This window comes from Candoia aspera, chromosome 5 (genome assembly GCF_035149785.1).
Source record: "Candoia aspera isolate rCanAsp1 chromosome 5, rCanAsp1.hap2, whole genome shotgun sequence".
In the NCBI taxonomy this organism is placed as follows: domain Eukaryota; kingdom Metazoa; phylum Chordata; class Lepidosauria; order Squamata; family Boidae; genus Candoia; species Candoia aspera.
The window spans coordinates 106,201,041-106,273,129 of NC_086157.1; the positions used below are offsets into that span (position 1 = coordinate 106,201,041).

The 72,089-nt window shown below is 44.8% G+C and overlaps 1 protein-coding gene across 1 annotated transcript; it reads left to right on the forward strand.

Moving 5' to 3' along the window:
• Positions 1–226: 226 nt before the first annotated feature.
• Positions 227–32,389, forward strand: PRSS23 (serine protease 23). Its single transcript, XM_063305899.1, has 2 exons — positions 227–663; positions 29,111–32,389. The coding sequence occupies exon 2, from the start codon at positions 29,124–29,126 to the stop codon at positions 30,240–30,242; it is 1,119 nt and encodes a 372-aa protein (XP_063161969.1). The 5' UTR covers positions 227–663; positions 29,111–29,123; the 3' UTR covers positions 30,243–32,389.
• The last annotated feature ends 39,700 nt before the right edge of the window (positions 32,390–72,089 follow it).

The following is a 72,089-nucleotide window of genomic DNA, read 5'->3' on the forward strand; positions in this document are numbered from 1 at the left end:
CCGCCCCCCGCAGACGGTCGCGCTGCAGAAAGCGCTTTGGGCGTCTCGACACTGAAGCGCCGAGTCAGCCGGTGGGTGCGCAGGGAGGGGCTGGCGTGTACCAAGCGGGGGAGGGGGGACAACCGGGGGGGGCGTTATGGAGGCAGGGGAGGGGCATTTGACCGGCCGGGGAAAATAATTACAAAAAGGGTGGGTTGGGTCACAAGGCGCCTGCGCCACACTGCCGGCTGCTGAGTCGCCCTGAACTTTTCCTCCGCCTGCCCGCCACCTTCGCCTCCGCCTCCTAGCTTTGGCAAGCGGGCTGAGCCCGAAGCTCGCAAGAGGGGCGCGGTGGGGCTCCCAGTTCGCACCTCCGCGGACCCCTCTTAACCCAGCTCCTCCTTGGCTCCCCTCCCTCCCCAATCCAGAAAGAAGAGGTCCGCCCGCTGGAGAAAGGCGGTCGGCGACCCTCGCGGACCTCCTCGCGCGTGGGGACGGGGCTCGCCCTGCGCTCGCGTGGAACGAGAAAGAAAAGCTCTGATTTATTGGCCGTGGACGGCAGCGCCGAACACCTGCAAGGGATGGGGTTGTGGTGTTCACCTGCCTGATCGTTGTTGTTACTTCAAAACCAAAGAAAACTTGGCTTTCAGAAGCACTGAAAACTTTCAGCGCTGTGTGGAAGAGGTAAGTTCGGAAGGAGAGAGCGCAACCCGAGGGTGGGTGGGGAGACCGGTGGCCCAGCCTCTGCCCTTGAAATCCACATCCCACGAGCCTCCCAGCCGACATGGCCAGTGATCAGGGATAATGGGAGGTAGAGTCCAACAACTATGAAAAGCGCCTCCCCCGCCCCCTCCCTCGTAGCCTGAAACACAACTGCAAGTCCTGTGCGTGTTTTGCGAGGCTTCCCAGTGGGGGCATTCAATTCTGCATTGAAAAGGCAGCTGAAAGTCGCCAACGAGGCATTCGTTTGAAAAGGGGCTGCTTTGGGGGCAAAATACCCCTGATTGAAAGGGGTCCTTTCTGCTGCTACAGTGGAGGTTGCTGGTGAGTCTTGTGGAAACAAAATTATCTTTCCCAAAGTGAGTGTATTCTGTAATTTGAAAGGCTACTTAGTGGTAGCCATGAAACTTGGGCAGTGAATCCGAGGAACTAGATGGTGGCAAATTTGGTGGCATAGCAAATGCTCTAGAAGACAGAAATGGTATTTCAAATGTTCTCAGTGGGTTGGAGTAGTGGGCTGAAATTAACAGGATGAAAGTTAGGAGGAACAACAGCAAAGTCCCTCACACAGGAAAGGGAAAACAAATGTACAGGAATAGAACTGGGGATACTTGGCTTGTGGTAAAATGTGCAAAAACGGTGTTGGTGTCAGGGGTGTGTGCAGGCTTTGGACAAACAAGTCAAGGCAGCCACTACCTTAATTTTGTTTGACCACACCCTATGGACATCCCTGCTTGGAATCATAATTGAACACAACATCAGCCAGCAGTGTGATGGTGCTGCAAACAAGACCAATGCCATTTTATGCTACATCAATAGAAGTTTAATTTCACAGTCATGGGAAGTAATACTTCCACTCTGATCTGTATGTGTTAGAAAAACTTGGAGTGTGACCTCCAATTCAAGATACTGCATCATAATGAAATTGCCAGGGAGCCTGGAACAGATGCAGAAAAGCGCAGGGGACTAGAAATTAAATTTTATTGAGATAAGAGGAGGAAGTGGGGGGGGGGGTGAGAGATTTCTATGCAGGTTGGTGCCATATAGAAGATCAAGACCTGCTTTCTGTCATCTTAGGGTGCAAGACACAGACTAAGAGCTTAAAAATCTAGGGAGGCAGATTCTGGGGGTAGGTTAGGAACCCTTTTTAACTACTGAATGAGGTGAGGAGCTCCTATTTACTGGATGTATTCAAGCAGAGGTTAGACAGACATCTGGTGAGAGATGCCTTAATTTGTGCCAAATGAGGATTGAATTCCGTGGACTGAATGGATTCTTCCAATTCTGTGGTTGCAGTTTAGAAAATTATAATGGAGACTTTCTTGGTGCCTGCTTGCAGTGCTTCTTTCCTGTTCCCTGAACTTAGATTACCTGTACATCTTTAATTGTCCAAAATAATTTGGACAATTAAAGATGTACAGTTGATCTCATAACAGCCTTCAGCCTTCCCCATATAAAGATAAAGGCAGTTGATCTCATAACACAACCTTCAGCCTTCCCCATCTGATTATGGCAAGCATTCCAGAATTCTCATCAGCATGCTTGGGAATTCTGTGGGCTGCAGTGTTTAGACCAGTGTTTCTCCACCTTCACCAGTGGAGAAGCCTGCAGACACATTTCATCTTGGGTAACATCCTTCTCTTTCCACTTGCCCAAACTCCAGGGATCAAGCAATGGCAGAAACTGATTTGTACGACATTTGCTTTTAACAAGGAGACCTTTCAAGGCCACTTTTCCATTATTCCCTGAATGTGCTGAGGAATTTAAGAAGCTCCTTCTATAAAATCAAAATGTGGGTCCCTGTAGCATTCTGGTAGCCGTTCTCCTGTGTTTTGGGCAGGACAAATATTCAACCTGGAAACTGGAAGGCAAAGTCTAGATTTTGCTTCTGGGTTACATTCCTTCTCTCTGCTGAGAAAGCACGTTGCTCTGTGCATGCTCAGTGACCCTTACGGTAAGACTTAGTAGGTACGTTGGAACTTACATTAAAAGTGTTGCATTGAAATTCGGAATGCTTCTTATGGTTGCTAAGTCTTGAGCCTGAAATTCTCCCTTGCTTTAAAATTTGGCACAAGATAAGGCAGCTGTTGCCAGCTGTTCATCCCTTATCCTTTTAGCTGATTGGTTGCTGTTCTGCAGTATCTCTGGAATTGGGTTTGCTTTTCTGCAACAGTCCTGTAAGGTAGGCCAGAACAACATAGCAGCATTGCAAACATTCTCAGACCCAGATGACTAACCAGTGAGTTTTCAGGCAAGACAGTTCAAAACAATTGTCTAATTCATGCTCTGACGGCTGACCTTAAATCATGCACAACTACATCAGACACCAAGTGGCTTCTTTGATCTGGGTTGAGGTTTTGCATTCTTAAATCAGAATATATCAAGCACTTCTGGGTATCTTTTGGAATGCATGTTCTAAATGTGTTTTTAATGAGAACATAAATAGCATATTTTTCCTTGTATAGAGATAAGGGCTTTTGACAGAAACATACAGTATGTTCTCTTTGGGAGAATTTTTTTGTACTTATTTTAGTGTAATTATATTAAGCTATGGCTAAAGAAAACATGCACAACTCAAGCAAAAAAAAGGGGGGGCAAGGTTCACATATGATGGAATATTCGGCGTTTCTTCTTATTTCTTTGAAGGAGTGTCTATTGTGTCTAACTGCTGCCAGCCACAGCTTCTGCACACATGTGACCATAGTCAAACAGACATTACAGCAATTTCCATGCAGATTGGTGTTCATATGTTCCCCTGATTCTGAGATTATTTCCCCTTAAGGAGAAATGCCCTGTTGACCCATCCAGCTGAGTTATTATTTGTTTGTTTCTTGATTGGATCTATACCCTGCCTTTTGAATCTGGCAAGTACTCAAGGCAATTAATTACATGAGTACCCTCCGCTGAAGCAAGATTTGTTTTCAGGCAAGGATCCATGTTACAGTTTGTCCCGGAAATCATTCCTTCTCCAGTTGCTGTTTTGCTGAAGTTCTCAAAACACAAGTGTGGGAAAAGGTACTTCAAGAGTAAGTAAAGTCTCCTTTGAGTTGAGGTGAACACCTTGTGGCTTCATGGGTGGCTTGACAACAATACAGAAGATTGCTTTCTTCTGGGAGATTTTTCCAGCTTCTCAGGCTAACCTAAAGCTCTGAGAGTCCTTGAAGGTCTCCCATCCAAATAGCCACCAGGTCTCATCCTGCTTAGGGAAGGGCACCCAGATGTCACCTGGAACCAGTCGATAGGTGGTGGAACACACAGAATCTACATTCAGTCCCTGCTTTTGGCAGCTAAAAGGACCAGGTTGAGATGACGTACAATAAAACGCCCTTTGCATAAAGAACAGTTGACATTTCTGAGCTGCAGGAACAGACAATTTAGTGTCTTTGAAATAAGACTGCATCCTCTGTTCCTAAATGACATGGAAACTATATAGGTAGTCCTTGCTTAACAACCTTAATTGGGGCTGGAATTTCTGTCGCTAGGTGATGCAGTCGTTAGGTGAAACATCACCGCACCGCTTAGCAATGGCAGTTTTGGTGGTCCCAGTTGCAGTCGTTAGGCAGCAGCTGCCTTGCAAACCGCCAGGCCAGGCACACCTCATCGGCACTGGGAAGAAGAAGATGGCGAAGGTCAGCAGCTGGGGGTGGCAGGGGCAGTGGAGGGCAGGACAGCCAAAAGGGCAGCAATGGGGGAGAGATAGGCAGGTGAGGGAAGCTGAAGTGCACGCTGCAATCATAAGTGCGGACAGGCTGCCAAGCCTGAATTTTGATCACGTGACCACAGGGGCACTGCAATGGCCATAACTTTGAGGACTGGGCATAAACACCATTCGTTCAGTGCCGTTGTAACTTTGAATAGTTGCTGAACAAATGGTCATTAAGTGAGGACTGCCTGTACATTGACAGTAAATCACATAGCACAGAATTGTGGGAATCCTAGGACTAATCTCCTCCTTTGAGAGTGAGGACCTCTGTTTTGTTTTTGATGTCCCTTTCTTAGGTCCTTTGGGGACATTTTGACCCTAACCTTTTGCAGAGTGCACTATCCACGGTTCCACCCTGAGATATGGACGTAATCAGTTGACGGCACTTACTATGTCAAAAAAGAGATAGGAAAGGAAAGGAAACAGAGGCGGAAATCCTAACTGAGATGGTGAGTCGGCTGAGGCGACCCAACGGCTCCCGCCCCCAACTCAGAACATGGCTTGACCTGTTCTGAGTCCAAGCTGAGCCCAGTTCCAACTCCCTCCTGCCCTTTAGATATCATTGGGAACATGAGAGACTTGGATCACTAAGCTCCCCTGGATTGTATCCAGACCTGGATTGCCTACTTATCTTAGCCGCGCCCCCCTCCCTGCCCCTTGGCTTGCCTGTTTTCATTGCTTGCTGTGGTGGGGGAACAAGGGAAGGCTTTCTTACCACTCACCCCACTTTTGTACTTGGTGTCCAGCTATGGCAGTGAGCCAGGTGCCAGGAATGCACAGGACAGTGTCCACCTTAGGTGGGTACAAAGAATGTGGTCTCCCAGCATCTGTTTAGTGATCTCCAGAGCCCCCTAGAGTGGGTACCCAAAATCAGAAGGAGTCTGGTATCATCCTTTCAGACGCTAACAGATTTTATTAGAAGGCATAAGCTTCTGTGAACAGCAGCTCCTTCCATCAGATACAATAGATCTGATGAATGCAGTGGGTCTCCACTGCATGTGATGAAGTGAACTACAGGTAGTCCTCACTTAACAACCACAATTGGGACTGGCAACTTCATTGTTAAGCGATGCAGTCATTAAGTGAGACATCACATGACCACAACCTGAGATTGTACTGCCAGCTTCTCCATTGATTCTGCTCGTTGGAAGCTGGCTGTGAAGTGTGCAAATGTTGATCATGTGACCACGGGATGCTGCAACGGTCGTAAGTGCAAGGACCAGTCGTAAAGTTATTTTTCCAGTGCTGTCATAACTTTGAACAGTTGCTAAACAGATCAGTCATTAAGTGAGGTCTACCTGTATAGCTCACAAGAATTTATGCTTTTTAATAAATTCTGTTAGAAAAGGTGATACCAGACTCCTCCTGATTTTGGGTTATGATAGATTAACATGGCTTTCTTCCTACAACAGTGTTTCTCAACCTCAGCAACTTTAAGATATGTAGACTTCAGCTCCCAGAATTCCACAACCCATGCATGGACTGGGGAATTCTGGGAGTTGAAGTCCACACATTTTACAGTTGTTGAGGTTGAGAAACACTGTCCTACAATCTATAGAGTGGGTGGGGACCCACATTTAGGCCCTGTTTTGTTCTTTTGAAAAGCTTAGGGCCAAATGGGCATCTTAAGCCTTACAACTGCTTAAGGTACCTATTTCGCCCTTGGAACACACCCAAACCTCCCAGCCTTGCCAGTTTTTGGAGAGCGATCTTGGCCAGCAGAGTTCCACATCCCTGAGCTAAGATGTTTATATGGTCTTCCTGTGCTGCTAGAACATATCCAGGTGTTCTGTTTGGGACAAAACAAGAGATGTGAAGGGATAGGAAGCACAGGGGTGATTAATCTTCCTCTCTCAATGCAACACGGTGTCGCTGAAAGCAACTTTTCATCCTAATTTTCACTAGGATCTAGAACAGTGTTTCTCAGACTTGGCAACTTTAAGAGGTGTGGACTTCAACTTCCAGAATTCCCCAGCCAGCATGGGCTAGAATGAGGCTGCTTTCATAACCCAGAGCCCTTTCTTTTAAAATCATTCCCTTTGTATAAACTAATTGCCTGGGATCATACATCACACTAAGCCATAATATGATGTGTTTGTTTTTGGCTTAGTAGGTTTTGTGAACTCAACCCATGGGTCTGTAGAAAGGTGCAAGGGGGAAGGAAAGGATGAAACACACAGTATGTTGTGATGCCTTGTGGCAAACTCTGCTCACAACAAATGCCTTTATTTTGTTTGTTATTCACATTTATTCACATTCACATTATTCACATTTCTATTACTGCCCATCTCCCCCCAAAAGGGAGACTCTAGGCAGTTCCAGCAAATGCCTTGCTGGAACCACTGCATGTACATTGCATGCGCATCCATAAAGGATGCTCTCGTGTCATGATGTCACAGTGCACATCTCATCATTTTGATGGAACTATGGCTTGCCAAAGGCGCCACTGAACCCAACTGCTGTAGTTTGTAAATTATGGCTTAGTATGATATGCAAACCCAGACATTTTTGGGTCACATAACTCATGGTTAAACAACCATGATAGTATGGTGTGGGAATCAGGCCACTGTTAACAGAGAAGGATTTTTGCCTGGTCGTTTTGACATGCCAGATTTCTGCCTAGTGATCTTTCTCTTCCTGCTGGGCACTCAAGAAGTTCACTATGCAATTTCTGCACCAGTAACCCCAAGTACTGCTGCCCCAAAACAACTTTCCAATTTTACAACTGTATTTGTTACATGTGATAGATGGCCTAGGCTTCCAACATATACATTATATTGGTGATTGAATCAGTTTGCTATTTGGTTACAGATGTGGACATTCTCTGGCATGGCTGCATTTGGGAAAAAATGCTTGTGGCTTTAGAATTCAAGAGCATAGCTCCACTTACAGATTTAATTTTGCTTGGTCTGTTTTTTATTTAGATACTTCAGAGTGTTACATAAAACTATTCCTTTGGAGAGATATTAATGTTTAACTTCTTATCTGAATGACTGGGAACACACCCAGTCATTCTCCAATGTTCTCCAAGCCATTCCCCCTCTTTCAGTCTGGCCAAAAATAGATGGCATTTTCTTTGGTTTTGGATGCTGACTGAGGTCTGTTAAACCAAAAGTTGATGAAAAACAAATGCCCAGCAATGATAATTCATTCTTTAATGAATGAATTGTACCTGTAGCTGGATCCCAAGGAAAACATGATCTTGGAAATGCCAATGTCAGCCTGGCTGCTTTTCAGTTCCTATGAAAACAGCTGATAATATCACACTGGTTTTATTGGGTGACTCCCTGGCAAAATTTGCTGCTTCCACTTCTATAAAAAGCTTTCTTTCCTGGCAACACCCGTTGGGCAATACTTTCTTGCCTGTCACTGGAAGTATCTTGAAATCTGAATCTGTCAAACAGGATCTGACAGCTCCAAAGATCTTGCCCTGAAGGAGCTCTAGCTGGTTTTGACACATCACCTAATCCAGCTTGTACTTGCCAGGTGACTCCACCGGCAACGGGAGATCTACTATGGTACCCTGGTTACAGTGTGACCTGGGACCCAGGGAGACCCAGGTCCAAGTCCCCATTTTTCTACATAGCTCACTGGGTAACTTTGGAACAATCTCTTCCTTTCAGACAGGTGTTGTGTAATGGTTGCCTATTCTAAAACACTATCAGACTCATGAGCAGGAACTCAAAGATATCTGATTTATTAAAGAATAGTATGCAGGATCACAGAGAAAGCTGAGAATGATAAAAGCGCGCCAAATTCAAACTAAAAACCCTCGGTGTAAATGAGATCCCTCCTCCCATAGAATCCTCCCAAGTTCACAATCCCAGGTGCTCCTAACGGTTTCTGATGGTCTGCAGGAAAAGTCCTTGAACAGAGCACATAACCCAAACACGTTCCATTGTAATGAACACAGATACAGAGCTTGGTACAAGGTTTCACAGCAACTCCCTCCCAAACAGAAACGCGTGTCAGCGCCATGGCATGTGAAACGTTACGATGTATACTGTACATTGAAACAGTGAGCATGACATACTGCCCCCCCAAAAGAAAGAAAACACTAAGCAGCAGGCTTCAAAGGGTAAGCAAGGTGGAAACTGAACTAAATCAGGAGCATTAACATGGCGAGCAGACACCCATTCAGGATGAGGAAAGTGTTTCTATCAGACCAGATACTGCCTCGAAGCTTGCAAGAATCAACGACCTCCTTGACCTCAAAGTGCTGTTGGCCATCAATCATGATCGGAGAAGGAGGAGGAGGTTGGGGATGCCAGCGGGAGGTGGTGGACAGGCTTGAGCAAGCTGCAATGGAAAACAGGGTGCAAGCATTTCAAATTGTGAGGCAGGTCCAATTTAACAGTAACTGGATTGATAAGCCCAACAATAGGGAAAGGACCAATGAACTTGGGAGCAAGTTTTTTAGAGGGTTGTGGTGACTTGATAAATTTGGTAGATAGATACACCTGATCCCCAATTTTGAGGTCGTGTTGCAAGGAATGATGCTTATCGGCTTGAAACTTGTAAGCAGCCTGGGCATCAGCTAAAGCTTGTTGAATCACCGGCCAGGAATCAGCCAGTTTAACAGTCCAGTCAGAGGCAGAACATGTTTGGGAAGGGGGTTGTGGCAGTTCAGGGATGGGAACAAAGTCATGACCAGAAACCACACAAAAAGGGGTTTGCCCGGTACTTTGATGGACAGCATTGTTGTAAGCCACTTCAGCAAAAGGGAGTAACTCCACCCAATCGTCCTAATGGTAGTTAATGTATGCTCTAAGAAACTGTTCAAGAGTGGAGTTCAAAATCTCAGTAGAACCATCAGTCTCAGGATGGGAAGACATGGATAGTGCTTATTTGGTGCCAATCAATTTTAAAAATGATTTCCAAAACTGGGAAGTAAACTGTGTCCCGCGGTCACTGACCAAATGGGAGGGGCTACCGTGGAGGCGGTAGATGTGGATGAGAAATAGGCGCGCCAATTGCGGGGCTGACGGGATGGATGCACATGGAATGAAATGTGCTTGTTTGGAAAAAAAAATCTTTTACAACCCAAATGACAGTTTTCTTCTGACTGGGAGGAAGATCTACAATAAAATCCATAGAAATCTCATCCCAGGGATGGGACGGGCTGGCCACAGGCTGTAGAAGCCCCTGTGGTTTCCCCCCATTACATTTTGACATTGCACAAACAGGACAGGAAACAACATAGTCTTTTACATTGTGTCTCAAGGTAGGCCACCAGAATTGACAACGAACCAAATGTAATGTTTTGATAAAACCAAAGTGCCCAGCAAGTTTATCATCATGGGAACCCTGTAAAATGTCAGCTCTTAAAGTTTCGGGTACATAAAGGCGGTGTTCAACCCATGCCAGACCATTTCCAAAAGAAACAGTGTCTTTATTAGCTAGCAACCAAGTGTCAGATTTCAGCGCCTGGAGAAAGTCCTTCTGTAACTGACAAAGAACTTGCACCTTCCGCTTCCCAGACTGGGCTGGGGGCGGGGTTGCTTGCGCACGGGTCTGGCTCTGAGTGACAGCAACCAAACCCAGTTGTGGTTCAGTGAGAACAGTCCCAACCACATCTGCCCCCTGATCAAAATCCTGAGGTAAAGGTGACAAAGCATCGGCCAGAAAGTTTTTCTTTCCTGGGATAAATTTTAACTGGAAGTTGAAATGACTGAAAAACTGAGCCCAGCGAATTTGTTTAGGACTGAGACGCCGGGAGGTGTGGAGGGCTTCCAAATTCCTGTGATCGGTCCAAACCTCAAAAGGGCATTTAGCGCCTTCAAGGAGGTGATGCCAGGCTTCCAAAGCGGCTTTTACAGCAAACACCTCCTTTTCCCAAATGTGCCACTGGCATTCGGTTTCAGAAAATTTTCTGGACAGATAAGTGCAGGGTTTTAAGTGATTTTCAGAATCTCTCTGTAACAATATAGCCCCAACTGAGGAGTCAGAAGCATCAGCTTGGACCACAAAGGGGCGTTCAGGATCGGGGTGCTATAGAATAGGCTCAGCAGGGAAAAGGGGTTTTAATTTCTCAAATGCTGCCTGGCATTCAGGCATCCAATTCAACACTGCCCCAGGGTTTTTTTTACTTTGCGTGTCTCCCCCAAGCCCTTGGTACGGAGTAAATCAGTGAGGGGCAAGGCAATCTCAGCGAACCCCTGGATAAATTGGCGATAGTAATTACTGAACCCGAGGAAACTTTGCAATTGCCTCCGGGTGCGGGGATGTTCCCAACTTAAAATCGCCTGAATTTTTGCAGGGTCCATTTCAATGCCCTTGTCAGACACCCTATAGCCCATATAGTCAAGTTGGGTCTTGTGGAATTCACATTTGGAAAGTTTGGCATAGAGTTTGGCATTTCTAAGCTTGCGTAACACCTGTTTGAGGAGGCGTTCGTGTTCCTCCTCAGTTTCAGTGTACATGAGAACATCATCTAAATAAACCAGGACCCCTTTAAACAAATGATCATGTAATACTTCATTAATCAATTGCATGAAGACTCCGGGCGCCCCTGCCAACCCAAACGGGAGGACTTTGTACTGAAATGAACCCAGTGGGCAGTTAAAAGCAGTTTTCCACTCATCTCCAGCTCGTATGCGAATGCGGAAATAGGCTTCACGAAGATCGAGCTTGGAGAAAATCTTGCCCTTAGACAAATAAGCTAACATGTCCTTCATGAGCGGAAGGGGGTACTTGTTGAAAATTGAGATGGAATTTAACCCTCGATAGTCTGTACAGAGTCGAAGCGTGCCATCTTTCTTTTCCCGGAATAGCACAGGGGCCCCAACTGGGGAATTTGCAGGTTCAATAAACCCCCTTGACAGATTTTTGTCAATAAAGTCCCGTAATGCCTCAAGCTCCTTCTGAGTCATTGGATAAATTTTTGGCTTGGGCAATTGAGCATTGGGAACCAACTCTATTGCACAGTCAGTTTTCCGATGGGGGGGTAGCTGATCTGCTTCCATTTCCCCAAAAACGTCCACAAAGTCTTGGTATCAATCGCTTCTAAATGTGCCAAGTTAGGGCGTGGCATGGCGGCCGCAGCCCTTCCAAACCCTGCACGTGCAGCTCTCTCCACTGTAGGAGCTTGGTAAAACTCATCCTTAAAAGTCAGAGTTCTGTGTTCCCAATTTATATGGGGGCTTCGATAGGTCAACCAAGGGGTCCCCAGAATTACCAAGGGATTGCCAACAGGTGCTACTACAAATTTTAAAGCCTCATGGTGGCTGCCCATTTGCATTGCGACAGTTCCAGTGAAATGGGTTGCCGGGCCGCCCCCCCGCTGTTGAACCATCCAACTGTGTGAAGATCAAAGGCTGCTGGAGGGGGAAGCTAGGCAGGTCCAAAGCAGCAACCAGATCAGGGTGAATTAAACACCTGGAACACCCAGAGTCTACCAAAGCCCAGACCTCTGTATTTTTGTGCGGGAGCCCAATTTCACTTTTACTGCTAAAGTGGGACAGTCAGCACTCACCATAGCATCCTCGCGCCCATCCTCCTCCACTTGCCCGCAGGCGCTCTTCATGGCAGGTGGCTGGCATTTCCAACGGGCTCCTTAGAGTCGTCTTCAGCCTCTCCCGAGAAGTAGAATACTTCCTCAGCATCAGCTGCGCCCTTGGCTGCTGTCATCCGCCACAAAGGGGGGGGGTGGCGATTTGGCCGGCAGTTTGCCCGCTCGATCTCCAGCCTTGGCTTTTGGGCAATCAGCTGCTTGATGCCCTTACTTTCTGCATCGGAGACACTGACCCCTTGCATAGCGCCAATCTCTCTCCTCATCCCAGGCTCTATAGCCTGGCCAGGCAGCAGTAGCAGCACTTCGGGGTCACCTCATGGTGGCTGGTGGTTTTTCAGGTCTTCTGGTTTGCATGAAGGTATGCTGAACATGCTCAGCCTTGCCTGCCAGACAGATCCATTCCTACAATGACTCTGGGTCGTCCCTACACAATGCCCACCATAGGACGTCCTGGTTGAGTCCCTCTTTAAACCATTCTATTAAGGTTGACTGAGACCAGTCGGGGATTTTCCCAGCTAGAGCCTTAAACTCCAGGGTGTAATCAGCTACTGACATTTGGCCCTGGGTAAGATCCTTCAGCGCCTTCTTAGCTCTTGCCTTGGCCAGAGGATCCTCAAAATGCAGCTTTAATGCCCCCATGAAGTCTTCAAAGTGCTGAAGCTCAGGGGAGTCAGCCTCACTTAATTGAATGTACCAGTCAGCCGCTCGACCCTTCAACTTGGTGGCAATGGCAGTTATCTTAGCCTCTTCGGAAGGGAAGTATGCTCCAAATTGCCTCATGTAACTTTTAGCATTAGTTAGGAAGAAAGATAACTTGGTTGGATCCCCATCAAACTTGACAGAAAAGTCTCTCATCCCCACTCCTGTTGGAGTGGAATCTGCGGCTGCTTCAGTGGTTGGGCCCCAAGTTACAGTAGCTCTCCATCTTCGGGGTGGGGACACTGGTGGTCGAGCCCTGCGGGGTGGAGATTCATCCCAGAGCTGTCTCTGGCCCCGCTCCGCCAGCGGTCTGGATGGGAGGATGGGGGATGGTTGCGTGAAGCTGGGATCTCTTCCGCGCCTCCCCTGCCCCCCCAATGACAGAGACAGGTTTCTTAGCATGTACTCCATCGATTCTATTTTGGCCTCCATCACTCTTAGCCTTTCAGGGGTTTGAGATTCCTCCCTCCCTCACGTGTTAGGCTGTCTCTCTGTTGATACCGTGGTAGATTCTACGTCTGGGGTCAGCGGAAACCGATACTTCCAGGATGCCTGGGACGTCCCTGGCTGGGGTTCTCCCATTTCATCCCAGGTGATCAACTCTGCGGGCAATTCGCTGGGTGCCGGTTGCTCTGGTTCTCCCCCATCGTCAGATTCCTCTACCTCAGGACTGGAACTCGATTCCTCCTGGAAATCTGCAGGTTCTGGGGTGAGGCTCAGTTCTCCTCTCTTGATCGTCGACTCGGGCATCAAGCTAGCCATCTCCTCAAGTCCCCCGGTCATGAGCTTGGACTCGGCCATCGTTAACTATTTTCCCTCACAAGAAACTAATCTTGGTAGGAGCTAACGGTACAACTTTGGTGATTCTCAGCTTTATGTAATGGTTGCCTATTCTAAAACACTATCACTCATGAGTAGGAATTCAAAGATATCTGATTTATTAAAGAATAGTACGCAGGATCACAGAGAAAGCTGAGAATGATAAAAGCATGCCAAATGCAAACTAAAAACCCTCGGTGTAAATGGGATCCCTCCCCCCATAGAATCTTCCCAAGTTCACAATCCCAGGTGCTCCTAATGGTTTCTGATGGTCTGCGGGAAAAGTCCTTGAACAGAGAACATAACCCATACACATTCCATTGTAATGAACACAGATACAGAGCTTGGTACAAGGTTTCACAGCAGCTCCCTCCCAAACAGAAACGCACTTCAGCGCCATGGCATGTGAAACGTTATGATGTATACTATACATTGAAACAGTGAGCATGACATGTTGTTACATGGATCAAATTAAAGGGAAATCCTCCTTTATGTGGCTTTCAGAGAAAAGAGAGCTTGTGAATACAGGGACTGAAAAAACAAAACAGTAGATCACCATCTGGGTTCCAAAAAGATAAAAGCTTTAAACATTTGGGACCACATGAAGATGGTTAAAGGGCCTTCACTGGCAGAGTGATGTGGGAAACATCTCATCTGATGATGCTGTGCCATTGGGGAGAGTTTGAATGAAGTAACTGAAAGGACTATATTCACATGTTGGCCATGTAAAGAGTTGGTGTCTGGGAAACAGAATCATGGTGCACTGCTGGGAATGTCAGATGGTTTGCACACCTCCATGGCCTGTTCCATCTTTCTGATATCTATGCTGGGGTCACATATCCTACTAACCTTTGGTTTGCTTAACTGTTGTTTGTTGAATCTAACCCAATTGTCTGGGTTCATACCTTGCCTTAGGCATTCAACCGTGACTTACAAACCCCAGAAACTGCATTCACATACGGTTTGATCAGGACCCACCCTACTCCTGCAATGAGCAATGTGTGAACTCTGTGCTCTAAAGAGTGAAAGGGAACCCATATTTATTTAAGCTTCTTTTCCTGCTTACATGGAAGAACTTCTAGGTACTTCTTCTTTGCTGAATGTGCAGAAGTCAGAAAGGGGGAAGCTAGGAATGGCAGGGGCCCTGGGGCAGTGTTGGTGGGAGGAGCATTATGAGTGAATAGCCCCTTTCCCCAGCTTTCCACATACTGTATGTTATGAAAACTACATCCAGATTCTTTTCTCATTAGTAGGACTACAGACATGATAGTGGTGTGGTGGGACTTGGTGGTGCTGCGAGTTAAACCATCAAGCTGCTGAGCTTGCCGATCGGAAGGTCGGCGGTTCGAATCCGCGTGATGGGGTGAGCTCCCGTTGCTAGTCCCAGCTCCTGCCAACCTAGCAGTTTGAAAACATGCAAATGTGAGTAGATTAATAGGTACCGCTTCAGCGGGCAGGTAACGGCATTCCGTTTAGTCATGCCGGCCACATGACCACGGAAGTGTCTATGGACAAACGCCGGCTCTTCGGCTTTGAGATGGAGATGAGCACCGCCCCCTAGAGTCGGACACGACTGGACTTAATGTCAAGGGAAGCCTTTACCTTTACTTAGGGCTACAGAACTGGGGAACCTCTAGATGGGAGCAAAGAGATGTAGAAAACCCTTCACACTCCCGTCACCCAGTGGTCATCTAGAGCTTTGCAGCTCAGATTGGTTAGTACTAGGGAGCATAACTGAGCCTTCGCTGTATTGACATAGGATCTTGGGAGGTTGGTCTCAATTCCTGATGCTGCCCTGGTTGGCTAACAAAATGTAGTGTCCTTATTGGTTGGGAGAAGGATGGATGGAATATCTTGAGCACACTGATTGGATGATGGATAATCAATGGCAAATGGCAGATATTGTTTGCCCTCCATCCTAAGATACAGGTATTCCCTCACTCAGGAATCTGCCAATGATTGATCAAGGCTGCATTAGTCACTTGAACACATACCCTGGAATGAACTGAGGAGACAGAGCACATGAAAAGCTTGCACACTGTGGCTATGTGTCAGTTTCAAGTGTCTGGGAACAGAATCTTTTCCAAAATGTTTTCCTCCCCAGTTGGCCCACAAATTATTAATCTGGATATGTATGGGCCAATGGGACTAGTAAAAATGTTGGGGAGGCCACTAGCTAATGTAAATATATTTGCAAGACAATTTATGCATAACTTGGTTGGATCTTGGACATTTCAACCCCATTCATTTCAGATGGAGCAGAATTCAGTACTTCTTTGGATAATGCAGCACCATCTTGCATGGTTAGTCTAGTTAAACATGCACTAAACCAGTAGATTATAAAGTGCTTAACTCTGCTGATGAACATATTTTCTGTTCAGTTACTAAATGTGCTTCCTCTCATATTACATCCATAAGAACTCCGCAAGGTAGGGTATTTGAAGAGGTTGCAGCTAGTCAAGTTGGTGCACAAAGTGGAAGTTAGACCACAGATGTTCCCAGAACAGATATGAAATTGTCCTTTACTGAATTGCATTTAGGCCTTTCTCCACTTCTGTTGACTGTGGGGTCCTTCTTGTTTAGGTAGAAATTGAACTCAGGGTTTTTCCATGGGCAGATCTGAACATTCTTCCTTTTTAAACCTTTCAGAATGCCCTGTGATTATGTCCTGTGATGTCTTAATAGACATTATACCTCCTTCAAGTCCTCTAGAGATGCTTAAAGTTATTTCCCATCATCTGCAGGTGATGGGACTTGTAGTGCAAAGCGTCTTGCAGGTATATATTTGGGGAGACTGGTCTAAATTCTAAAAAAAAAAAAGAATAATATGTATTGGGAAAAGCTGTCTGAGAGGAAGGGTAAGATCAGTGGATTCCACAAAAGAAGATGGACAGTTGATGGCTTCATGTGGACCCCAACCCCATTCTTGCTATCCCCCAGATTGTGCTACTGAACTTCACCCACCACCAAAAAGCTTTCTATGAAATAAAGGTGCAACTTGGTGTATGAAGCCACGGGGAGGTTTATGACTCTGATTTTATTTTTAAAAATACCCACCAAGCTATCCAAAAGCAGCCCTCCCAAATTATTGCTCCCCACTGTGACAGGCACACATCACTGTCATGTGCCCCATAAAACTTGAAGGCTGGTTTCTCTGTCTTTGAAGCTTTCCAGCCTCTATCGTAACGAATTCTTTTCCAGCGCAAACCCAAGCTGTTTTTCAAAGGAAAGGAGGGGGGAAGGAAGACAAGCCAGAATAAGTCATTCTTCAAGTTGCCCTGCCAGCTGGTAACCAAATAACATCATGATCCTATTACTTTTGCGTATGTGGGTGCAGTTGAGCCCAGTATATCTGCTATGTGACTACTGTATGTGCTGGCAGGCAGCCTAGTTTAGACACTTCCAGACTGCTGTTTTTTTTCCAGCAGGTCTCGTCTCCTAACCCTCAAATTAGCAGGGATTTGGGCAAAAGGGATCAGCGGGCTCATTGCAGCCTTTCAGCACCATCCCTAGGGATTGGTTGTAATAGATACGGCCTGTGTTTTTAAAAATGCCTCCCGGGTTTTAGAAACGGCCATTCAGCAACCTTGATTGCAGCCTTAACCAGCCACCGAAAAGGGCTGGCTCTTTTGGCAAAGGTGGAAGAGAGTTGGGGTAGGTTTGCCTTCTGCCATTTGTTTTAGGAATTTCTTTTGCATCTCCCCTCCATCCATTTCCCCCTCTACTGTTAACCATGGTCCATGGAAAAAGTACCTTCATCGCAAGCTGTAATGGAGGTTATGGTTTTCACACCCCTTCCCATCCTAGGAATTCTATCCAATGAGTGGGTTTGGAAAAACACCTCCTAAATAATGACTTAAAAAAAAACCCAGGAAAGAATCCTTATTGAAAAGTGATTCATGGAATGATAGATAGGTAGATAGATAGATAGATAGATAGATATAGATATGTACAATTTGAAACACACACACACACACACGCTTGAAGAAAGACCCTGTGCTCACCACCATGCTATATTTTTGAGAATTAAAAAATGCTGTTTGTATTTCACCCAAAATGTAGGTATAGCTGTGAAGACAACATTCACTGGCTACCTACTGCTGTTCTGAATATTGTTAAATATTCCACGTGGCTCAGGAACAGTGCCCCAGGGAAATATGTAACCCAGGACCGAGCAACCTAGTATCTTCCAAATATTTTGGCTTTCAGTTCTCATCCCCACAGCCTTGGTGGCCAGTGCCAAGGGATTATGGGAACCATAGTCCAAAACATCAGGAGAGCACCAGGGTGCTGACTCCCATCAAAGGACATATGCCATTAAAAAAAAAAACTGTTCCAACAAAATATTGTAGTATAGAGAATTCCTCTTTGCTCCTTCTGCTGGTTTGTGGTGCCCTCCATAAAACTTAGTTCTGTTACCTGCACCCATCTTCTGAACCCTTCCTCTGAGCCTTCATTGACTTGTACTAAGGTCCTGCTTTTAGGGTGTGGGTTCTGAAAGCTTGCTGTATCATAACACCCAAATGACAAATGAGTTAATGTAGAGCTTTGAGTTTATGACCTTTCCACTCTGGGTGGCTCCTGACCCACAGTTTGAAAACCCCTGCTTGGTGGTGGTGAGTCCTGAAGTATGCTAATAGCGCCCTCCCTGGACTGTGGGTATCCCTGTTTTGTTTACTTCATAAGCACTGGCACTCACAACTAAACATCAGAAATGATACTAAGTACAAAAAGAAGCTAATTTTCTTCTGATCAGAATATACACCCAATCCCCCCTCCCCAGCCTTAAAAGAAGGAAGACAAAATCTCCCGTTGTTTTGGGCACTTACCCAACATTAGCTGGCTAAAAGTGATGGTGGAGCTAAGAATAAAGATGCAGTTTTGCTGAGCTGATCTTTATGTATTGACTCACCCTGTAAGTTGCATTTGCCATCAAGGAGATGCCTGGGGCAATGTAGACATGATCATAACAACTTTTATCATAACTCCAGGAAATATTGGAGCAAACCACAGGTATCAGCAGGCAGGGCCAAGGGGAGGCCAATGATTAAAGCAGCATGGTGTCTTTTCAATGCAAACACCACCCCTTTTGTTCACATGGCATGATGTCATGAACACTGAAAATGGGTGGAGCTTCCATTGCAAAGGTGTGATCCTGCTGTCATTTTGAAGAATGCCTCCAATTCTGCAGACAGCTCTGGAGCAGGCCACATTTTTTACAGCAATATCCAAAAATCACATTAAAATTAAAACTATGGCCTTGCATAAAATATTACACTCCTCTTGGTTGTCTTTCTTGGTTCTTTGCCTAGCCTGTTTGCCAAGCCTTCCTTGGGTCAGAAGGTTTAGATGTTCCTACAGTGGACCTTCGCTCCTCTTCCCAGTGTGAAGTAGAAACCAGTTTTATTTCATTTTGTTCAATGAGAACAGGTTCAAAACACTAAGATTAGCAAATGACCTTGTCTGCTGCTATTCTTCGACTGAGCCTGCCTTTCTGATTTATTCTGAGGACCATACTGCAGCAACTTCTGAGATTCTGGGAAGAAGACCAGGATGGAATAAAAGGCAAACAAACTCTTGGTGCAGTGTCAACATTTGGCACTGATTGGCTTTGCTTTGCGACGATCTCTCCAAACTCCTAGTTTCCTCTAAGAAGCTGGAAAGGGTGGCTCCACCTCTTCTGGAAATATCTTGTGCAAATCCTCCAGAGTTCCTGTCAATGGGCCTATAGGTGCAAAAGGTTTGCCCATCTCTGTTCTAGGCATTTCCATACACCCAGCCACCCCAGCCGTCAAACAAGAGCAACATGTGGTAGAACCTGGGGTAAGGCAGAATGGAGCTGGAGAAAAGTCATCCTGTTGTATAAAACCAATTACAGGATTTATACAGCCCACCCCACCCCAACCGGTACACACTCAATTCTTCCCTTCCTCGCCCAGCACTAGGACTGGCGGTATGTTCTGTTCATTTGCGGCATTTCAAGAATGAAGCTAAGCTGCTCCAACTATTATTGATTTAACCCCAGCTGGGCTTAAATATGCATAAGATGCATCTAATAGCTATGGTTTGTTTGAGTAATCCTGACCAGGAGTGGGCAAGTTTTCCTCCCTCTTTGCAGTGGGGATTCTGATGCCTGTGGTGCTTGAGCTGCCTGGCTCAGTTTCAGATAAAATTTTCATTTTTTTCCCTCTCCTCCATGCTGTTTTCATGCGTTTTGTTCTCTGCTACTGAACAGCTTTCTATCTGATGCTGAACAGCTTTCTTTCCTCTTGTGTATCCAGACTGCTTTGGACAATGTGTCTTTGATTTTTTTTTTTTCCATGATGAGTAGAAATGTGGGGAGCCAGTTTGGGCTTCATGATGTTTTTGGAGCCTCTTGAAACCAGCAACATGGTAGTGCAGAGGTTCTCAAGTTGTGGGTCAAGACTCCCCAAGGGGAGTTGTGAGCAATTTAATTGGGGGGGGGCTTGCAAAATTTGTTTAAACATTGCCTTAAGCATGGTAGAGTCCATCTCTGACTTTTGAGTATTAATAATTTACTGACCGGTTTCCTTTCCTTTTATCCCTCTGCAAGAAGTATGTGAAACACCGCCCACAACTATATTCTGTGAATTATTATGCTACAGAGTGCTACTTTCAAATAAACTTCTTTTACCCTTCCCTATTCGTGAATTTTACAAAACATTTACATTTATCTGTTGAAATACATTGCTATGTCAAAAATATTTTTTGAGTTTTGAAGTTTGCTTCGATTAAAGCTTATTTTGTGGCTTGGGAGGTGGGGTGGTGGGGGAATGTGTTATGCCCTGATCAGCTGGAGCAGAGTGTAAGCTGCACAAGGTAGGGGAAGCTTGCAGATGATGGTTTGGAACCGTTTATTTATTTATTAAATTTATAGTACCGCCCATCTCCCCTGCTGGGGGACTCTGGGCGGTTTACAATAAAAGCAATAATAAAAACATCTAAGCTTCAGTCTAAGCTGAATTTCCAACCGTTTTACTAGCAGCTGACATAGGAGGCATCTGTACTTCCTTCTGTGAAATGAAGGAACACTTTTATGCCTATGTGGGTGTGTCCTTCTGCTTTCAGCTCATGCTGCATCTCTGTATGTCTGTGTATACTTGCTCTTTGGAAAACATAGGGGAGTGCATATGCTCCACTCCGGGCCATGTGATCAAAAGGGAGAAGTTTGTTGTTTATTCGTTTAGTTGCTTCCGACTCTTCGTGACTTCATGGACCAGCCCACGCCAGAGCTTCCTGTCAGTCGTCAACTCCCCCAGCTCCCCCAGGGACGAGTCCGTCACCTCTAGAATATCATCCACCCACCTTGCCCTTGGTCGGCCCCTCTTCCTTTTGCCCTCCACTCTCCCCAGCATCAGCATCTTCTCCAGGGTGTCCTGTCTTCTCATTATGTGGCCAAAGTATTTCAGTTTTGCCTTGAATATCATTCCCTCAAGTGAGCAGTCTGGCTTTATTTCCTGGAGGATGGACTGGTTTGATCTTCTGGCAGTCCAAGTGTCATGCGCTGCCTCCCCCTGAATAACATTCAGACACTGGTTTGCGAATCAGGCTCCGGTTTATTGCAGGGCAGGTACAGCGTTGGTAGAAAAAAGCTGAGAGTGACAGGAGCGCGCCGGTGCGGGGTTTAAATACCCCGCGCCGGTCAGCGCCCCCTCGCTCACGGTCACGTCACCCCCCTTTGTCCCATGCGTTGCCCTGCCGGTGGGTGAGGGTTTCCGGGATCGCCCATCATCAGGTTTCCATTCTCCTGCTGATTGCTTTCAGCTGGGCGATCCCCGTTGTATTGCCTCTGATGGTTTGGGTGGCTCCGTGATTCATTTGGCTATTGTTTGTTGGCCGTTAGTCGTTGTAGGTTGATGGCTACTTAACTTGTACCCCTTCACCTATTTCCTTGTCATTGTCATGTGTGCCATTGCGCTGATGACTTTAGCTCAACGGCACTCATGACATACTGCCCCCTTTTCGAATAGTGTTCTCCCCCGGGTTTCTGGGTTTTCCCCGTGGAGCTGTCAAAACGCCACATTTTTTTTTTTTTTTTTCAAAGTTCCCGCCGGAGTAGTTGTCGCCCCTCCCTTTGCTCCTCCCTCTACCACGTGCCTTCCCAGGGTGTGTCCATGGTGCGCATGCTCGGGTTCTGACCTGGCGTGCGCATGCTCCAACCACACCCTGTTTGTTTGGCTCAGTTTGGCGAGGCGAGAGGCGTGGCTGGTCGGGTGCTTCTCAGCTCCAGGTAGGGCCCTTCTTTTCTTATTTAGAGTGCGTCGCTTTTGTTGTGTCTCCTGGGCGTTGCCCCCAGGTTGCCCTGTTGACTTGCTTGCCACTCCCCCGCGGCCGGGGGGCGGGGGGAGGGTGCTGGCGATCGTTTGTCACCACCTCGTGGGCCCGGGGCGGGGGGAGTGAGTCCCGGGGGGGGGAAGGTCCACCCAAGTCGCGGGCTTGGGGGGGGCCCTTTCCCTTGGGGCACGGGAGGCGGGGGGGGCCTGCGGGGGGGGTTTGGTTTTGCTGACCTTGGTTGCGGTTTGTCGGGGTATGCCCGGTGAAATGCTCTGGTCAGGTCAGGCGCGTTAACGTTGTGCGCCGCCACCCATTCCGGGTGGGGGAAGTGTTTCCACCTGACCAGATAGTGTAGAGTTCCTCGTTGCTTGCGGGAGTCGAGGATGTCCCTTATCTCGAAGTGGAGTTGCCCGTCGATCATTAGCGGTGCGGGCTGTGGCGTGCTTGGGTGCCATCGGGAGGTGGTTGCCGGTTTTAGGAGGCTGGTGTGGAACACCGGGTGGAGTCTCCGGAGGTTGTGTGGCAGGTCCAGGCGTATTGCTACCGGGTTCACTATTTGCGTGACTCGGAACGGCCCGATGTACTTAGGCCCCAGTTTTTTCGAGGGTTGGGTTGACTTTAGGAACTTGGTGGATAGATAGGCCATATCCCCCGCCTGGAACGTCGGTTGTTGGCGCCGGTGCTTGTCGGCCTGCTCTTTGTAAGCAGCCTGTGCCTCCTTCAGCGCCGCCGTGATTACTGGCCATGCTTCCGCGATCTTCCGTCCCCAGTCGCTGGCGTCCACCTGGGGTTCCGGGGGTTGAGGTAGCTCCGGTATGGGGACGAAGTCGCGCCCCGAGACTACTTCGAACGGAGTTTTCCCCGTGCTCGTGTGGACGGCGTTGTTGTATGCGACTTCGGTGAACGGGAGCAGTTCAGCCCAGTCGTCTTGGTGGTAGTTCGTATATGATCGTATAAATTGCTCTAAGGTGGCATTAAGAACCTCAGTGGCTCCGTCCGTCTGAGGATGCCAAGCCGTAGATAGGGCCTGTTGGGTCCCCGTCAGCTTCAGGAAGGCCCGCCAGAATTTGGAGGTGAACTGTGTGCCCCTGTCGGTCACCACACGTGCGGGACATCCGTGTAGCCTGTACACGTGGATGAGGAAGAGTTTGGCTAGCTGTTGTGAGGATGGGACCGACGTGCAGGGGATGAAGTGGGCCTGCTTTGAGAAGTAGTCCTTCACCACCCAAATGGCCGTTTTCTTCTGGCTGGGTGGGAGGTCCACTATAAAATCCATAGAGATTTCCTCCCATGGGCGGGAGGGTTCTGCCACCCGTTGCAATAGCCCCGCGGGTTTGCCTGGTGCCCGTTTGGCCCTAGCGCACGTTGGGCAGGACGCCACGTAGGTTTTTACGTCTCGCCTGAGCGCGGGCCACCAGAATTGGCGCCGTGTTAGGTGTAGGGTCTTGAGGAACCCAAAGTGTCCCGCTTGCTTGGCGTCGTGTGACCTATGCAAGATCGCCTGGCGTTGCGAGTCCGGGACGTAGATTCTGCCTTCCCCCCATGCCAGGTCTTGCGCCATCGTTACCTTGTCGGGGTTCGCCAGGAACCAGGGGTCGGTTTTGAGGGCGGCGGCGAGGTCCGTGCGCATTCCCCCTGGTAGTTGCGGTTGGCTTCTTTCCGTCGCCGGTTGTCCCGCCGTCGGCTGCGCCGTAGCGTCGAGCTGCCTCCGTGCGCCGCTTCGGGTGGTCACGGCCATCCCCAGTTGCGAGGCGGATAGGACCGTCCCAATGGTGTCTGGGGCGGGCTCTTCGTCTTGGGGCAGTCGGGAGAGGGCGTCGGCCAGGAAGTTCTTCTTGCCCGGCATGAACTTCAGCTGGAAATCAAAGCGGCTGAAGAATTGGGCCCATCGGACCTGTTTTGGGCTAAGGCGTCTAGGCGTTCGTAGGGCCTCGAGGTTCCGGTGGTCCGTCCAGACCTCGAATGGTTGGGTGGCTCCCTCGAGTAGGTGTCGCCATGTCTCTAGTGCCGATTTCACCGCGAAGGCTTCTTTCTCCCAGACGTGCCATCGCCTCTCTGTCTCGGAGAACTTCCTTGACAGGTAGGCGCATGGTTTCAGGAGCCCCGTGGAGTCTTTCTGTAGCAGGATGGCTCCCAGGGAGAAGTCTGAGGCGTCGGCTTGGACCACGAACGGCCGTTCTGGGTCCGGGTGCGCGAGGATTGGCTCCGTAGTGAACAGCGCTTTCAGCTTGTTGAATGCGGTCTGGCACGCGGGAGTCCAATTCAGCACTGTGCCTGGGTTCTTGGCGCGTCGGGTGTCCCCCACCCCTTTGGTTTTGAGGAGGTCCGTTAAGGGGAGGGCTATCTCAGCGAACCCCCGGGCGAATGACCTGTAGAAATTCGCGAATCCCAGGAAGCTCTGTAGTTGCCGTCTGTTGCGGGGCCGCTCCCAGTTTAGCACCGCTTCGACTTTTGCGGGGTCCATTTCGATGCCATCCCCGGAGATTCGATACCCCAAATAGTCTAGGCGCTCTTTGTGAAACTCGCACTTTGTAGGCTTCGCATAGAGCTGCGCCCTTCTGAGCTTGTCGAGGACTTGCCTGACTAAGGTTACGTGTTCCTCGTGTGTTTTTGTGTAAATAAGGACGTCGTCGATGTAGACCAGGACCCCTTTAAACAGATGTTCATGCAGTACCTCATTGATGAGCTGCATGAACACCCCAGGGGCCCCCGCGAGTCCGAAGGGCAGTACCTTGTACTGGAAAGCGCCTAGGGGGCAGTTAAACGCCGTCTTCCATTCGTCCCCCTCCCTGATTCGGATGCGATAGTACGCCTCGCGAAGGTCCAATTTGGAAAAGACTTTGCCCGTGGACAGGTGGGCGAGCATGTCCTTCACCAGGGGTAAGGGGTATTTGTTGGACAGGGAAGCCGCGTTTAGGCCCCGGTAGTCGGTGCAGAGCCGTAGGGTCCCGTCTTTCTTCTCCCGGAATAAGACGGGGGCTCCGACCGGTGAGCATGCTGGCTCTATGAATCCCCTGTCTAGGTTTTTATCGATGAACTCCCGGAGGGTTGCCATCTCCTTCGGGGTCATCGAATAGATCTTTGGTCTAGGTAAGGGGACGTCGGGCAGTAGGTCGATCCGGCAATCCGTCTTGCGGTGGGGGGGTAGTTGGTCCGCCTCTGCCTCTCCGAAGACCTCGGAGAAGTCGGCGTATTGTTCTGGTAGGTCTGCTGTGGTAGCGGCGTTGTCTTGTGTGGTCGCCTCCGCTCGTCCTACCGTGGGGTTGCTTTTGCCAGCTGGTACTGGTGCTCGATACTCGCCGTCGCCGAATGTGAAGGTGCGGGTCGCCCAGTTGATCCGCGGGTTGTTTTTCGCGAGCCATGGCATCCCCAGGACTGCAATGGGCCGTCCGATGTGCGTGACTACGAACGATGTGCGCTCGGTGTGAGTGCCCATTTGCAGGGTGACCGGCTCGGTTTGTAGCGTGGCTGGTTTTCCTCCCGCTGTAGAGCCGTCCAGCTGGTGGAATGCCAGCGGCGTGGGGAGGGGGAAGCAGCGGAGGTCGAGTTTGGCGACTAGGTCGGGGTGGATGAGGTTTTTTGAGCACCCCGAGTCCACTAGTGCCGCGGCCGTGGTGGCTCCATTGCCGGTAGAGAGTTGAATTGCTGCCAATATTACGGAGCTTTTGTCGTTTCGTTGAGGTGGTCCGCGTTGCTGTCCCACCGCCTGCCTCGCCACGCGTCTCAGAGCAGGCGGGGAGCATTTCCCGCCGGCTGGTCGGGGTCGGTATTGTCCTCTTCCCCCCAGTGAGCGTCCCAGCCCTCTTTCGGTGTCGCTGTGGCCACGGTCATTCGGCGGTGAGGCGGCGGCCCCGGGTTGGGTGGTTTGGGGCTAATTTTCGGGGTGGGCTTGGGCGCGCTGGTCGGCGGTCGGTTGGCGAAGCAATCCGCCGTCTTGTGCCCTAATTTGCCACACCTCCCGCAGGGCTCCCGGTTGAACTTCTTTTTTGGGTATATGGGGCCGGCCATCCCCCCGTGTGGTGCGGGTACCTTTTTCCCGGCATCGTTTGTGTCTTCCGTGGTTGTCATGAGGAAGGTGCGGTGCGCGTGTTCGGCTTTCCCCGCGAGGTGGATCCACCCGTGTAACGTTTCTGGGTCGTCGCGGTAGAGGGCCCATTGGAGAACGTCGCGGTTGAGCCCCCTTTTGAAGATTTCCAGCAGGGTGGTCTCGGACCAGTCGCTGACCTTCCCCGCGAGGGCTTTGAACTCCAGGGCGTAGTCAGGGACCGTGCGGGTGCCCTGTTTAAGTCTTTGGAGTGCGCTTTTCGCCCGTACTTTGGCTAGGGGGTCTTCGAAGTAGTTTTTCATCTCTTTGATGAAAGCAGGGAAGGTGGCGAGGGCGGGGGAGCTGGACTCGTACAGTTGGACGTACCAGTCCGCCGCCCTGTCTTGGAGTTTGATCGCCACGGCGGCGATCTTGTCGGCCTCGGAGTCATAGGAGTGTCCGTGCCTCCCCATGAACTCCCTAGCGTTGGTCACAAAAAACGAGAGTTTTGTGGGGGTCCCATCGAAGAAGATGGGGAAGTCCTTTGGGGCCCGGGCGTTTTGTGCGGCCCCGCCTCTCGCTTCTCGGGGTGTGGTGTCGGCCGCCTGTGCCGTCGGCTGGCCCTCCGCTGGCCCGTGTGGGTTCGATGCTTCGCTCGGGGTGTGGGCTTGTGCGGGGACGTCGTTGGGTGGCGCGGGGGGCATAAGCGCCTGGAGCATGGTCCGGAGTTCCGTCAGCTGAGCCCGCATGGCCGCGAGTTCAGCTCGTGCCTCCTCGTCCACAGCCCGCGCCGCCGCTGGGGCCGGTTCCGTTGGCGCGTCCTCGGGGGTGGGTTGCCGGCGGGGTTCATCGTCCCTCTGCCGCGGGTCCGCTTCCTCCGCCGTCTGATGGGTGTCTCCGTCGTCCTACTCCGTGTTGAGCGCCGTGGGGCTGTCGCTCCACGCCCGTTGCTGGGGTGCGATGTGGGGCGCGGGGTCCTCCGCTGGTTTCGGAAGTCGTGCTGCTCCCTCCCGCGGTCGGGTTGCCTCCGTCGCCATCTCCCCTTGGGGTTGGAGCTGAGGCTCGGGTCGGGTGGGGTGGGCGTCCATGGCTCCGGGAGTCCGCGGTGCCTCTGGCCTTGGTCGGTCCTCCTCTGTCTCTTGCCGCGCGGCTCGCCCTCCTTGCCCGCGCCGTTCCGGCCTCATCTTGCTGGTCTTCTCGCCGTCTACTCCTCCCGCGGCTCGTTGTCGTCCGGTGGGGCTCGGCGAGGCTGAGTTTATGACTCTCAGCTTTATGTCATGCGCTGCCTCCCCCTGAATAACATTCAGACACTGGTTTGCGAATCAGGCTCCGGTTTATTGCAGGGCAGGTACAGCGTTGGTAGAAAAAAGCTGAGAGTGACAGGAGCGCGCCGGTGCGGGGTTTAAATACCCCGCGCCGGTCAGCGCCCCCTCGCTCACGGTCACGTCACCCCCCTTTGTCCCATGCGTTGCCCTGCCGGTGGGTGAGGGTTTCCGGGATCGCCCATCATCAGGTTTCCATTCTCCTGCTGATTGCTTTCAGCTGGGCGATCCCCGTTGTATTGCCTCTGATGGTTTGGGTGGCTCCGTGATTCATTTGGCTATTGTTTGTTGGCCGTTAGTCGTTGTAGGTTGATGGCTACTTAACTTGTACCCCTTCACCTATTTCCTTGTCATTGTCATGTGTGCCATTGCGCTGATGACTTTAGCTCAACGGCACTCATGACACCAAGGCACTCTCAGAATTTTCCTCCAACACCACAGTTCAAAAGCATCTATCTTCCTTCTCTCAGCCTTCCTTATGGTCCAGCTCTCGCAGCCATATGTTACTAAAAGGGAGAAGGGGGGGGATCCAAATGGTGCCATGAACACTGTTCCAAGCTGCTACCTCCCTGCCTTGCCCTTACATGAGGATGCCCTGGGAGAATTTTTTTCTGGAACGTTTTTCCTGGCAGGCCCATGCCAGATGCCGTCCATTTTTTAACTCAGTCTTTCTTTGGCTGGTGTTTCCCACCCTACCAAATTCAGTTCTCTTCTATTCAGGTTTTGGAGAGTTATCCTGGACAAACAGATTCCTGCGTGCCTTTATGTAATTGCTTTCTAACCTTCCATTGGGTGGGAAAGCATAAAAAAGGGAAAGTGTTCTTTGAGCCAAATTTGACTCCTGGTGACTTCATGGACACACCCATCTGGTTTTTTTGGTAACACTTTGGAAGTATTTTTGCCATTTTCTCCTCCTGCGATTTTCTTTTAATCTTCCATTCTAGCCTATAAGGCTGCGGTTTCCTGGGGGTGTCCATCCAAGTATGAACCAGGACCAACCCTACCTCACTTTTGAAGATCAGCTCAGCTCATCTAGTTGAGGGTAGAAAGCTAAAGCAGTAAATACAGTTCAGAAACATAGAATCACATTCCACTGGATTAAGCAAAAAATACATTGAAGTTACATGCTCTTTAGTGTGCATGTGTGTTTGTGTGTTTACAGTATCACAGTTTGTTGGAAAGAACATGCAGTCACTGTAAAGGACTGACAGCACCCACAAACAACAAGCCTCTTCTGGACACCTCATCTCTCCCAATAAAATGAAATCAGTTCTGAAGCCTCATCTCTTGCATGATTATTACCGCAGTTTTTTCACTTTACAAATGAGGAACTGAGGATGAGAAAGAGTGAGTCGCCAAATTGTCTTTGGGAAACCTGTATTTTTCCAGTTGCATTGGAATGACTTCTCACATATCCAACAATCTTCTTTATAGGACAATGTGGGAATTGCATTACAGCACAGCTGGAGAACTTGTGGCCTTCCAGATGCATCACCCATCATCTTTCACAACTGGCCAGAGAAGTTGTGTCAGCAATGGGCTGATGTCCAGCAACACTTGGAACAGGTGTCTCCACAGGAGGTATCAAAAAAGTCAAGAGGGTGGCCACAACCATGTGATCAAAGCTCCACCCCTTTTTTATGTGTATTGCATGCAACACATGTAGAAAAGGGGTGTGGCTTTTAGTTGTGCAATTGCAATGTTGACTTTTTTTGATTTCCGCCTGCAGATGCTCCTGACCTGGAAGGCTATAACTTCCCACTCCTGGCTTAGAAACTGATCCAGGATTAGAAAACAACTGCGACCACAGCTATAACCTTGAATTTAAACTAGATTGATGATCATTTCCTCAAGTCCTTGAATTTAAAGTCTCTACCTTCATTAAATTACAGTTCCAGATTAGTAACAACTAAAGTGGTAGAAAGCCAGTACAGATCTGTTCTGCGGCTGGTTCCCCAAGAGCTTTGTTTCTTCAGGTATATCGGTCTGTTAATTCTTTATCCATTAATTGTAAGACTTCTCTTCTTTTTATCCAGAACATCGCTCACCATGGTGGCATTGCCAGTCTTCCTCCTACTCCTGTGGACAGTAAAAGGAGCTGCACCCTCACATTCTCATGGGAAGCCAACTTGGCCAACCTACAAGGTGCCCGTTGTTCTACCCCAATTAACAATTCATTTGGACAAACCACACTTTGATGCAGAAGCCAAACTGGAAGTGGTCTCTTCGTGCGGTCTGTCTTGCCACAAACGTTCCCCGCTCCCAACGTACGAAGAGGTGAAAGATTACTTGTCCTATGAGACGCTGTACTCAAATGGTTCCCGCACCGAGACAGAAGTTGGCATCTACATAGTTAACAGGGTTAGCGCAGGGGGACAGAGCCGATCGCGGACAAAGAGGCAAATTTACGGCTATGACACGAGGTTTAGTATTTTTGGCAAGGACTTCTTGCTGAATTACCCTTTTTCTACTTCTGTGAAGTTGTCCACAGGATGCACCGGAACGTTAGTGGCTGAAAAACATGTCCTGACGGCTGCTCATTGCATCCATGATGGCAAAAGTTACGTCAAGGGAGCCAAGAAGCTACGGGTTGGGTTCCTGAGACCCAAGCTGAAAGATGGCATCAAAAGCACCAGCAACAGTAGCTCCCTCGAGCCCGAGAAAATGAAATTCCAGTGGATTCGGGTGAAACGGACACACGTTCCCAAAGGATGGATAAAAGGGAATGCCAACGACATTGGCATGGACTACGACTATGCCCTGCTGGAGCTCAAGAAACCCCATAAGCGAAAGTTCATGAAAATTGGGGTGAGCCCAACAGCAAGTCAGCTGCCCAGAGGAAGAATTCATTTCTCAGGCTATGACAATGATAGGCCCGGAAACTTAGTTTACCGGTTCTGCGATGTCAAAGATGAAACCTATGATCTCTTGTATCAGCAGTGTGATGCCCAGCCGGGGGCCAGTGGTTCTGGAGTATACGTGAGGATGTGGAAGAGACAGAATCACAAATGGGAGCGCAAAATTATTGGGATATTTTCAGGGCACCAGTGGGTGGACACCAACGGTTCCCCCCAGGATTACAATGTGGCTGTTCGTATCACACCCCTCAAATACGCACAGATTTGTTTCTGGATCACGGGCAACTATCAACAGTGTAGAGATGGATAGACCCAAGCTATGCACCAGAAAGGCTTCAGCAGCTTTTTGGGGAGGGGCAGGGAAGGGGTGGTGTTGGTGGAAAGCATTTGCCTAATTGCTCTATGGGCAGAGTTCTGTTTTTAGAAATGCCAGGGTGCCGGAGTTGACAGGGGGCTCAACCTGGTTAGTGTTTGGCAGTAAGCACAGTGTCCATGCCATGGCACAGATCCTGTACTTTTGCTTACTTTTTGCCTTAGGATAAGCAATAGCACCACATAAAAGGGTTGGAGCTGAAGCAAATTACCTGCATCTCCCTTTTGCAGCCTGTTTTAGGATGGGCCGTCATTCACTAATAAAGATGCTGATTGGCTGGCTCTCACATTCATGAAGCACAGCGTTGGCTAGGTCTGATGGTAGGATAACTGGAGGGAGCCATAGGCATCCATCCTTAACCCTGGTGATGCCAAAACAGCACATAGTGGGTTGTGACATCCCAGTGCAAGCTCTGCCCTTTTGGATGGGTGTTGTGACTTCAGTCACCAGTATATAAGGGATTAATTTACTTTGGGATGTTATGACACACTTTTCATCATTTCCCCTTCCCCTGTGATTAGAGGTTTCTCATGGTCCTCCTCTTCCTCTTCCTCCTCCTCTTCTGAATTCCCAAAAGAACCAGTGAGAGGTAGAAATGGGAAGCAAAAGTGTAGTGCTTGAAAAGTAAAGACAAGAGGAAGAAAGAACTTCAGCTGTTATTCTTCTGGAAGCAGTGATCAAAAAAATACGAATCCGTGACTCAATTGGGTGAACCTGAATACTTTTTTTTAAAGTAGAATGTAATTACTTTCTCTAGGTCTGCTTTCTGTTTTAAGGGCCTACTATAATATGAAGTCTGGATGTGCATTAGCTTTCTCCAAGGGCCATGTTAGCAATAAGCCCACTACAGTATTGAAACACATATTTTGGGGATATGGTTCACCTTACTCCTCCACCCCCACCCCCCTCCAATTGATCTTAGGGGAATCCTGTTCTTCTGGTTTTTAATCTTCATTGAATTTGCAAAACACTTTGTCAGCTGGAAAGTCACATAGTTTTCCAAGGGCTGTGTGCAGCGTTGATTGGTTGGCCCTTCTGTCCATGACAAGGTTATCTTTCTCCTTCTTGGGGCAGGCTGGTGCAAGGCCCTGATTGGTTGGCCCCTGTGTCATTGGCAAAACCACCTCTCCTACTTGGAACAGGACCTTCCTTCGTACGCTTCTGATTGGCTGACCTTTATTCAGGGATAAATTCTTTTCTCAAAGTTGTTTTTTTAGGTCTTAAAACTATGTACAACCCTTTTTAAGAGAGCTTGTAAAAACTGGACTCAAATGAAGTCAGAGGTCTGCATAAATCATGGGGGAAATTTATACAGGAAAAGAAAACCAGAATTTTGTGCAGAGTCTATACGTACATGTAAGAAGCCAAAGCAACAAGGAAGGAAAGCTTAGCTTGCAGCGGAAAAATATTCAGCTGCCCCTATTTTTATGCAGGTGGATATGCAGCAGAACTGGTTGTTCTTTCTTTGGTTGTTTCTAGTCCTGGTTGTGTCATCTCAGAAAGAAAAGGAATTCCTGCAGGAAATGGTTCAGGTTTCAGGGTGCTATATTAGTGGCTTGCCTTTCTGTAGAGCTAGCAGAATGAACTAGGGAGAAAATGGTAATATATGTTTGTTCCATTTAATTTATACAGGCTGCAGAATTATGCTTCTTTAAAAATCCAAACAACAGACAAGCCCGCATGCTGAGTCCTCGGGGTTGGTTTTGTACTCTAAATCCATCTCTTGCACTGTTCAAATTCCAGGCTGAACTTCCACATATAATGTAACCCTGTGCAGGAGATGGATGGGAAATTCATTTTTTCCCTGGCATCTGAACTCAGCACTGCATTAGAATGAACCCCCCCCCCCTCCCCATGATACATCTCTATCTATTTCATTAAACCTATTTCCTTTATTTGTGAGTGTTTGATTTATTGAGCTGTTCCCTGAAGCGCACCTCGTTTGAAATGTATCACAGCAGGTCAAGGCAATTTTGCCACATTGGATCTTGTAAATATTTATAAACCTTGGCTACAAATGGAAACATGCATTGTAATTCTACTTATTTTATAAGGATGTTCAAATACAGCACATGTTTAACACCCTGTGTGTTTCTTGTTGTGTTTCTTTGTCTACTTCCTCTTTTCATTTTCTTGTGAAAAATGTGCAGGCTCTTAAGAACATAAGAACAGCTCTGCTAGATCAAACCAAGGCTTCTCTTAACTCAATCTAGACAGCTTTCAGCCTAGAGGTAACTTTGGGTCTTCAAGGCTCGTCTCCTTCCGTTTGTCCTCCATGAATTTGTCCAATACCCTTTTAAAGGCATCCAGGTTAGTGGCCAACACCACATCTTGTGGGAATGCATGACACAGGTTAGTGATGCACTGTGTGAAGAAGTGCTTCCTTTTATCTGCTCTAATGTTATATTTAGTCGGTTTCATTGGATGCCTTCTGGTTCTAGTGCTTGGGGAGACGGTGCAAAACTTCTCCTTGACCACTTTCTCCAGGCTGTGCCTGATTTCATACAGCTCCATTAGATTCCCTCATCTCCCTGTTTTTCCCAAAAAAGAAGCTAAACGTTCTAAGTCTTTTCTTGCTTGCATCTTTCCATACACACAGCAACACCTACACTGCATAATTATTGGAGACTTTGCACCGTAGATGTCTGGTCCTAATCACGATGCTGCCAAAACGATGAAACATGTCATGACATCACAAGGTAAGCTCCACCCTTTTGTCATTGCATCACAATAATCCTGCGTGTTTTGTCAATCACCTATGCTTTACTTCATGTTTTCTCTTGAAAGCAAAGAGCTGGCAAATGCCCCCAGCTACACACAAAGATTGGCACGTTGTGCTAGGCCATGGTTTCTGTTAACCACTGTTTATTGAACAAGCTATTGTAGTCTCTTCTACACATCATGGTCCATCACAGATGCAAAACCTCAGGCCACAGGTCTGTGCTTGGCCCCTCCCTCAAAAAACTTTTAGGGCGGCTTCCAGAAATCCTGCAAAAATTAGCCACCAAATTGTAGTTTTTTCCCACAATAACTATCAATGTCGTAGAGAGGAAAGCTATAATACATGGAAGTGGCAAGGCCCTAATGCAGCTTGCTTTTTTGCTTGGCGTGATGTGCTAATGCAGTCAGGAATAAGCTATGGGTTTGTTTTACAATAATCCTAATGTTGGACCTATTGTACAAAAGAGGTAGGGTTTGGATTGTGATATGCCCACCATCTTGCAGACTTTGGCACCCTGACACCGCCCCCGCCCCCAACTACTAATGGCAGCACTGTTCCTGGAAAGTAATCATGGGACGGATTCCCTCCCAACATCTTCCCTTGGAATCTAACGTAAACCATGGAGGCTGCAGACGACTAGAAGGAGAATGACAGTGACACAGGGAAAAGCGGGAGAGCCACATCTCCTCATTAAAAAGCAAGAATCACAAATCTCACCCTTAAAAATTTCTCTGAAGTTTCTTTTCCACTTTTAAAGAGTTTCTCAAGGAAATTCTCTTTCATGAAACTGAATGAGAACTGGTGGGATGAAATGTACGGTATTTTCTCTGCTTGACATTAATTTTATACAAGTAAGGTACACATTTCCCATCATACCAAAAGATGAATTTCTCACCTCTACGTGTTGGGTTTTGAGAATGCAAAGTAGGTTGTTCTTCCAAAGAAGGGTGTATTTTGCCAGGAGAAGGACAGACCATCAGTTGTAAGATCACAAATTCCCCACCTCCGATTCCATTATTATAATACCATGAATTCATAATGCCTCTACTTATTGCTCTGGAGGCACTTGGAAATGGTCCAGCTTGAATTCTTCTGGCCAGCAAATATAACATGCTTGAAATTCTTCCCTGCGTTGCCTCTTGTATAGTGGGCCTTGATGGAGAGCCGACTTTATGTGTAAAAACATGCTCTCCTTGAGCAGAGAAGCATTTAAGGAGTGAAAAACGTAAGGAAGACTGACAACAAGGCAATCAGCACAAGGATGATGTTCACATTAGAGACCGAAGGAGAGCTGGGCAGTTCTCTGGTCAAGTGCCATAAAGGAGGAGAAGGGCTAGGAACAACATATTCACCTCAGTGATGGTGAAATCACGGTGTGGGGTGGGAATGTGGCCTGGCTATTTCACATATAGTTATTTGGGCCATTTGTCGGTAGGGACAACCTTTCGGGTTTTGCTCCATTTGTCAGTTTCGTACATTTCTCAGATTTGCTTGTTGAACTGGAAAGTTATGCTAATGATTTGTCTCTGTATTAGATTGTATTTCCCAAACATATGAAGTTTTGTTTGCAATCTCATTTGCAATTTATGTATCAGTTTTGGTTTTACCCCTTTTTTAAATTTCTGTGAACCTGTCAAGTTCAGTTCTTCACTTTCTCATATCTGTAGATTTGTCAAACCTGCAATGTCCAGCCTGAATTTTCTATTTATATGCATTTTGGTGCACATTTCCCCCAATATTTGCCAATTTATTTATAATTTTGCCAACACTTTCCTTAATCTAATGCATACAACGCATGATTTTCATGAACATGTGCATTTGTATACAGAGTTCCCCTAATAGATCTATCATCAAATGGCAAATTTGGAAAAGTGCAAATTTCAAATGACAGCTACATTTTTATTATTTGAAAATATGACATCAAATAAGTTCAGATTCAATGCAAATGACCCAAATTTCTCCCTCATCACTAATCATTAGCAGCACTGACTCTAGATATAGGAGGGTTCTTGGGAAAGCCACCTTTAACATTCTGCCCCTTGGGGAGGCTCTCTTATCACCAGCAATGTCACCCGCTCCTTCCTTCTGCTGCTCTGCTTTGCTTTTGTCTTCGGACAGCCAATGAGGAAGCAATTAACACTCCTTCTTCACGCCATCAGAATCGTCTGAACTTGAGCAAAAGCCAGATGTCCATATTGTACAAGCAGGTTGCAATTGTAAAAAGGAGAAGCAAAACCACTTTAGTCTTTAGTCAACAGGGGCACCAGCATGGGGAAGGCTGGCCTGGATGGTCCTCCCTTCTCCAAAAGTGCAACCCTTTACAGGCTGAAGACTCTCGTTGAATTGTAGTCATTCCTGACAGGTAATTGGGAGCTATTTAATTACATTTATGTTATGTTCTCCATCTCTGTGTCTCTTGCATACTTTTCCCATTCACCCAGCAGAAACATCAAGATGTAAAATAAAGGATTGAAAAAGAAAACACGTACATTAAAAATAGTGCAAAAGCTTGGTCATTTTCTAAAGATGTTAAAAGATGGGGATAAGTCCAACTTTGGAGGAAATGTGCTCCATTGCTTGGGAGAGATACAACAGGAGGTCCTCTCCTCTATGGCTGACTAATCAGTTTCTAAAAGCAGGAACATCTTTAAGATGAGCACATTGCAGAACTCTAATGTTGGGTAGTCTTCCTGAATCTGGTCCTTTCCAGATGGGTTGAACTACAATTCCCATCATGTCCATCAAACTCAACCTGTAGAGGTGTTGGCTGGAAAGGAGGAAATGATGGGAATCCTAAGATATCTACAGGGCCCCAGGCTGGGGATACTTGTTATATTCTCCTGCATCTATTAGCTAGTATGGAGGTGTTGTGAGGGAATATATGCTTATTTCAGACTTCTTTGGAACTAAACCTTAACAGGGGAAAATGACATCTCTCTGTTCCACCTGCCCAAAGTAAGTTAAATTTCCACTTTGGAAGTTTTCTTCTTCTGTGGCAACTTCAGAGTTTTCCTGCAACAGTAGACGTAAACCACAACTTCCCTTGATTGCCTGCTTAAGATTTCCATCCTCAGCCCCAATGTCAACCCTTAATTCCTGGAAGAGGAAAAACTTTATTTTGCTCCAGAAAAGGAAGAAGACAGCCCAATGGCTTAGAGCAAAGGAAGCTGGCTTTGCAATTGAAGATCCTTTAAAAACCAAAATTGCTATATGTGGTTGGATTCACACATTGTGCTAAGCCAGATATCACCTTCTCCTTATGAACCCAGCCATTGTGGCTTCTAAATCCATGGTATATGCAGGGGCAGGCAACCATTTTGCAACTGGGCACCACAGGTTTATTTCCAGTGCTGGGCACAACTGCAGTGTGGTTTAGCTCACTGGAGGAAGAATTAAGGCTTGTGGTAAGACCACTGCACTTTCTAAACAGATTAACCGTGTTGACCCTAGTGGAGATCTCATGCTTTGTTGTTGTGTAGTGGTAAAGAATATGGATTAAGGTCAGAGAAACCAGGTTCTGGACTTTTGTTAACTTCCTGGGTGATTGGGGGCCAGGTCCTATCTCTCAGCCCAATCTGGAGAAAATGGGATAAAGAAAGGGAAGATATCTTTGTCATGTACATTTTTAAAAAGCGCAAAATATTGCACCAAATAATCTGACTGATTTATTGTTCTGTACCTGCAGGTTTCCGCTTTATAAGTGTGATATGAGAACCAGATCATAGGGTTTATTTAACAAACCATAGTTAAAACAAACCATGGCTTAGATCTTTGTTCTTCTCCCTAGCAGCACAATTCCTTGGAGGATGCCACAATTAATGTAACATTTACAATTAACTACAATTAATTAATCAAAATTAATGCGATTCATGCAGAATTGGGGCCAGTTCATTATGTGTAGTGATACTTTTTGTGCCGAGAGGCAAACTTCATTTTCCTGGAGTTGAAGCTTTTAGGCAGAAGAGACCAGACTTGTTAATCATTACAGATTTTGAGAGATGATGTAAAGAAAGAGTCAAATGCAGGCCCAGTCCTGCCTAATCCAACCTTGAGAGGATACAGATCTGGAATCTGGAATCTCACTATTCAGAAATGTTCTAATGTTTTCTTATAGTTCAGCATAAGTTTCTTGTTTCACAGCAAGCACAAGTTAAAGACCATGAACTCAGAGGTACCATGGAAATACAGATGAAGATCCTATCAGTTTGAAGAAGAAATTGGCTGCAAGGAGAAGTATGATGAGCTGAGGGGTAATGTGCAAGAAATGTAAAGAACGAAGCGGTCAAAAGAATTTTAACTTAACTGGAACAGACAGCTGTCACTCCTTGTGGATCACATCTCAAGAACGGAGGGTCCCAGGACATCTGTGACAAGCTGAAATCTCTGGGATCTCATTGGATCAGGTTGCATCCAGGCTGGGCTAAGAATCAGAGGGTTTTAGGATTTAAATTGTTGTGATGTAGATTAGTTACAACCATGCTACATGGGGGAATCTAAGGTTGGTGGAATAGGTTAGAGCAGGGTTTCTCAACCTTAGCAACTCTAAGATGTGTGGAGTTCAACTCCCAGAATTCCCCAGCCAGCAGGTAGCAGACTGTCTAATTTTTGAAGTCAACTTCAAAAGTTGAGCATCTCCCATTTTTGAAATGTACTTTCCCTAGTTAAAAAGTATAAATTTGGACATACTTTGGGGATATATTTGGAATGGTTGCAAGGATAATAGATACTTTTATATAAATAATTTGTCAGCTTATTGAACCACTGGAAAGCTTTCCTTTGCAGTTTAACCAGCCACACCATATTCATTCTATAAGAGCAAAGATGTCAGACCTTTTGGGAACTGAGAGATATTTTGTTGTTTATTTGTTTAGTCGCTTCCAACTCTTCGTGACTTCATGGATCAGCCCACACCAGAGTATAGGGAGAACGAAAGAACAGTTGTGCTGATTTTCCTTACAAAATTATTAAACTACCAACAGTTTGGTTGTGCAACAGAGGTGGAATTTGCCCATTCTGTTTAATATGGAAACAAGAAATAAATGTTGTTAATCATCTATCTTGTAGAGTCTTCCACTTGGCAAAAGATTACAATGAAATAAATTTTCTGGGGAGTATTATTGTTTTAGCAAACGTATTTGTAAATCATTTAAACCAGGCCTGGAGTTAAGAGGTAAGGTAAAGGTAAAGGTTTCCCTTGACGTAAAGTCCAGTCGTGTCCGACTCTAGGGGGCGGTGCTCATCTCCGTTTCAAAGCCTTGGAGCCGGCGTTGTCATAGACACTTCCGGGTCATGTGGCCAGTATGACTCACGGAACGCCATTACCTTCCCGCCGAAGCGGTACCTATTGATCTACTCACATTTGCATGTTTTCGAACTGCTTGGTGTGCAGAAGCTGGGACAAGCAACGGGAGCTCACCCCGCCGCGCGGTTTCGAACCGCCGACCTTCCGATCGACAGCTCAGCGGTTTAACCCGCAGCGCCACCGCGTCCCTGAGTTAAGAGGAGAGGGCATAAAATGCCATTTTCTCTTTTCTGGGATGCTGCTTGGATTTTTCTCAGTCACCACAAAGATAGGTAACATACACAATAGTCCTAACCCTGCTAATCCTCAATCTGCCACCTGGGTTAAAGAGATCCGTGCCATCTTTGGTGGTTCACAAATAGCATCAGGAATTCTAATTCACAAAGTGCTTCCTTTTAAAAAGGTTCCTTCTGCATTTCACAATTTCATTTTATGATTTATACTGTGCTGATCATGGTTCCTGGCATTTAGGCTCTGCTTAGAGCGTAATCGTGTTTTTGAAGCTTTTAAAACAAAATCATATATTCAGTTATTCACAATTTATGATATATTGGAAAATGATAATTTCTATGGCCCTTCCATATAACAAAATCAGCAGAAGCATTCTGACACACACACACACACACACACACATTTTCACTTCTTGACAAACATTCATTCTTCACACAAAACCAGATACCACTCCAGTGTTTTAGTTTCTTAACATTTCTCCATCCATTTCCCCATCTTTAGAAAATAAATATTCTATCAAAGTACACAAATTCATATTCTTGCTCTAAGGATTTTGTTGTTGTTGTCATTAATGTAAACCTTATGACTATTATAAGGGACGCGGTGGCGCTGCGGGTTAAACCGCTGAGCTGTCGATCGGAAGGTCGGCGGTTCGAAACCGCGCGGCGGGGTGAGCTCCCGTTGCTCGTCCCAGCTCCTGCTCACCAAGCAGTTCGAAAACATGCAAATGTGAGTAGATTAATTGGTACCGCTTCGGCGGGAAGGTAACGGCGTTCCGAGTCGTCATGCTGGCCACATGACCCGGAAGTGTCTATGACAACGCCGGCTCCAAGGCTTAGAAACGGAGATGAGCACCGCCCCCTAGAGTCGGATTCGACTGGACTTTACGTCAAGGGAAACCTTTACCTTTACCTATGACTATTCACTCCATTTTTCCTGTCAAATACAACTACTTCGGACTTTGATAGTTTAATTTGTAGATCCGTATTTTTCACTGCATCAGACAATTGACTATCAATACAGCATCATCTGTATAGAAAAGGATACCTACTTTTCTGCTTCCAGCCAATACACCTCTACATCAGATTAGGAATCCTTATACATTTATCCACAAATCCATGAAAGAATCCAGGGGGCCTCATAGATCCTTGTTTCACCCACAAGGCTCACAACGAACTACTGTAGATGGCACCAACTCATACCTTCTGGCATATTTAGCCATTTAATTCATAATCGAACCCACTCTTTCACTCCCTGCATGTATTCATCTGGTCCAGTGCATAAGATCAGACCATTTTCATTCAGATCTGTTACATCCTTCCTCTTTCTCCTAGTTTCACAGATATTCAACCCAACTGATTTTCCTTTCCTTTCCTTTGTTAATTCATGCCTTTCACCATTTACTTCTCTTACATCATGGTCTTCTATATACCATGGTCACCATCTTTGGGCCCACACCTCTACCATCCATCATGGCTTTGATCAATCACATTTTTTACATAATGCTTTTCAGGAAGATGGGGAAGGTGTGGACTAGATAGCCAGTCTTAGTTGTACTGCTATCACAAACAGCATTCTCTTCTAACAATAAGGACTGAAGTGATCTGTTTCAGCACATTTTAATCAGCAACTAAAAGCCTGTTTTACCTCAAGCATGCTCAAGCCATTCTCTGCAAGGTAGGATCCATAATCCAGAGAATCCATTGCAAGACAACATATAGTTGACCACTTCCCATTAACTTCCAGGTGACTGCACTGTACTGATACACACTCAGGCTTTTTCAGTATTGACAATGAGATTTAGGAATCGAAACCACAAATCTGTCATCCAACACAAGGGAACCCAGAGGAAGAACAAGAAAAACAGCCACTGCCTTTCCCATCTCCTGCCTTAAGTAATATCCTCACTCTACATAACAGTGGAGTGGCCCTGCTGGTACCAAACTTTGTCCAGCGTTTTTCTATTCTTATTCTTATTATTTGAACTATTCACTCATTTGTTTCTTTATTTTCTATTTCCAACATATTTTCTATCTGGCCGCAAGGCTTCTTAGCAATTCTCTTCAGTTGGCTAGATAAGGGGATTTGAAATTAAAAAAAAAAACAACGCAGGGGAAAAAATACATGGCCCCTGAAATCTTTCCTCATTAACCTTATCTTAAGCTTCTCTATCCCAGCCTTTTAAGCTCTTCTATTCTCAGAGCACTTCAGCATTTAATAGCCCTTGATAAAGATGTCTGATTAGGAATGTATTTATATTGTAATGTATTTATATACAATGACCTTAAATAGTCATTAGATTTTTCTCAACTACCTTTCCCTGATGATTAGGACAGTGCAATTGAAGCTCTGCCTTTTTTAAAATTTTTCTTTAAAAATATATTTTCACTGTTAGAATATTGAAATACAAAGGAAAACAAAGGATCTTCATTAGATAGTGACAGTACAGGTGGTCCTCATTTAACTACCACTTGTTCAGCAACTGTTCAAACTTACGACAGTGCTGAATGAGTGGCAGTTACGATGGGTCCTTGGAGATTCTGGCCATCACAGCATTCCCACAATCATGTGATCACAATTTCCGATGTTCTCTGCCAGCTTCCCACAAGCAAAGTCAGTGGGGAAGCCAGCAGGAAGTTAGAAATCACAGTCATGTGAGGTCCTCACTTAACAACCTGCATGGTCCTCATTTAATGATGGCAACCAAGACTGCCAGAACTGCATTTGCTAAGCAGCGAGGTCACGTGATACTGTGCTTTATGACCACATTGCTTAGCAACAGCAGTTCTGATCCCAGTTGCCTTTGTAAACCAGGGACTACTTGTAGAATAAAACAAAGAGAAACAACCACTAAGCATTAATAAAAACACAATGGAAAAACTTTGTAGTGGCACTTTCTCCCCTTTCCCCAACCACTGACCATCACCTAGATATTTATACTTTACAGTTCAGAGATGGCCACCATCTTGACTTGGTTGACCATATTCTGTGGACACCCCTGAATGACCTATATTTTATCCTTTCCAACACTGAACCTGTTAAAAAAAGAACCACACCAGTCCAGCTTTCCATGGTCAGAAGCCCAGCACAAACAGGCAATTGACAGCAGAGACTGGGGAACTGGGGGTCCTGCCCACCAGTGCACTCAGCAGCCAGTTGGGATGGGGGCCTTTGTGCAAGGCAGAATGAAGCACAGCAGGTAGACTGACTGCCCAACTTGCATCAGCAAAAGGGGAAAAATAAATGGTTGGGGGCTGTCCTCATGCTATAGCGAGCAGAAAGTGTCTGGATCCATCCTCATTGTTAGCATCAATTGCTTGGTTATAGGAATAATGCTGATCTTTCACTGGTGTTTTTAATTTGCTTATTCTATCTTTTATTTTTGACATATTGATAGTTTAAAGCAGTGTTTCTCAACCTCAGCAAATTTAGGATGTATGAACTTCCAGAATTCCCAGAATTCCCTGGCCAGCATTCCATTTCCTGGGAATTCTGAGACTTGAAGTCCATGCATCTTAAAGTTGCTGAGATTGAGAAACACTGGTTTAAAGCATCAATTTCACTGCACCTCCAACCACATACAGTACTGTAAATGCAATAAAGTCATTTCTAAAATATTATTTCTTGTTGAAAAGGATGGAATCTAACATCTACTGAAATTTTAGGGTTTTTTTAAACAAATATCTTCTTTTTCACTCAGTTGTTAATAACAGTTCAGCAAGCCAGCAAGCAAAGGACTGTTGTAGATTACATGAACTTGAGATGTTTTGCTTTCCAGCTTGCTGGAATGAGTATAGTACTATTAAATAAGGTTTGAGCAAGTCAGAGGTAATCTGAGTCAGACCCCTGGACCAACTACTTACTGGCAAGGATTGCTACCCTTCCCATGGGTCTTCTTGAGCTCTGCTTGGGGAAGGGGTTGAGCCAAGAGCTTTCTAAATGTGAAGCAGATGTTCCATCCCACTTATCCAAGATTTCATGGCCCCAACTGCATGGAGATAAACTCAACAAGTAAGTGTTAGAAATGATGTTAATGCAATTAAGTACCAGAGGCTGGGGCAAACATGCAGGAGAAAGGCATGAGTGATGTGGATGGGGGCAGACATTTTTCTATAATGAAAATGTAACATACCTTGTTGGAACACATCAACAGGAGGACAACCAGGATGCATACATCCTGGAGAAGAGATAAGTAGAACCATGATTTTTCAGTTATTTTAAAGTAGTTGTGGAAATGGGCACCCCTATTCCCAAAGGATAGTACCTAAACCATTTGGGAAGATAAAGAACTTCAAACACAAAAAAACTTCCTGATAGTACAAGCCATTTGCTACAGAGTGGTGGTGATGAACTTGCCTGATCTTTCAACCTGTTGTGAATGCTTTAATTTGGATTGGCATTCCTGCATAGAAGGGAGGAGTTTGATGGAACAGTCCCTAATGGCCTCTTCCGAATGTAGAATTCCATGATAGAATAGACTGGTTCAGAAAGTCAAGGACTTACTTTTCTCCAGTGTTTTTATGCCTGACTACATAAACCACCTATCAAGGATGCTGTGATTTGAATCTCCTATATTGCAGAGATGTGAATTACCTTTCTCTTGATGTTCCTTCCTCCCAGCTCTAGAATTCTCTTCTTGTGCATTTCCTGGAGGTCCTTAGCTAGCCTACTGTCAGCTAGTTTGATTCCACCAGATGCCAGTTCTCGAAGGGTTTGCCTGAGATGGCAGAATTGTATTGTATTATCCACGATGGTTGTGGAAATTAATGGCAAACAGTCCCAAGGGCAAGCACCATGAAATAAAGAACAAACATAAAGGGGTGTCTGTAAGGCTGAGGTCAAAGAAGTCTAGATGGCAGCCACTACTGTGCAATCAAAGCCTTGGCTCTTTTTTCACACAATATATCACATGTAAAAAAAGGGGCAGGTCTTTGCTTGTGCAGGAATGGCTGCCATTTTTACTTTTTTGACCCTTCTCACAGATGTCCCTGCAATTATGGCTCTGATCAGTTCAGCTACATTTATGTCCAAATAGCCTATTCTGATGTGAAATAGATGCATGAAACATCACAGTTCATCTTTCCATTTCTCTAAAAAAAGTTTTCTTGCATGTTGTCTTGTATATTTCTTTTCATGATGCAGCATTTTGGGTGCTCTGTGTGAATGGGACATTCTATTTGATTTGATAAACTGGAGCATTGACAGTTATGGACTCTTCATACAATTGTGAGGAAGGATATCATCCAAGATACTCATCTTTCCCAAAGTAGTAAACCCAGATGCGTTGGACTTAGATTCCCCCAATCCATTACATGAAGACCTAGCCCTGTAGAGAAGGCTGTAATGCTGGGAAAGGTGGAAGGAAAGAGAAGAAGAGGACGACCAGCAGCAAGATGGAAGGACTCAATTACAGTGGCGATGGGGATACCATTGGAAGACCTGAAAAATTGGGTTGGGGACAGACCGTGATGGACAAAATCTATCTATGTGGTCATTAGGAGTCAAAAACAACTTGATGGCACATAATCAATCCCCAACCAGCATGACCAACAATTATGAATGAAAAAGATAGGTCTGTGCTGCTGGATCCTGTGAGCTGAAGTCCAAGACATGTGAAGTGGCCTGTCTGAAGAGAGAAAGCCTCAACTTGAACTTAATGGGACTTTCTTTCAAATAGGCATAGGGACAATTGCACTGTCATTGTCTGAATCCTGAAATTTGTGAAAACCAATAGATGGCCAGGCAGCTGATTCTGTAATGCTTCACTGTACCATGGGGGATGGGAGGAAAAATTTACAAAAGAACTGATTTTCCATAAAGATCCATAATGTCTTTATTATATCCCCAGAACTCCCTCTTGTGGTCACTGCAATTTCACTCCTGTTTTTGCAGATGAGGAGGGGAGGGTGCTCAGATGCGAAAAGAACATCCAGGGAGACTATATTTTATATATTGTGTTCTTAAATAGTAACTTTATTTACTTGGGAATAAAGAAAGGTTTCTCTGCTTTGTGGGGGCCCAATAGTGGTTTTCCAGCCTAATATTCAAAATACAATTAGGTTTCTTTTTTTTAAACAAGAATGTTTATGGAAAGAAGAGTCCATAACTCTTCATAATAAATGTCTGGTTTGAAAAACAAACTATATCCATCAGATGATTGAAAAATGTGGGGCACATAACTCCTTCCCAATCAGTCAGACCATCTGATGGCTTCCTAGACTAGTGGAACAGATAATAATAATGGCTGGCTGGGGAATTCTGGGAGTTGAAGTCCACACATCTTAAAGCTGCCAAGGTTGAGAAACACTGCTCAATATTATATCCCCGAGCTTATTTTGCCATGCTTCTTCTCTTTTTCCCAAGAATCAAGACATGCAAAAATCTTACCACCAAGAAGATCCCTGCAGTCAAAAGCTACGAGTTACTCATTCCTCCTAGAGATATGGGGTTCAACTCAGACATCACCATTCTTAAAGCAGAACATTTGAAGTTCGTATGATCTAAATCCCAATATGTTGACTGGGCCAGCTGAAAATATTTTGGTTTTGTTTATAAAAAACCGATAGAAACAGTCTATAGGCCTTGAATATGGCTAGGCTTGAATCATTTGCCTGTTAATTTGGGAGCAAGCCCATCTGAGTCAACAGGACTTACATCCTGAATAGAAAGATACAGTATGCACTCTAAATCTGAATCTAACCCACTGACTCTAATGAGCCTGCTCAAGATAACAACTGTATTTGGATCCAGCCTTGCACGTATGGTGTGTGCACGTATACATAAGTTTGGGCATAACCTCTGTTGCAGATTTTCAGCACAGAATTCTGAAACTCATTAACGGCATCTGAACCCCCCTGAGAAGAATCCAGACAATTAGAAACCTAGCTGTGGTCTCAGAAAGCAAGTTTATTTACCAACGTTGAGGATGACAAGAAACCAGGGTGAGGTGCCACCAAAGACAATGGTCCCCCTAAGCAAGACATGAGTGTAAGGGTGAAAATTAGACCAGAGCATTCTAACTCCATTTGATTGTTCCCCAGAGATGTTCTCTTCTTCCACCAGCATCAGTGGGTTCTGGTTTCTCAACCCTACTTTGAATTCTGCCTCTCGCTCTCCTGAATCATTAAAAAAATGTATCCTTGGCAGAAGGAAAGAGCCAAATGTACACCACTCTGACTTTCCCAGGATGACAGAGAAAGCCTCCCCACTATTACTGGGTTTCCCATGTTTGGAGATTCTCCCAGTTGCCACTGAAAAACAGAACCAAGTTTCAGTCAAGAAGTCTCCCAAGTCCCACCTGTATCTCTAACTTCAGGACCAGACTGCTTATTCTTTTTCTTCAATTGGCTGGGTATCCATTCTTCCTGGTGGGATCCTCAGCTGCTGAAGGACCACCAAGTCATACTTGCTCTTCAGATTGGCTCTGCTCCAGTCTCCTTAATGGCACCACCTGGGAGGATTTACAGCATCCAGTGCAGATGTATTTCAAAAAACACAAGTAGGCGCTCCCGGAAATGATCACGGTGACGATAATGATCATTGTAGCACTAAAAGCTGGTGATACCGTGCCTTCCAAGACTGATTGGAATCCTCCTGTTGCTGAGAAAGTCGGCAGTTCCGTGTTCTCTCCTAAGGACAAGAGAAACACAACATTGTGTGAGACTTGCGAATGGACATTGCTGTCTCCCGCATGGTCTCTACAGTTCTAGGACAATAACAGGCAACAGTTGAGAGGTGAGGGCCCTCAATTCAGCCTCTTGTCCCCCTGGTGATGCAGGAGGCCAACCCAAGATGTCACTGGGTCACTGCCAATTTTTTGAGGAGCGGGGGGTCTTTGGGTTTTTAAGGAGGAGAATGGAAATGGGAGACTTCTGGAAGGCATCAGGGTTTATATCTATCCCTATAATTCCCCCAAGAGGCTGAAACTGACCCTGAAAATAGCAAGTTTGGGCCCTTTGAGAGGGTTTTAAGAAATTAGAATAGTTTCCCTTCTACAGGTCTTGTGCTCCACTTTTGTTTTGTGACTGCTCCAAGTCTTGTATATGTGGGTGGCTGTAAAAGCTGAAGGAGTAAATGAATGATGAACATATATACAAACATGCCAAAAAAGTTTATCTCTGGAATTTGCTGATTTTTGATCACCCATTCTTAGGGTGCTTGGCCTACGGACTGTAGGTTGTCCTCTCCTAGTCTAGAGTTATAGTAAGTTCAATTTAGGATCTACTGGATAATAAAGATGCTTTTAAACAAGCAATGTGCGGAAGTGGAAGAAGACAATAGAATAGGAAGGACAAGAGACCTCTTCCAGAAAATTAGAAACATTGGAGGTAAATTCCAGACGAAAATGGGTATGATCAAAAACAAAGATGACAAGGACCTAACAGAAGAAGAAGAGATCAAGAAAAGGTGGCAAGAATATACGGAAGACCTGTATAGGAAGGATAACAATATTGGGGATAGCTTTGACGGTGTGGTCAGTGAGCTAGAGCCAGACATCCTGAAGAGTGAGGTTGAATGGACCTTAAGAAGCATTGCTAAAAGCAAGGCAGCAGGAGACAACGGCATCCCAGCTGAACTGTTCAAAATCTTGCAAGATGATGCTGTCAAGGTAATGCATGCTATATGCCAGCAAATTTGGAAAACACAGGAATGGCCATCAGACTGGAAAAAATCAACTTATATCTCCATATCAAAAAAGGGGAACACTAAAGAATGTTCAAACTATCGAACAGTGGCACTCATTTCACATGCCAGTAAGGTAATGCTCAAGATTCTGCAAGGTAGACTTCAGCAGTTCATGGAGCAAGAATTGCCAGATGTACAAGCTGGGTTTAGAAAAGGCAGAGGAACTAGAGACCAAATTGCCAATATCCGCTGGATAATGGAAAAAGCCAGGGAGTTTCAGAAAAACATCTGTTTCTGTTTTATTGACTATTCTAAAGCCTTTGACTGTGTGGACCATAACAAATTGTGGCAAGTTCTTAGTGGTATGGGGATACCAAGTCATCTTGTATGCCTCCTGAAGAATCTGTATAACGACCAAGTAGCAACAGTAAAAACAGACCACGGAACAACGGACTGGTTTAAGATTGGGAAAGGAGTATGGCAGGGCTGTATACTCTCACCCTACCTATTCAACTTGTATGCAGAACACATCATGCGACATGCTGGGCTTGAGAAATCCAAGGCTGGGGTTAAAATTGCTGGAAGAAACATTAACGATCTCAGATATGCAGATGATACCACTTTGATGGCTGAAAGCGAAGAGGAACTGAGGAGCCTTATGATGAAGGTGAAAATTGTTGTTGTTGTTGTTTATTCGTTTAGTCGCTTCCGACTCTTCGTGACTTCATGGACCAGCCCACGCCAGAGCTTCCTGTCGGTCGTCAACACCCCCAGCTCCCCCAGGGACGAGTCCGTCACCTCTAGAATATCATCCATCCATCTTGCCCTTGGTCGGCCCCTCTTCCTTTTGCCTTCCACTCTCCCTAGCATCAGCATCTTCTCCAGGGTGTCCTGTCTTCTCATGATGTGGCCAAAGTATTTCAGTTTTGCCTTTAATATCATTCCCTCAAGTGAGCAGTCTGGCTTTATTTCCTGGAGGATGGACTGGTTGGATCTTCTTGCAGTCCAAGGCACTCTCAGAATTTTCCTCCAACACCACAGTTCAAAAGCATCGATCTTCCTTCGCTCAGCCTTCCTTATGGTCCAGCTCTCGCAGCCATATGTTACTACAGGGAACACCATTGCTTTAACTATGCGGGCCTTTGTTGTCAGGAAGGTGAAAGAAGAAAGTGCAAAAGCTGGCTTGCAACTAAACCTCAAAAAAACCAAGATTATGGCAACCGGCTTGATTGATAACTGGCACATAGAGGGAGAAAATGTAGAAGCAGTGAAAGACTTTGTATTCCTAGGTGCAAAGATGACTGCAGATGCTGACTGCAGTCAGGAAATCAGAAGACGCTTAATCCTTGGGAGAAGAGCAATGACAAATCTCGATAAAATAGTTAAGAGCAGAGACATCACACTGACAACAAAGTTCCGCAGAGTTAAAGCAATGGTGTTCCCCGTAGTAACATATGGCTGCGAGAGCTGGACCATAAGGAAGGCTGAGAGAAGGAAGATAGATGCTTTTGAACTGTGGTGTTGGAGGAAAATTCTGAGAGTGCCTTGGACTGCAAGAAGATCAAACCAGTCCATCCTCCAGGAAATAAAGCCAGGCTGCTCACTTGAGGGAATGGTATTAAAGGCAAAACTGAAATACTTTGGCCACACAATGAGAAGACAGGACACCCTGGAGAAGATGCTGATGCTAGGGAGAGTGGAGGGCAAAAGGAAGAGGGGCCGACCAAGGGCAAGGTGGATGGATGATATTCTAGAGGTGACGGACCCGTCCCTGGGGGAGCTGGGGGTGTTGACGACCGACAGGAAGCTCTGGCGTGGGCTGGTCCATGAAGTCACGAAGAGTCAGAAGCGACTGAATGAATCAACAACAACGGATCATAAAGAAAATCTGCCTAAGTGGCTCTAGGAGTCTAAAATGACTTCATGGCACATAAGCAATGAGTCAGGGTGTACTGGAAGAGGAGAGCATAGTAGGTCAGAGATGTGAAGTGATTTGTCTCTGGGAGCTACACTTTTTTAATGGCCTTTGATGATCACTGGATGTGTGGCTGGTGATTTCATGACATCCCCAAAGTGACTGGGGCAAAAATATTAGGTGCTGGGGGGAGGGGGTTGACTATGGTTTAAAGGGACATACTGGGGCCTTCAACCAGAGCCACAACTAGGCGGGGGGCAAGCGGGGCACGTGCCCTGAGCACTGCACTGGGGGGGGGGGGCGCCAAAATGGGCGTGGAATCCATGTTTGCCCCGGGTGACGCAGACCCCAGTTGCAGCCCTGCCTTCAACACTGCAGAAGTTTAAGGGTACATCTTTTACCTCTTGCCTCCCATAATAATCATAATAATCATAAAAAATCCCATTTTGGGGCTGGGGGGCTGGGGTTTAACATGTACAATGGGTACTTAAACCTCTGTAAGACCTAAAGTATAAATTTTGCTCTATTACTCCTTAAATAAAAAGGAGTGAAGAACACTTGGTCTTGTCTGCTCTGGGGGTAGTCTGGTGGGAGCTAAAACGCTGCTGTGGTCAAAGGCCAAGTTCTTTGCTACCAATGGTATTTTTTTAAAAAAAAAAATCTGTTCAATCATGTCTGATTCTCAGAGACTGCCTGGACAAGTCCCTGCAGTTTTCTTGGCAAGATTTTCAGAAGTGGTTTGCCATTGCCTCCTTCCTGGGGCTGAGAGAGAGGGACTGGCCCAAGGTCACCCAGCTGGCTTTGTGCCTATGGTGGGACTAGAACTCCCGGTCTCCTGGTTTCTAGCCCGATGCCTTAACCACTACACCAAATTGGCTCTCTACCAGTGGTGTAGGGGAGACTTAATCCATTTTCTTCCAAGATGACCCACTTTAGAAGTGCTGGATTTCAATGTCCAGGTAGGCTGGAGAGACATAATTTTAGTCTACACACACATGGAAAACTCCCACAAGGAAAAAGTGTTCATGCTTTTCTACTGCATATGGCAGCACCTAAAAGATCTTGGCTGATCTTAAAAAGCGAAGCAGGCTCAGCTGTAATTCACACTTGGATGGGTGATCACCAGAAAATCCTGAAAGAAGGCAATAGCAAAACGTTTCACTATTGTTGCCATGAAAATGTATAGACATGTTCATAAAGTTGGCAGGAACCAGCCTCAAAAGAGAACTTATTAATTCCAGCTTGGAGAGGCTCAGTAGGATAGGAAGTTGCTATAGGCATGGAAGTGGTAAATGATTCAAACTTCTGAGAAGACTATCAGATTTTCTGAAAATCTAACTTTTATTGTTCTTTTTGGCTATATTGTTGATATACAAGATTTGTCAACAAAAATTACGACTATTTTGTATTCAGGGGAAAGCCCAAACAACTTCAGCCTCTCTGGCAGAATTAGAAGGATTGAAATAGGAGCCTTTGGGAAGCATACAAATCAATCAAATCAATCCATAGATTCAATCAATCAATCAATCAATCAATCAGTCAATCAATCACTGTATAATACCAGAAAGATAATTCTCCATTTGACTGAAACAGTTGATTCATGGCATTTTTTGTCAATGTGTGAACTAGGAATTGGATTCTCAATCTATAGGACTTAAATTTTCATGAGTTATCTTGGCTACGACTCTATAGCAGATGCCATTTTATTAAAACAATAAAATAAAATCACATATTAAGCCTGCAGTTCCCCCAGGCATCCAGAACAAGCTATGACAGCCAAAATGACAAAGGCCTCATGATATCATCACTCAGGCGACCCAGTTCTATAATGACTCCGATGCAAGTCTGTAATTGGCATTGTTTGTGTCACGGCAATGTCATGTCATCATCAGCTCTCCTTGGCTCTCCCCACAGATGGTCATAGTTGTTACTGTTCACTTCAAACATATATGGCTTGGTAACACTTGAAGTATCCTAAATTTAATATGTATTAATGAAGACAAAATACTTTTCTTTTATATGCCTTTCTTAAAATCAGCCATATGGTTCCATTCACAGCAATGGAGAGTTTTCTCTGAAGGACAGTTAGCCAACAAGGGATGTGCACAACTGTGTGTTGGATATGCTTTCGGATGAAACATGAATTTCATGTTTCACAGAACAACCATAAAGTCCAGGCCAGGTCAATACCTGAATATTTGTGGTTGATCATTAGAATATTTCCCATGTGATATCATGACACCCCCAGAGTGAATGGGGCCAAAAAGTTAGCTTATATTAAAACAAAACCGCTATGGTATGATCAGCATGAATGTGACTGAAAGAAGAACCTGTCAAACATATCTAGAATAGTCTTCCCAAAGATGAGGAATCTTCAGATGTGTGGACTTCAATTCCCAGAATTCCTCAACCAGTAGCGTTGCCATTGTTGACAATTCTAGGGGTCCATATTTGCAAGTGCTCAAGTTGAGTAAGATTAACCTAGATCAGTGTTTCTCAGTCTTAACAACTTTAAAATGTGTGGACTTTAACTCCCAAAATTCCCCAGCCCAGGGGGCAAAGGAATAAAACCGGAGGGCTGAGCACTCCCTTCTGGGTGACCCTTGTTGGGAAGGTTAACAGTGTGAGATGGTGGGAAAAAGGACAGGAACTTTTCACCCAGTAGACATAGGAGGAGGAGAACCATGTTACCCCAAATCAGTAGTCTGGAAACACATTTTATGAAAAGGCAGATGCTTATTGTGAGCAAACACATCTGATGAAGAGATCTAGAGTTCACAAAAACTTACACCTTTTAATAAAATGTCTGAGCGGAAAAGATGCTCCCCAACTCCTGATTTTTGATCCACACAAATCTCTCTCATTATCTCTACTTAGGCTCCCTCAGATCAGACAGTAACTTTCATTACTTTCATTTCTGGGCTTGCTTTTAACCTCGAGAGAAGCGGGGAAACAGGGGGGGGGGGGGAAATAGCTCTTTCTGGGGCTAGTTGGAACTCCACCGTCCTGCTGACCCCTAGGCTGTTTCCCAAACACAGCTTCAGATCTTTTCACCAGTCAATTTGTTCTGCAGGTCCTCCTCTCCAATCCTGCTGGGTTCTCTGTGGCACATTCCTCCAAGAACTGTCTGTCCATCTGTGCCTTGATTCACTCAGTACCTGCACTTCCTCCATTGCCCAACAGATCTTTTTAAAGATTTTAACCGTAAGGGAGCTGTGCCTGCTCTCTGGTGTCTTAATTAGGTAGGACACTTCTTGGTGTCTTTGTGGCCCTTTGCATGGAGTTGGCAAACAGACCAAAACACCTAACTTTGATTTTGAGTGCAATGACCCTATGTCCTTTATTACACAGGACACTCCTTTGTTTCAAAAACTCACTTTTGTCCTTTATTTTGGCCATTTCACTTTTACTGTACAAATGGTACCACTTAATGCACACTCTGATGGCAGAAATCCTTTTTAACACTTGCTGCTTAGAACTTCATAGCTTTTTATGCTTTTTAGATATTTTTTATCGGAGTACACCTTTTTGTAAAGTTTTTCGTGGCTTTGCTCTTGAATTTTCCTTTGTAAAGCAAAGTTATAAACATAAACAATTCTTTTTTTATCCACATGAACCGCTTTCAGATTTGCCCCTTTTTCAGGTTTCCCATTTATTTTTTCCAAGAAAATAGGTAATTTTGAGACTAATTTGGGACCTTGAGACTAATTTGCAACTTCCATCAGGACAGCTCTCCCTGACCCAAAGCCTCTGTTAACCCTCTTTTCTGTGCTCAGGCAACAAGGCCAATGGGAGGAAGTTAGTTTAACCCAAAACAACCCCAGGGCTATCTGGGGTCAAAACTAACCCACTCTAACTCCCAATGTTGAGTGGGTTGGGTCAGCTGACAAGCTAACCTGCTCGGTGGACCCAGTTAAGCTCCAGTCTTGTGCAAACACAGCAACGGCATCAGAAAGAACCCCGCCCTGCAACTGTGCAACAGAATCCAATTCTGAAAACTAAAAGGGTGTCCAGCGGTTGTGTGGCCCTCAAAGATCCAGAAAAATACCAGGGTGTGCCAATCAGCAGAAGGGCAAATAGAAGAGTATACTGAATATAAAGGAAGAACAAGGCATTATACAAATTTAATACCCAATGAACAATTTTCAGGGGTGACAGACTTTATCCCATGATGTAATCTTTCCCTAGGTTCAACAGAACACCAGATTGCATTGCAAGAATTGGTTTTCAGTTCCCTGCAATAGAGCCTCAAGATTGTGTGTGTGTGTGTGTGTGTGTGTGTGCGTAATTGTGGGTGGGGTAGAGAGGGAACCTTTCAGTGTCTGCAGGTCACAGTGGGCAGGGTAATTATGAACATTATGAAAAGCAGTGGGCTGTTGATGATATAGGCAAGGCTGAGTTGTTTTTTCCTTGAGATAGGGAGATTTGGTTTTCAAACAGCATAAAAGCAATTTGAGGAATTAAACTAGTTTCCTGCCCCCGATGGCAGGAAATTGCTTCTCTAATTTTCAGCCAGAGGGCAGGCAGCGTAAAGGCAAGCTGCAGATAAAAAAGGGTTTGGGCTGGAAAGTTTCAAGGTGAACTACAGGCTGGAGAATTGGTGAGGTTGCACCACACTTTTATTTCTTTCCATCCTACCATTTTACTGAGTGCTCAAGGCAGCTTATGTGGGAATCTCCATCTGTCCCCAGAATAACTGTCCTGCGAGGTAGGGTGGGCTGAAAAAACGAGTCATCCAGTGAGTTTCTATGGGAGAGGGTTGACTTGAATCTGGGTCTCCCCAGCTGAACTCTGTAGCTATTATATTTATTTTATTTTTATCCCGCCTTTATAATTTTATAAATAACTCAAGGTGTGGAACATACCTAATACTCCTTACTCCTCCTATTTTCCCCACAACAGCAACCCTGTGAGGTGAGTTGGGCTGAGAGAGAGTGGCTGGCCCAAGGTCACCCAGCCAGCTTTCATGCCTAACAAGGAACTAGAACTCACAGCCTTCTGTTTTCTAGCCCAGCAACTTAACCACAAGACCAAACTGGCACTTGATTTAGGGTTAATTTGAAGAACCCATTTGCTTTGAACATTTCAAAGGCTGATAAGACTGGAGCTCTTCCTGAGTGGATTGTTATCAGCCAGGTGCAAGCAGAGAAAGGCAGTAAGTCCCCCCCAAACTGGAGGAGGAAGTGAGAAGTGGTCAGTTTTGCTCAATGGGAACAGATAGTTAACAGCCAGCTCATATTTCTCCCCCACAACAGCGAAAGTGCCCACCTTTTGGGAGTGTGTTGCCCACCCAAGGGTATGAATAATTATTGTTTGCCAATAATCAAGTACCTCTTTGTTCTAACCTTGTGTAAAAGTTGTGTTGATTTGCAAGCTCGGGACGCTATGGAACTAAAGTCACGGGTGCCCTTTCTTCCACAGAATAAAGCTATAAAAGAGATTTCTGCCTTGCGTGTCAATTGGCAAAGCATGACAGGTTTTAAATCTATACTCAGAAATTCAACTTTCGTTGAAAAAGCTAAGCAGATTGGGGAAAAAAAGATTAAAAACAGCGTTGTGGTTCCAATTGGGGTGACTATAGAAGTCAGAAGGAAGGAAGGAAGGAAGGAAGGAAGGAAGGAAGGAAGGAAGGAAGGAAGGAAGGAAGGGGGAGAGGGAAGGAGGAGCTTTTGTTTTTATGCAAATTAAATGATTCAGTGATGACATGGTAGCTGGGAAAATATGCTTCTATCTAGACTACCCATGGTTTGTAGTCACTTGAAAAGGTAGATCAATCCAGATAAACTGGTAAATGCAGGACAATATAGAACAGGTTGATAGCAATAATTTTCACTATTACTAGCAGTCTAAAAGGTGCATCAGACATGGGCTGATGGATCTTTGGATTCTACAGTAAGAAAGTGGACCCTAGTCATGCTTTAGAAAGTCTTCCCAACCTGTTTTAGAAAAACTGGTAGGCTGAGAACAAAAATAACATTATGCAAAGTCACTGAATGCCTCAGAAATGCGTGGAGTTATGCTAATGGAAAAATTGAAAAAGGGAGGCTTGGAAGAATGGTGGGTGAAAAACTTTATAAACTGAGGAGCCTCCAGGAAATGAATAGAAATAAAAATAAAAGTGATGAAATGATTTGAAATGAAACTCAGATGAAGGAATGCTGGAAGGCATACTTTACACTGCTGGTGATATGTCACTGGAAGTGAAGCTAATGCTGTAAATGTTTTTTCTCCTGAAAAACAAAACGATGCAAGAGAAATAAAAAATGCTTGAAAAATAGTAAGTCTGAAGGTTTAGACATATAAACACGGGTGAGATCTGCTTGCAGAGCGGCTGTGTGGGTTGTTTATTGTGATTGCGAAGACTGCAGCTGCGCCTGGCAATTGGAAGAACGGTGTCATCATTCCCTTATTCAAAGGGAAACTGCAAAAACTGCAGGGTGGGTGTTAGTTGACAAAATTCCCTGGGAAGGTGGTGTTTGGCAGAATTCAGACTGAAGGGGGACAAGAGGTAATATTGAGTGAAACTGGGGAAATGCTGTGCAATTTTACACTGGGCAGAGGGTGTGTATATCAAATTATTATTCAACAGGTCCCTGCAATAAGTATGAATGTTAAAAAGAAAGTTGAGTATGTATCTGATTTAGAGAAAGCATTATTATAAAGAGAATAGGCTTGAATTATTTCACGTTTTATATGAATATGAAGGCTCTTTTCTGGATGTGATAAGATGTGATGGAAGTGAAGCACACGTGTGAATAAATAGAACGCTCACTGAATTGCACAGGAAGCAATGTCTGTGTGATGTCTAGTGATTGTTTAGCGTATTTATGGATAAATATATAAGGAATGATTATGCCTGTGATTAGTGGTATATTGAATGGCAATGTGAACATGCACGGAATTTTCTACACAGACGATGCTGTTTCGTTGACAAAGAACCTGAATAATGTGCTGCAAATAGATGTGTGGCAGCCAGAATAATTTGCTCTGATGATCTCAAGGTTAGGGTTTGTGTGTCAGCCTTGCAAGGTAGTCCAGACAAGAAGCACACCCAGAAGTACTAGCTCTAACTTTGCCTGAATGGAAGTCTGAAAGTACATTTCTCCCCCATTGCCTTTACAGTCCAAGCTAGGGAGGGTCCTTTCTGAGATGTTTGTCACACCCCCACTCCTTCTGCAGACTCAGCTGCCACTTGTCTGACCACTGTCTACCCTGCAGCTCTTCCTCCTGTCTCCCAAGGTTATTTCCACACACCATTACAGTATGTGTGTATGCCAAAACCAGTCTCAGTGTCACATAGACCCCAAGAAACTTGTGCCTGATTAAAATGCTTGGATGCAGGCACACCTACCTTGTAAGTGAAAATCTATAAAAGACAGAAATCTTAAGCAACAGAACAGGAAGTTGCTGGTCATGGCTGGAATTGTTTTGTATGGCATGGACTGGAGGGACCTGGTGGGTCAACAGATGGAAGAGGAACCTACAGTTGGAGACTTGGCAGAAGCCAGCAGGACCCAAGGGAGAATTGATATGAACATCTGCTGGTTGAAAAGTCTGTAGCTTTTGGAAGATTTGTCAGCAAAGACAGTCTGGCAAAGGTGCTGGAATATAAGAACCCAGAAAAGAATGATTTTTCCTGAGTTGTGAGAAGCCTGTTTAGTGTATGTTTGTGTGTGTGGGTTGGGTTGGATGGATACACACACAGACACACACAGAGTATACATACATACATACATATCCCACACTTTCTTCTATTTTTGAGTAATCTCAAAGTGGATGGAGAATATATAGGGAGTCCTCGGTTAACAACCACTTGTTTGAAGTTACAACAGTGCTGGATGAATGATACTTACAACCAGTCCTTGCACCTCCACAGTCATGTGATCACAATCCAGGCACTTGGCAACTGGAGAAAAGCAAGTGTGTGTCTGGAAAGTTTCTGTTCCTTTTCCCACACTCCAACTTAAAGTACAACACAAAGAACTGAAAATTAATGCATAAAAGACTAAAGTCTTATCCTTTAAAGGATAAGAACTTGGGTAAAGAGATGAATTTGTGTACTGTGATACAATGTTAGCTGAAGATAGGAAAATGGACGGTGACATTCTAAGATCTGGAGATTCTGATGGGAAAGCACTGGGCAGGAGATGATCTTCTGTGAGGAACGAGTATTTGTTGAAAAAGGGTCTTTCTGCCCACTTCGTTAAATGGAGTCATAGTTGGGTACATAACAGTAATTTCAATGCAATTGTTGGGGACTTAAGAAGGAATGGAGTTGTCTATTTAAACAATAATGAAATTCAGGTTAAATAACAATAAGCATTTTAAAAAGCACACTTCCAACTAAATACCTATAAAATAATTACTGTTTGCATATGCAACAAAGGAGACCAAGAAGGCAATTGATGGCTGCTTTCAAAAGAATGAATGTAGTACATTTTGAATTCCAGTGTCAGGTACTCTAGCAAGCAGTGACGAAAAAACATCCAGCATTTACTGTAAATGAAAAAGAGGGGAAAGTAAAATCTAATCACAAATTGCTGCAGAGGGACTATAGAACTGTAATGATATGTGCCTTTAGCAAAAATGCTGCAGAGAAGGACAATGGGAAAGAAAGCAATGAAAAGCAGCCGCAGAGTAGTCATTTGAATCTGCAGATGATGCTTCAAAAAGGGAAGGCAGACAGGGTGATTTGCGCATTGGGAGATCAGTCAAGCAGACCAGAGGAAGCTGGCATTTGGAAGGTGGCATTTAAAAGAGCAACAGGGAAGGTCAAAGGCTAAGACTGGAAAGGAAAGGTTATTGTGAGACCAGGAAGACATATTAGGGCAGTGTTTCTCCACCTTGGCAACTTTAAGACGACTGGACTTCAATTCCCAGAATGCTGGCTGGGGAATTCTGGGAGCTGAAGTCCAGACATCTTAAAGTCGCCAAGGTTGAGAAACACTGCATTAGGGGATCAGGCTGAGCTCAAACCTGGAAAATCAAAAACCTGTAAGAGGGGAAATTTGAGATTGGAAAGAAGAAAGGAAAGCAGACCAGAGGCTGCCCAGGGTATGCTGAGGTTAAGAACATGGTGGCCTAGAAGGGAAAAGAGAGTCCTTATTCACACAAGACCACCTACTCCTTGTGGAATCTGGCCATCCAGTGAGATCCAAGAGGGAAGGCTTCTTTTGGGGAGCTATGCTGAGAGAATATCATTTATCAGGTACGCTGGGGGCAAGCCTCTTCAGAGAGAGCCCTTCTCTTCTGGAACAGCTTATCCCAAGAGATGAGGTTGACATCATCCCTACTAGTATACTGGAGGTCCAGGACGACCTGTGCTATGCCCCACAGCTGGGCGGGATCCGGGAAGCAAGATCTACACAGACTTGAGTAAGATGACTATTGGGCTCAATGCAGAATCGGTGGAATTCCAAGAGGATTTTCCAAGCTTCATTTACAGTCAGTTCATTAGGGTGGAGTATCTTTGAAATGCTTCTTCCCTGGTTTGTTGCCACCTGGGCTGAGCTGTAGTTTATGAGATAAGCTGTCAACTGGCTCACCCAATCAAGACTCATCTCTTGATGGTTTACAGTAAGTCTGCTCTCCCTACCATTCCTTTCCCAGCCTCTCCTCCATCTCTCACAACCTGGAGGGCCTATGGAGGAGGAATGGAAGGGTGGTTACTCTCTTAAAGAAGTAGGATCACGGGGATGACTCACTGAGTACGTTGTTATTTTTTTCTTTGTTTTGGATTATATTACATGTTTTAATCTTAACTACCAGACTGAGGTTTTGAAAGCTGCTTAGGGTTGACAGGCTGATGCAGCCTGTGTAATCAATCAATCAACCATAACATGTGTAAGTGGGTCTTGGAGAAAGGTACGTGTGGCTAGAGAAATAGTGAACTGGCTTAAGTACTACTTAGTTTTATGTATTCCTTTTTAAAAAAAAATCTTGTTATAATTTATTTATTAAAGCATGAAAATGAACAGAATGAACAGCCACACAAAAGAAAAAAATAAAACAGAGACATAGTGGATAAAGAATAAAATATCAGTGAATAAAGAGTATATAGTTATCATAAAATTTAAAATTCATTATTTTATTCATTCATTCAATGTATAGAAACTTAACTTCATTATGTCTTCTTAAGAAACAACTGGAAATCACTATAAAACACTAAACACGGTATTAATATTGATATCACCATTATTTGTCATTGTTGCAAAGATAGATGTGCTTAATCATGTACAGGGAAAAGAAAAAAAGGAGGAAAAAAGGAAAAAAGGAGAAAAATATTGGGAAACCACATACTGTAGTTTAAAATTCCCTCTCACTACATCCAACTCACTACATCTTACTTTTGCACCAGTTCACAACTTCCATGTAATTTTTTGGGGTGGGTGGGTTTGTGCTTCTGAGTCCTAGTGACTGCCTGGGCTTGCAGTTTTCTTGGCAACGTTTTTGGAAGTTGTTTGCTGCTGCCTTCTTCCTACAGCTGAGAGAGACTGACCCAAAGACCCCTGGATTATTGATCATAATAAAGAATGCATGCACGCCTTCATGCCTAAGGCAGGTCTAGAATTCAGGGTCTCCCAGGTTCTAGCCCACCGCCTTTAGTCACTATACCAAACTGGCTCTTTTGCTGTTGATGCAAATGACATCAAAATGTCAACTACAAATGATATCAATTATGGCAATTGTCCAAACTGTTTCAGAAGCTATGAGCTTTGCTGTCATCTGGAAATGAAATCCATTCTATTCAAAGTCTGCTGAATGGAGATCTGGAAAATCAAGGTTTTACAGCTAGTAGTATATGAACAAGACATGAGCAAAGGTTTTAAGAAGGTCAGAGCCAGATGGAAAACATGAAAGTAATAAGGACTGTATCAGTTCTACAGACAGGAATGAAATCTGTATCTATAGTATATCTATATCTATACACATTACAGATAGATAACGTTATTTTGGGTCGGTTTGTTTTCCTGTTTGTTCTGCTTAATTAAATAAAGGCCAAATAAATTAAAAGTCTACAGACTGGGACAACAAAGTCTGGGAAATAAAGAGAACATCAATAAAATGAAACGTAAGGCTGCCACCAGTATTACTTTCCTGGAAATGTGCTGAGAAAAGGATTGCATAAAAAGGCACCAGTGCCAGGAGCAAACTGCCAGAGACAAACGTTCTACAGAGCTAACAGCTTCGACAGGAAAATCCTCACCAGGAAACAGAGCCTTGCCTGTAGCCGATACAGAATCAGTGCCACCTCCTTCTGCTGACACAGACCTATCTCCCTTGCCCTCCGATCCAGCCGAGTCCAGCCTTGCCTCCAGTTCCCAGCCTTGCCTTGCCGCTCCAGCCGAGTCCAGCCTTGCCTCCAGTTCCCAGCCTTGCCTTGCCGCTCCAGCCGAGTCCAGCCTTGCCTCCAGTTCCCAGCCTTGCCTTGCCGATCCAGCCGAGTCCAGCCTTGCCTCCAGTTCCCAGCCTTGCCTTGCCGATCCAGCCGAGTCCAGCCTTGCCTCCAGTTCCCAGCCTTGCCTTGCCGATCCAGCCGAGTCCAGCCTTGCCTCCAGTTCCCAGCCTTGCCTTGCCGATCCAGCCGAGTTCAGCCTTGCCTCCAGTTCCCAGCCTTGCCTTGCTGATCCAGCTGAGTCCAGCCTTGCCTCCAGTTCCCAGCCTTGTCTTGCCGCTCCAGCCGAGTCCAGCCTTGCCTCCAGTTCCCAGCCTTGCCTTGCCGATCCAGCCGAGTCCAGCCTTGCCTCCAGTTCCCAGCCTTGCCTTGCCGATCCAGCCGAGTTCAGCCTTGCCTCCAGTTCCCAGCCTTGCCTTGCCGCTCCAGCCGAGTCCAGCCTTGCCTCCAGTTCCCAGCCTTGCCTTGCCGCTCCAGCCGAGTCCAGCCTTGCCTCCAGTTCCCAGCCTTGCCTTGCCGATCCAGCCGAGTCCAGCCTTGCCTCCAGTTCCCAGCCTTGCCTTGCCGATCCAGCCGAGTCCAGCCTTGCCTCCAGTTCCCAGCCTTGCCTTGCCGATCCAGCCGAGTCTCCAGATCTGAGTCTTGTCACTCCAGCACTCTTGCCTAGCCTCCGTCGCCAAGCCTAGCCTCGCCTCGCCCCTGTGCCACATTCTGCAATCAAGCCTCAAGCTATCTCCTTGCCACGTGCCCTAGCCACACCCAGTCTTGCTGCTTCACTGAGAGAGTTAGCTGAGTTCTGTCTTGCTGTGTTGCCACAATCTCCTGCTACTCTTGACCTGGTAGCCTTGCCCTGTGTTCCTCCACTGCCTGGGTGGACTTGATTGAATTAATACTGCCTATTTACTAAGGACTCTTTTTTGCTGTAAAAAGTTGGTTGTTAATAAAGACCTCTGTTTTGTAATTCTGTTAGGCCGTCTCATAGTCTGAACAGGACAGCATTTAAGGAAAGGCGTCTTTCGTACAAACAACTTTCTATCTAACTTGTAATCATAAAGTTGTGTGGCATGGAATTTGGTTTAATATCTGGCATACCCCAATGTTTTTCTACAGATCCCACAAGGCAAATGCGATTGATCTGCCCTTTGTGGTAGGAAACCCGATTCAATTAAGTTGTGGGCCTTTTCCAAAGGCAAAAGGGAAGCACCATCACCACTTCTGCCTCACAATCCTTGGGCTATGCATAAGTCAGTTAACAGAAGTCTGTCCACATACCACTGTCTGTAAGGGAACAAGGTAGCTGCTGGACACATATTTATCCAAGGATTCTTGATTTCCAGGTCAGTAGAAGACCAGCTTTGCCTGTTTGACACCATTCAAAGCCTGTCACAGCTGAGCCTTTTTTCTCAAACGGTTTCAGCATTTCAGGATGAAATTGTCACTTTGGCTTAAATTGCTGTACGGATGTGAATTTTCTCTATTGTCCCAGGGGATATGTGTTTATCTGAACGGCCAGGGGAACAGAAAGTCAAATACCCAAACCATGCTTACTACATCTTTAGAACTGATCTTCAAGCCTGCTACTAACTAGGAGGTAGAGACAAAATGAAGATTTTAGCCTTCCTTCCTTCCGAAGCCCAGTGTTTTTTGAAACAGTAACAATAAAAATACAGTAAGGACTGTAAAAGCAATAATATTAAAAAAAACAATTAAACCTCTGTGCTATTAAGGAAACACGTACCTATCAAATTACATAACTGTCATCTATTTAGTAAGATCACAATATTTATCCAACTTGATGTCCTGCAGATGGCCTTGTCCATTGTACATTTGGGAGCTGTAGTAGAAATAGAACTCAAAAGTATCACCTTGGGAAGTTGAGCTGAGTTGAGATCAGCATAATATGAATCAAGCTCATTTAACTGTTGCAGAAACACACCAACAAGCAAGTCTGTCTAGGGTTGTGGTTCTTTCCCCCCTCCCTGCATCTTCTTCTGGTTCATTGCCAGCTGGCTGGTATCTTTTCAGTGTAATTGTGCTGTTTCAGATAGCCATTCTTGGAGACAATAAACATCAGTTCTTCGTAAATAATGGCACAGCAGAGGCCATAATGTTGAAATCAAAAGTTGGCAACCCATCAGCTTCTCGCTTTAGAATAATCCTTAGATATTTCAATTGTTTCAAATATGGTAAAGTTTCCAAAATGGGAATCATAGAAACATGGAAGAGGACAATGGATGAAAAATGAACTACTAACCCAGTCAATTTAGGATTCTTTGGTTAGAACGTTTAAATAGTTATTTAGCAACAATTTTATGCTCTACTCAAGCCTTAAATTTTAGATCACATGTAACAGAAGACTGGAGTTTTATAGAACAAATAAATGCCTTTAACATTTTAACTAATTTAATTAGTAAAACCTTAGAATCTGGAACATCAACATCTTCAAACTGAAGAAACCTCCAACTGAGTACTGCTTCCAGCTGGTTTGATGTGGATTGTGCCACTACTAAGAAGAAATTAAAGAGATCTATACCTAGCATACAGAAAGGCTAATTTACAATAGCTCCCCCACCCCAAGGACTATAATTGTAAGATACTATTACATCAGAAGAAACAGAAAGCAGAAACTCCTGGTCATTATTAATAAATGTTTCTTTGTACGAAGATGATAAAAGTTTTGGCATTTAATTTCCATTGCTGTATATCACCTAAGATCTGGCAAAATTATTTCAAATCAATTTTTATGGGGCAGGTCCAACCTATTGTGAGTACAGGTAGTCCTCGCTTAACAACTGCTCTGTTTAGCAACGGTTTGGAGTTACAATGGCACTGAAAAAGTAACTTTATGACTGGTCCTCACACATCTGTTGCAGCGTTCCTGTGGACACATGATCGACATTTGGGTGCTTTGCCACTGGTGGGCATTTGTGATTACCACAGCATCCCGTGGTCACATGATTGCCATTTGTGCACTTCACAGCCAGATTCCAACAAGCAGAGTCAATGGAGAAGTCAACAGTGAAATCGCAAGTGGCAGTCACGTGACATCTTGCTTAACAACCACAGTGATTTGCTTTATGACTACAGAGAAAAGTGATGTCGTAAGTCCGTTGCAATTACATGTCTTGCTTAACGACTGCATCGCTTAGCGACAGAGTTGCCAGACCCAATTGTGGTTGTTAAGTGAGGACTACCTGTATAGCAAACTATAGCAGATCAAAGCTGCTTATCCTGAAAGAACCAGTGTGTGAGGAAGAAATAGTTGTGTTTATTTCAAAAGTAAAATCTGGTAAGGCTCCCATCAGACTTCTCAGACAAAACCTAGATTAGTGGGGGCCTGTTTACTATAATAGATAGTCCTGGTTTAATCCCCTCAGGCTGGAACAGGGCTATGAGAGTTCCCTTATATAAAAAGGGGGAAATGGAGGACCCTGTTAATTAGAGGCGTATTAGTTTGCTATCAGTCTTGGGAAAATGCTATGCTATTAACTTCCTACTTTGAGGAACACTGTGTTTTAACAAATGCTCAAACTGCTTTCAGAAAAGACAGATCCACAAGTGACCCGTGTTTTATATTAGCCTGTAGCAGGAAAATATTCTATTTTCCTGAAAAGCAAATTATTTGCCGCTTTTATAGATTTTAAGGCCACCTTTGATTTTGTTAATATAACCCAACTTTAGAGAATTTAGTCCTTGAGGAACTCTGCTGCATCTTATGTATTTAATACAGGCATTATATCGAAACAGTATAATGCAGGTTAGATGGAACAAAAACACTTCAGGTGATGTCATAATGAATAAGGTTGTATTCTGGCCCCAAGGCTGTTTAATATCTATGTCAGTGATTTGGAGATCAGGTAGATGGTCCATTATTAGCCCAAAGAGAAAAGGTATGCTTTGTTATATGAAGGTGATGCTATTCTTTCACATACTAGACTGGGTTTGAAATACCAACTGGAGTCTCTAATCAAGTACGATCAAATTATAAAAACTAATTTTGATTTTTGAGGAAAAAAATTCAAAAAGTATAGCTGGAAAGTTCAAATTATATGATAATTCAAGCTGGGAATTTTGGTGATAGTCATCCATACTAGCTGAGCCAAGCAATGGTTTCTTCAGGACAGGTTGTACCCATTGCCCCTTTTAAGACAGATGACACAACCCATTCCTGCACAGAAGCATTCACCACTGTCCAAGCCCAGCCCCCTGTTATCTCCCTGGACCTCAAGTACTGTGTCCAGTTCTGAGCACCATATTTTAAGAAAGACTTAGAAAAATTGGAACAGATTTAGAGAAGGGCAACAAAGATGTTCAGGAGACTAGAAACCAAGTCTTAAGAAGAGAGATTGAAGGAACTGGGTCTGCTCAGCCTTGGCACAAGACAACGGATCAGAGATATGATAATACGCTTCAAACATCAGAAAGATATCAGGCAGAAGGTCAAGATCTGTTTTCCCTCAGTCTTGACTGCAGGACACAGAGTAATGGATTGAAGGGACAGGAAGGCAGATTTTGATATATGTTGGAAAAAGTTGGTGGAGTTCTGCAATGCAACTCAGAGAGATGGGGTTTGATTCCCTTCACTGGATATATTCAAATGACAACCATTTATCTGGGCAATGTAATTTGGATTTCAGCATTGAGCAGGGGGTCGCCTAAATGGTACCTTTCAACTCTATGAATCTGTGTTTTTCTGTAAATCTTCATTGCTCTGCAGGGGGCATTTTCAATGGCAGATTGTCATCTACATTTTAACAGGTTGAAAGCAAAGCCCTGATATGCTTTGCTTAAGTACCTGAGTCCTTGCTGGGACATTTCCTCCCTCTTGCAACAGGAACAATACCCCTTCTACAATTCCATGGACCTCTTGTAAGAAAGGTATCCTACATACATCAGTCCAGAGTGTTTGATTTTAGCATTGTCTTGGGAAACTGCAAGTGTTTAAATATTACTTCTCTGTTTTTGGTTTAACTGTCTGCTCAGTGTCGGACACCTATGATATTTATGACACTGATAATAAATTCTGCATTAAAAGCTTCTTCCTTTCCCCATCACAGCAGTGTTGCTTCTGATGCTGGATCTATTGAAATTATCTGCCACATTCTAAGGAGGAATTTTTGGAGGGCTCCTGGTCTGAAACCTTGATATGAAGTGTTTCATTAATAATACAAAAGAACTACCAGCAGAGTAGAATAACTTCACCTGATGGATAACTTCTGCTAGTTCTTTTCTCTTGTCTCCTTTGATAAAAGCCTTGGGATAACACTTCCTTGAAAAAGTGCCGATATGAAATGCCTTCTGAACTCGTGAAAATGTGGTTCTCAAGGGCCTTACTATTCCACCAAAATGTCCCAATACCGTCAATGAATATTTTGGTTGTCATTATTTGTGGGAATGGCTAAATTCAGGCAAAGTTCAGAGTAGGTAAAGGTAAAGGTAAAGGTTTCCCTTGACGTAAAGTCCAGTCGTGTCCGACTCTAGGGGGCGGTGCTCATCTCCGTTTCTAAGCCTTAGAGCCGGCGTTGTCATAGACACTTCCGGGTCATGTGGCCAGCATGACTCACGGAATGCCATTACCTTCCCGCCGAAGCGGTACCAATTAATCTACTCACATTTGCATGTTTTCGAACTGCTTGGTGTGCAGGAGCTGGGACTAGCAACGGGAGCTCACCCCGCCGCACGGTTTCGAACCGCCGACCTTCCGATCGACAGCTCAGCGGTTTAACCCGCAGCGCCACCGCGTCCCTCCTAAGTTCAGAGTACTATAATGAAAACAAGACCAGGATGGAAGAGGAGGGGAAAATATCCCACACATTTAAGCAATTATTTGAAAAAAATATTCCTTAACAAAATAAAATAGCCCAGAGCTATCATTATCTGATACAAAACAATCATTTTCTTTTAGGTAGGGTTTTTTAAAACATTGGACAATGGCTATTTATAAATGCTTATGCACAGCCACGTTTTCTATTTACCACAGCATCTTATATTTAAGAAGGCATTTTGCAGATCTGAGTATCTAAAAAATTAATCTCATTGCAGAGGGCAAAAAATTATGTTCTTGCTCACCAGAAGCACAAGCACAATATGCAAGGTTTTGTTTTTTTCATTTCCTTCACACCTTTCTCCTGCTTTGTATTATAACAATGAAGCCATAAAAAAAATCTGTCTTCTTGTGACTTTTACGGAAAAGATGCTGTAAGTCAGAATTTTGATGCATCAAACCAAGTCCCTTATAATGAACGTACTTGTATTTGTGGAGCTCCAGAGACAGAAGACATAACACACTCATATTATTTGAATGTCAACTGTATAAGAGAGATCAGTATCTAGGACCACATATTAGATGAACAACCTATTGGGATCCTATTAGATGAACAACCTATTAAAACCACATATTTCATGTGTGGTCAGTATTAAAAAATTATATATAATATGGCCTTTTATTTGAACAAAACAGTTCAGATCTGCATATGTGAATCCGATTGGAGTAAACTGTAGGGGTGACACAGAAATATGATTTGCTTTTATAAAATTATTTTTCTTATTTGTTTCTTTTATTCTGTTTGTATATGTGGTCTTATTAATGTTCTGTTTTATATTCTGTACTTTGATATGGCCTAATGGCTAATCAGGAAGAAGAAGAAGGAGAAGGAGGAGAAGGAGAAGGAGAAGGAGGAGGAGAAGATAACAATGCAGCCATACAAAAATCTGTAATCTTGTGACTTTTATGGAAAAGATGCTACAAGCCAGAATTTTGAGGCATCAAAGCAAGTGTTAAATTCTGGTTTCAGTTAGGAATTCATCTGGCCAATTATATGCTGTCATTTTAAATTTCCCATAGAGCTCAATATAGTGTCATTCTACGGTACTGGCTGTATTATAAATTTCCACAATACAAGGGAGTGACACCATATACAGTATGCAAATCTTTAAAATTTCAGGTGCTCATCCAAGGTTGTGTTCCCACGAAGAGCAGGTCTGCAATCTGGGGAATCACCTAAACTTTCAGCTCCTGCTGGATGGACAGGTAGGAGCCGTGGCCAGGAGAACATTTTGCCCATTTGGGACCTTATTTGGAACAAGATGCCAGGCTTGAGTTTTTAAAGCAGTGTTTCTCAACCTTAGCAACTTCAAGATGTGTAGACTTCAACTCCCAGAATTCCCCAGCCAGCAAGGGGAACACTATTTTAAAGTCACGTTAGGAGGTATTAAAAAGGGTTTAACCCAACATTGAATCATTCCCCCTCCAGGATAACATCACTGACTCAAGAAAGTGTTTGAATGGAATATCAACAATTTAACAGGAGAGGAAATTTTACACACACATGCATATACATACTTATTTTCAAATTCTTGGTCTCCAGCATCAGCTCATACTGTTGGTTGGAGATATTTTTTTTTGAAGAGATGAGCTTAACAAACAAAGGCGGGTAGAAAGACAATGCAAATAATTGGAATCAAATCTCTGCCAAATGGCGTTGGCTATGTCTGAGACAGTGAAATTAAATATGGGAAGCTGTAGGGAAGCAGAGCATGGAGGTTCCTTAAACTCAGTCACTGTTTTCTAAAGGAAGGCAGAAGACAGTTTGCCATGTGCCTGGACCTAGGGCCCCAAGTGTGTGAAGCTTCCATCTCATGGTTGAGCTAATGATTTGTATTTCCAGCCTTCCGGAAGGCGTTGAAGACCTGGTTCTGCTGCCTCCCCTCGGATGGGAAGGGCAATAGCTTTTCCTGGGGGTGGCTGGTGATGTAGAGTCCTCTCTACCAAATGTAATCTCTGCCACTTGGATTTTATATTTTATATTTATTCTATTTTTACGTTGGATTTTTTGTATTGTAACTTACGCATTTGATGGTTTTAAATTGTGAATTTTACTGTAAACCACCCAGAGTCCCCCTGTTTCGGGGAGATGGGCGGTGATAGAAATTTGAACAATCAATCAATCAATCAATCAACATCTCTATTTAATTTTTGTAATTGTAATTGTTTTATTTTTATTTTGCATATTGTTTGCTATCCAGAGTCATTTGCTGAGATGGGCAGCTATATGCAGTAAGTTGAATGAATGAATGAATGAATGAATGGAGACATAACATGGCAAAACACAATCAAAGCAAAAGCCAGCCCAAATCATTTCCCACCAAAGTCTCTTCCCAAGGCACAAACATCGAAATCCTATTCCCTCTAAAATGTCATGCCTAGAACCTGACAAACACTGAAGATGGGTACCTCCATTGCAGAAAAAAAGTGGAAGGATGATTTCCCATGATTTGGAAACTTTACACCTACTTAACAGTGTCTAAAATATATCTGCCCTTTTGGGGAGTGAATATTTGCATTTTCCCTCATTTTAAAAGCTGAATTAAATTCCAGTGGAATATCTTTTTGAGCAGCATCATAGTTGGAATTTTGAGAGTAGCTGGCGGGCACATTCACAAAATGCCAGAATGGGAGCCTCACCTATTCATAAAGCAATCACAAAAGCACAGTTTGTCAGAAGGGAAATTCTACTCCCACAGTGTTCTCTATCATCCAGTTGGGGTATCTGTGGGCCAAGATGCACGACTGCAATCAGATGATGCTACAGTCCGATAGTCTGCATCAAGCAATTCCTTTTCTTTTTTTAAATTGAAGCATTAAAAAAAAAAAAACCTAGATAAACACCAAAAGATGAGGTGAATCTTTATACCATGCTCCCCATCCTTAAAATAAACTGTATTTATTGGCTGGGTGCACTGCTAGAGTTCATATTTTTTTAAAAATACTTTAATAGTGAATTATGTTTACCAAGGGGTATACAGAAAGTTTGATTTATTCATTGATTCATTAAAAAAAATGGATGTTCTACAGAACTGTGTAAACACCCAAAAATGTAGGTGCATTAATATGAGGTGTTAATAAGCCATCTCTTTATGGCAGGGTATAAATAAAAGTCTCATTTATATCTGCTGCATCTCCTCGTGCAGTATGCTACATCCTGGTTTCCCACCTGGTGTGCTTAGGTCTGACCTAGATTCTGAACTCCCTGTATCTCCATCCATATCACTGAAGACCTATTCAGCCACAGCAGCAAGATGGGACAATAAATCTGCCATATTCCTCGAAGGATATGTCTACTGGACAACTCAGTCTAGACCAGCCTTTCTCAATTTTTTGACCCTGGAAGAACCTTTGAAATATTTTTCAGTCCTCGGGGAACACCTGCACATTCAGGCTCAAATAGAGGCCAGCAGTCACAGAATTATTACATTTGTTTCATGTGTAGGCCTGTATATGTGCATTTACAGTGTTCTTAAACTAAAAATAAAGAATGAAACTTACCTCTTTAATGTAAAGTTGCCCAAATTTGAAATAATTTTTTAAATAAACCATGATCTCCCAAGGAACCCCTAGTGACCTCTTGCAGAACCCTAGGGTTCCATGGAACCCTGGTTAAGACACCCTGGTCTAGTGTGATCCAAAGTCCCCTGCAGATCCCCCGATTATTTGCCAGGCTACATTGAAAAATAATGCCATATTAAAATCCCATCAAGCAACCGTGAGAAGCACTGGGGCAGTGAGTACATCTATTTTAATTTTTAATACAGTAAATATTGATAAATATAACCGATACAAACAAAAGCTTTACAAAAAAAAGTTTAAGAAACACTGGTCTAGACAATTAATCTTTCACTATTTTCTGCCAAGAATGACAGCAGGTGTTCTGTTTCCAAGGATCAAATGCCACATTGCTTTGCATTTATTTTATTTTATTTTATTTGTTAAATGTGCTATAGGCACCCACTCTGTAACTGTTATATTAACTTAAATTTGTTATGGCCACCCACTCAAGCAGACTCTGGGCAGCTTACAAAATCCATAAAAGAAAAATCTCCAATAAAAAGTGTTAAAAGCACGCACGATACAGACAGCCTGGCCCAAAATAACCATGGGAACACCAAGATACCAGAACAGGGGCTCCACAAACACATTAACCCCAGGCCTGGGACCAGAGCCAGCTCTTAAGGGCTTTCTGGAACTTCAGGAGAGAGGGCACCATCTATATCTCCGGCAGGATGCTGTTCCAGACTCTGGGCAGCTTACAAAATCCAGAGAACAATAAAAACAATTCAACACACATAAACAGTTGCCCAGACTAAAACAACCAGAACAATAATCCATATAAATGAAGGTATGTTTCCCTCTCTAACCAGCCATCCAAAATGCCCCCAAGCTGAATCAACTTCCAGGAAGTACATTTATGCACCTTTCTTGGCAGCTTTAAAGCAATGGTTTGCCACGATCTTCTTGCAGGATACCTTTGACTACTCAACCCAGCCAGATCTGAAATTCCTAGATGGTCTCCTATCTAAGTACTAATCAGGTCTAACCCTGCTTAGCTTTTGAAATCTGGCAAGGTCAGCTAAGAGATGCCACCCACTAAGCTGAACATTACTTTTGGGGGGAAAAAATCCTTTCCCTGTCACTGTCCCTCTTAAGGCACACAGGGTTCCACTGAGTTTACAACCACGTAGCATAGAGAAAACATGTGCATACATATCATTCATTCTCCCTGCCAAGGGAGATACTGGGCATTTCACACCTGGCTAGAAATTCAAGGAGAAAACTAGCTCCTCAAGAGACCTTAACCCTGGAAAGGGAAATAGAGTTTAATGGTTATTTTACAATTACTCCGCTTTCAAGGGTAAACATGCTCATCCTCAGCCTGCTTCTTTCAGACAGATTACACCAAAACTCCTGTAATTCTCAGCCAATGCACCTGATTAAGGGAAGGGAGCACCAGTATTTGGGAAGGCTGTGTTACAACACCTCACCCTAACTGACCTCAGGTGGACAAGTAGAACACCTTAGGCTAGTGGTTCTCATGTAGCCCTTGAACCCTTTTCGAATAACTCCTGGAGTCTTTGGCCACAATCCAAATTCCATGTTTCCTGCTGTTTTAAATATTGGAATCACAGCCATATCGATTTCATATCATTAATAAGATGACTATCCTGTCTTTAAAAAAATGCAAGAAAAGCCAGAACTTCCTGGCTCTACACACTTTGCATCGTTGTCTTGCTCACTGTAGATCATCATCTCCATGTTAAGGATGACCCTCAACAGGAGGCCCATCTTTGTTAAAAAATGGCTCCAGACTTCCCTAGAAGCAACATTAAGAACCCTGCTTGTTCCAAGCACCTTAACAATGTAGAAGTTATTGAACTGTAGAATTGGCAGGATCATAGAAGTCCTCTAGTCCAATCCCCTGGTCAGTGCAGGATCCACTAGAGTGCTTCTGACAGATGTTCATCCAGCCTCTGTTTGAAGGAGAACTTACCACTGTGTTCCACCAGCTAACAGCTCATACAGTCTTGAAGTTCCTTCTAACGTCTAGCCTGAACCTCCTTCCTTGTCCTTCTAGCCCAGTGTTTCTCAACCGTGGCAACTTTAAGATGTGTGGACTTCAACTGTTCACGGAGACATCCTCAGTCATTCATGACTCACACTGGAAGCCACAACCCTTCAAATATTTGAAGACTCCTGTCATATCTCCCTTCAGTCAACTTTTCTGTAGGCTAAACATACCCTAACCCTTCAAAGGTTCCTG

Coding starts and splice junctions, on each gene's coding strand:
- PRSS23 (XM_063305899.1), top strand. CDS start 29,124: ATGGTGGCATTGCCAGTCTTCCTCCTACTCCTGTGGACAGTAAAAGGA.